This window comes from Bombina bombina, chromosome 1, assembly GCF_027579735.1.
Source record: "Bombina bombina isolate aBomBom1 chromosome 1, aBomBom1.pri, whole genome shotgun sequence".
Taxonomy (NCBI): Eukaryota; Metazoa; Chordata; class Amphibia; order Anura; family Bombinatoridae; genus Bombina; species Bombina bombina.
The window spans coordinates 869,852,888-869,924,976 of NC_069499.1; the positions used below are offsets into that span (position 1 = coordinate 869,852,888).

At 37.2% G+C, this 72,089-nt stretch overlaps 1 long non-coding RNA gene across 5 annotated transcripts; it reads left to right on the top strand.

The window, feature by feature from the left end:
- Nucleotides 1-6,415: 6,415 nt before the first annotated feature.
- LOC128640250 (uncharacterized) lies at nucleotides 6,416-35,665 on the top strand. Of its 5 annotated transcripts, none has more exons than XR_008399316.1 (8): nucleotides 6,416-6,479; nucleotides 9,364-9,505; nucleotides 12,057-12,163; nucleotides 15,538-15,621; nucleotides 16,498-16,573; nucleotides 26,819-26,936; nucleotides 32,677-32,764; nucleotides 35,458-35,665. It is a non-coding gene; the product is annotated as an uncharacterized LOC128640250 (long non-coding RNA). The 5 variants fall into 5 exon arrangements; XR_008399317.1 differs by lacking the exon at nucleotides 6,416-6,479 and adding an exon at nucleotides 11,129-11,198 and having other exon boundaries at nucleotides 9,331-9,505; XR_008399314.1 differs by lacking the exon at nucleotides 6,416-6,479 and adding an exon at nucleotides 32,980-33,129 and having other exon boundaries at nucleotides 9,331-9,505.
- Nucleotides 35,666-72,089: the final 36,424 nt, after the last annotated feature.

Genomic DNA, 72,089 nt, shown 5'->3' on the forward strand with positions numbered 1-72,089 from the left:
AACTTTCCAATTCACTTATTATCCAATTTGCTTTATTCTCTTGGTATTCTTTGTTGTAGAAGCAGCAATGCACTACTGGGAGGACGCTGAATGCAATGGGAGAGCCATATATAGAGGCATATATGAGCAGCCACCAATCAGCAGCCTCTGAGTCTACCTAGGTATCCCTTTATTACATATGATTTCAAGAGATTAAAACAAATTAGATAATAGAAGTAAACTGGAAAGTTGTTTAAAAGTACATTCTCTATCTGAATCATGAAAGGGAAAAACATTTGGTCTTATGTCCCTTTAATATATCAGACTCTTTGTGTGCTGGCAATGAAATTGTTTTCTAGGCCCATCTTTGAGCTAGCTTTATGGGGCCAGTGCTTATGGTCTCCTATGGACACCGCTGTTGCCTACAGAGTTTTTGGCAGTGGATCCCCAGCAGTGACCTCCCAACCCCCACATCCCACTGATTCAGAGAACTGAATTAAAATCTTCTATCACTGCAGCAGCAAAATGACTATTTACCTCATAAAATGGTGCCTACTTGTTAAATGCTCATTTACTGTTTCAGCAGAAGTAAAACATAAACAAAAACGTGTGTATATATTGTTCTTGATTACTACAGTCCAATGACAGGAGTAGGTTAGCAGGTTAAACATACTGAGGTAATAACACTGACTAATTTCAGGATGTGTAAGCAATCCAGGAATAGGAACAGCACTTTTTAACCATTTTCCTGCCAGGGTTAATTTGTCTACATCGGAACAAATTGAAATCTTGCGATCGTGCAAGTGATCACAAGATTTCAATGATGGGATCGCGTCAGGGGGCGTCCCTATGATGCTAGGCACGCCCTCCAGATCGCGATCCCATCAGGGAAGCGCCAGTGGCTTCGGGAAAGCAGTAAGGACGTTGTATTTAGTCCTTCGACGCTAAAGCACCAGCAAAATTCAGACAAAATACAATGTCCTAACGGTGTTAAAGGGTTAAAAGGAGTGCCCGGAGGAGACTTACCAAGTCTCAAATCATATGTAAAGCAACAAGTCCTCCAGCACTTCCAATAATAAAAGACCTTTATTAATATTACAACATGAGTCAACAAATATCTGAAACGTTTCGGGCCTAGCTCAGCCCTTTCTCATGCATAATTTCAGGATGTGTAACATCATATAAACCAGGATGCTTTGTGGTGTCCTGCTATACAGATTCCGAATTGTTCATAATTGACTTTGTTCTTGTTGGAAAAGTATTCTTCCTATGCTAATTATATGCTTGAGTCGGGATAAGGCAGCCAATGAAGAGCATGATGATTTAACCTTCATTACATCAATATAACCAGACAAAAAGAAAATTAAATTCATTCATATCCCGAATTACAAATTTTTAAACCACAATTGAAATCACTAGAGTCAGACTCAATTTAAATCATGGTTTTCTACATAAAGGTTTAATTTTTAGAATAAGCTTTCAGATTTTTTTTTTCCAGTTGTATTATGAAATTATTGGGAGGTGAATTATCTCTAGTTTAATAAGTCAATTGTTCATATTTTATCAACTTTTCAGCAAAGAAACATAATAATTATCTTAATCTGTCCCAATCCAAACAAAATTCTATTCATTGTGCTTCTTGAAATTTAGTAAGGGGTTGATTCTGTTTACATAGAATTGCAGAGGAACTATGGGATTAAAGGGACTGTAAAGTCAAAATGAAACTTTTGTGATTCAGATAGAACATGCCATTTTAAACTGCTTTACATTGTATTATCTATTATCTATTATCTAATTTGTTCTCTTTGAATCCTTATTTCAAAATCAAAACTAGGTAGGCTCAAGAGCAGTAATGCACTACTGGGAGCTTGCTGCTAATTGGTGGCTGCACTTATATGCATCTTGTTATTGACTGATGCAATATGTCCAGCTAGCTCCCAATAGTGCTTAGCTGCTCCTTCAACAAATTATACCAAGAGAATTAATCAAATTTGATAATAGAAGTAAATTGGAAAATTGTCTAAAATTGTATGCTGAGATCTGAGATGAGGAGGCAGTGTGCAGAAGCTTAGATACAAGGTAATTGCAGAGGTAAAACGTATATTTATTTAAGTGTTGGTTATGCAAAACTGGGGAATGGTAAATAAAGGGATTATCTATCTTTTTAAACAATAACATTTTTAAACCATTTGAATATGTGAATGAAAACTGTGAGCTGTCCCTTTAAGGCTGTGTGTTTTTGTGCCTGCTGTTTGTTTGTCCCTGTAAGCCTGTGTGTAGTGTGTGTAAGCCCATTTAAGACTGTGTCCGCATGGTGTGAGCTGTTCCTTTAAGGTTGTGTGACTCTGCGTGCGACTGTACCCTGTGAGCTCTCCCTTTAAGACTGCATGCACCACCTGTCTTTGTGCATGCTGTGATCTGTCCCGATCTGTCCCGATAATACTGAGTGCTTTAAGGCTGTTTGTATTGTGTGAGAGCATCTGTCCCTTTAAGACTGTTTGTTGTCTGTGTGTGGTGTAATCTATTCCTTTAAGGCATGTACCATTTAAATTGTGTGCAGTTGTCCCTTTAAAGGCTGCCTGTGTGCCTGTTTCTTTAAGACGGTGTCCTTTTAAAGCTCTGTTCGCTTAGGTGCTTCATGGGTCCCAGTAGCTAACAGCCCCAAATGTGTAATTTATGTGACAGGGGTAGTATCATAAAAGGCTTTTGTCAAAGAGAGTGATTTTTGTTCATGCTGCAGTAAGGTGTCCTGTACCTTTTTAAGGAGGCATAAAAGATCAATTAGGCCTTAAAGGGACATGGATGTTGAAATCTTTCTTTCATGATTCAATTTTAGACAACTGTCCAGTTTACTCTATTATTTAATTTACTTCATTCTCTTGGTATCCTTTGTTGAAGCAGCAGCAATGCATTACTAGGAGCATTGGAAAGCCAATAACATGAGACATATATGTGCAGCCAACAATCAGCATCTCCTGAGTCTACCTAGGTATCCCTGTCAATAAAAGAATTCAAGAGAACAAAACAGTTTAGATAATAGAAGTAAATTAAAAAGTTTCAAATTGCATGCTCTATCTGAATAATGAAAGAAAATGTTTGAGTTTTATGTCCCTTTAATGCCTGAGGAGGAGTCCAGGGGAAAGGAGCCTGGTACTAGTCTGAAGGATACACAGACTTGTGTTTGCCTCTCAGACTGTGTATGGTATCAGCTGTTCCTTTAAGACTGTGTGCCTTGGGTATTTGTGCTCCTTTACCAATAAGATTGTGTGCGTGTGGTGTAAATTGTCTTTTTAAAGGGACCCTAAAAACCTTCTGTTTCCATGTAATTATCATTTATTTTTACCATTTATGTTTAGATTGTAATAAAAGATACTGTAGGGAGTGCTTCATTTGTCTTGTTTAGGAGTAGGGAGAGGTCAGCTATAGTGTAGTGTTTTGTTCTGTGCAAACCATGGATAATAATGATTATATGGCTGCCTGATCATTATTATCCATGGTGTGCACAGAACACTACACTATAGCTGACCTCTCCCTACTCCTAAACAAGACAAATGAAGCATTACCTACATTATCTTTTATGATCTTCCTAATACCTGCTAATTAGACAAGCCACTGATGCTATAAAATGAGGAGCACAGAGAGCGTGAGCTGCTGGTCAAAGCCACAAATCAAAAACTAAGGAGAAGATTTGCAAAGGGTCCGATCTAAACAAACTCTGAAAGTTATAGGAAAGAAAAAAAATGTATGGCTTGAGGGGGACCCCGGGAGCTTGGAGAGAAAGGAGAGGGGTAGAAGGGTGACACAGCTTAGTGTTGAAGATACCAGAATAAATTTGAGACAGCAGCCGCCTCGCCAATGGAACAGTGTGTTGGGCGATCCCTACCCATCCCTCTTTCGCTCACACCACAAGAATGAATTTTACATTATGAATAGAGTAAAAAAGAATGATTAGCTTACAAGTGTATTAGCTATAGCTATATAGCAACACTAGCTGATGCCGGTTTAAAAGATATTCTTGAGAAAAAAAATAAAGATAATAGCTGCAAACTTTATAGCAGCAGTAGTTTTTTAGTTATGCTGTGAGCGTCTACATTCCTGTGCGCTCACAACAATAAGCACAGACTTCCGGTTTTGTCCACTCACAGCCATGTCTGCACGGATTCGGCATGGAGCGCTCAGAAAGCACAAGTAAATGTAAAAAAAACACAAATTGGAACACCTATAATAAAAAAAAAGGGATTTGCATTTTAAAAACTAAAAAAACTTTATGAATAAAAAAACACAAAATCCTAAGGACAAGTGTTTAAAGTCCCTTTAAAGGCTGAGTGAGTTGTGTGCATGAGTGTACGTGTCTGACCCTTTAAGGCTGAGTGCATTGCTTTGAGAGAGTGCAAGGTTGTGTGTGTGCACATAAGGTGGTCTGTCCCTTTTTAAAGGTTGTGTGCATTGTGTGTATGCCTACCCCTTTAAGACTGAGTGTTCCTTTGATGGTTGTGCGCCTGTACTATTAAGATTGCATGTGTGTGGCCCCTTTAAGTCTGTGTTGTGTCTGCCGGTTCCTTTAAAGGCTGTGTGTGTTGTGTGTCTGCACCTATCCCCTTAAGACTGATTGTTGCTTGGGTGCACCTTTACCATTAAGATTGAATGCATGTGGTTTGTTATCCCTTTAAGTCTGTGTGTGTTGTGCCTGTCCCTTTAAAGGCTGTATGCATTATTTGTGTATGCCTTAGGGTTTCCACCTCAGCCATGTTTTCCTGGACACATATGAATGAGTTACACATGCTGCAGGGTGTGCAGGGAGGAACATGTATTGTGTTTATAGACAGCACTATTCATATTCCTCTCTGCACACCCTGCAGCATGTGTAACTTATAAGTGTTCTGTATTTTAAGGAACGGGTGGCAACCCTAGTATGCCTACCCCTTTAAGACTGAGTGTTCTTTGGGTGGTTGTGCGCCTATAGCATTAAGATTGCATGCGTGTGGTGTGTTGCCCCTTTAAGTCTGTGTGTGTTGTGTATGTGTGTCTGTCCCTTTAAAGGCTGTGCACATTGTGTGTGTGCCTGTCCCTTTAAGACTGAGTGTTCCTTGGGTGCATGTGCGTCTGTACCATTAAGATTGAGTGCGTGTGGTTTGTTGTCCCTTTAAGTCTGTGTGCATTGTGTGTGCTTGTCCCTTTAAAAGCTGTGTGTATGCATACCCCTTTAAGACCGAGTGTTTCTTGGGTGGTTATGTGCCTGTACTATTTAGATTGCATACGTGTGGTGTGCTGTCCCTTTAAGTCTGTGTGCATTGTGTGTGTGCTTGTCCCTTTAAAAGCTGTGTGCATTGTGTGTCTGTGCCTATCCCTTTAAGACTGTGTTCCGTGGGTGGTTGTAAACCTGTACCATTAAGATTGCATATGTGTGGTGTGTTGCCTCTTTAACTATGTATACGTTGTGTGTGTGCATGTTCCTTTTAAATGCTGTGTGCATTATGTGTGTCTGCGCCTATCCCTTTAAGACTGAGTGTTCTTTGGGTGCTTGTGCACCTGTGCCATTAAGATTGCATGTGTGGTGTGTTGCCCCTTTAAGTCTGTGTGCATTGTGTGAGTACCTATCCCTTTAAAGGCTGTGTGCATTGTGTGTGTGTGCCTATCCTTTTAAGACTAAGTGTTTCTTGTGTGCCTGTACCATAATTGCATGCATGTGGTGTGCTGTCCCCTTAAAGGTACATGAAACTCACAATTTTTCTTTCATGATTAAGAAAGAGCATGCAATTTTAAACAATTTTCCAATTTACTTCCATTATCTTATATTCTTAATTCTTTTGATATCCTTTGTTCAAAAGAATATCTAAATAGGCACAGTAGCTGCTGATTTGCTCACCCATGTGCATTGATATTTATTCAACAAAGGATATCTGAAGAATGAGGCAAATTAAATAATAGAAATAAAATGGAATGTTGTTTAAAATTGTATTCTCTATCTGAAACATGTTAGAAAAAAATGTTTCATGTCCCTTTAAGTCTCGGTGCATTGTGTGTGCCTGCCCCTTTAAGACTTAGAGTGTGTTCACATACTGTGATCTGTCCCTTTAAGACTGTGTGTGACATGCGTTGTCTATTTAAAGGCTGTGTGTGCATGTCTCTTTAATACTGTTCCCTTTTGCTTTTGGAGATATAACCAGTCCTGCATTATTGTTGGTCACCCCATACCAATTGTTAAAGTAAAATATTGCTGTATATCCAAGAAAATAACTTACATTTAATTAAATGTTGTTAAATCTGCTAGAAAAAAAAAAACAATACAAATGAACTATTTAGTAGTCAGAAATTCACTTTTCATCATGTAGTGTTACATACAAATAAAGCATGTTTAAAAAAAAAAGAAAAAGAAAAAAAAAAAAACCTTTATTCTGATTGGTTGCTGTATGCCACATGATTATAAAGCCATGAGGTTGCTTCTGGAAGGCTGAAATTGCGCCAAAAAAATTGTGATATGTTTGTGTGTTTAGCAGCAGGTGAGATTTGCATTACTTTGTTGTGTTAAATATGTGATTTGTATCTTATATTCAGCAGTGCTATTTATATCATGTGTTTGCCTGCAGATGAGTGTGTATATGAGACAATAATTATTGTCTGCTTATTATGCTTTTAATGTGACCTAGTAAACTGTTTAGCTGCAATGCAGAAACCTATAAATGCACTATCTTCATTACGTATGCTTTCTCCATTAACACTGTAAGCATTTTGCTGTTAAACTTTTACAAAAGATGTCTTGATGTTCTAAACGTTTAGTTGTGTAGCATTGATTTGATCTATAGCTCAGATTACAAATAAGAGACAGTTCTCTTGATTTCAGTGGATAAAAAGTTCCTAAGTAAATGAGTTACAGCTCTGCAGTGTAAAAAACAAACTGCTTTGTACTGAATGAATGGGATGTGCAGCTTGTTTGTGGGTAAGCACATAATTAGGCTAGGAAGGAACGGAAACTCTTGCAATGGCAGATTATTATTTTAGTGTAAGAGATCAGTCTGTAAATGTCTCTAGAAGTATCCAATAGAAATAGACAACATTTTAAATAAATGGGTGTATTACTCACTTGCACAAGGAAGGTTTTTTTTTTTAAATATTTATTTTTTTTAAAAAGGAAAAAACTTGCCTGCTAGTATATTACTCTTTAAATTTATTCAGTGGGCTTTGTGTTGTTTGAGCCTGTTTTGTATACAGTATTGTGTAAATGCTTCTATTTAAATGCATTGATGTACATTTCTGTTTTTACCTTTCTATTTAAAGGGACAGTATACAGTAACATTGTTTTTTGCTTAATGTATTTCCAATGACTTGTTATACCAGCTGCAGAGTATATAAAGTGTATGGGGAATTGCATTTTCAGGTTTATTTATAAGATATTAAATTTCTGGCTTTAAACTTGGTTGACCTTGCAGGTACAATTTATCTCATTATGTTACCAGTTTGTGTACACACATTTGCTTCCTTATCTTGTCTGTTTGTAAACCAAACCCCAATACTTACAATGGAAAAGTGTTTTATTTAGTTATCTCTTCTACCCACCAGGAGTGTAATTTCTTCTGCTGGCTGTGTTTACATAGTTTGTCAATTACTTGGACTTAAAGGGACAGTCTAGTCAGACTTAAACTTTCATGATTCAGATAGTGCATGCAATTTTAAACAACGTTCCAATTTGCTTTGTTCTTTTTGTATTCTTAGTGTAAAGCTAACCTAGGTAGGCTCATAAGCCCTTGGAGGCCGCCTCTTATCTGAATGTATTTGACAGTTTTTACTGCTAGTGGGCTTTAGTTCATGTGTTTCATATAAATAACATTGTGCACGTGGCCGTGGATTTATTTAAGAGTAAGCACATTTATTGCCTGACATGCAAGTCTGTCAAAAGGTCTGAGATAAGGAGGCAGTCTTCAGAAGCATTGATACAAGTTAATCAGAGGTAAAAAGTATATTTCTATAACAGCGTTGGTTATGCAAAACTAGAGAATAGATAATAAAGGGATTATGATGTAAAATATATTTTACTAACACATTACAAGTTAATTGCTTTTATTTTGATTAAGCAACTACAAGTATATGAAATCATTAAAGGGACAGTATACACCAATTTTCATTTAAAGGGACACTGAACCCAAATTTTTTCATTCGTGATTCGGATAGAGCATGCAACTTTCTAATTTACCCCTATTATCAAATTTTGTTTATTCTATTGGTATCTTTATTTGAAATGCAAGAATGTAAGTTTAGATGCCTGCCCATTTTTGGTGAACAACCTGGGTTGTCCTTGCTGATTGGTGGATAAATTCATCCACCAATAAAAAAGTGCTATCCAGAGTTCTGAAAGAAAAAAAAAGCTTAGATGCCTTCTTTTTCAAATAAAGATAGCAAGAGAACGAAGAAAAATTAATAGGCGTAAAGTAGAAAGTTGCTTAAAATTGCATGCTCTATCTGAATCACGAAAGAAAAAAATTTGGGTTCAGTGTCCCTTTAACTGCATGTAATAGACACTACTATAAAGAATAAGATACACAGATACTGATCTAAAAATCCAGTATAAAACCTTTTACAAACGTACTTGGGAGCTCCCAGTTTAGCACTGTTGATGAGGTAGTCTGGGACACTCGCTGTAAGGGGCTTGGTAAACAAAACACACTTTTCTTCATTTAAAATATAGCTGTTATAGTTCTGCTGGTCTCATAATAGAAAATGAACACCCACTGCATGCAGATCTGCTCACATTGAGCTGCAGACACGGAGGACGCTTTGTGGTTGCCTTGGAGATGTCAGCTTGCAGAGAAGGCTGATTGGTTGCCGGTGCACCAGCATTCTCAAACACTGCTCAGTTTCTGTGCGCTGATGAATAAGCCAGGCAGTCTACATGAGCAGGTGCACACAGAGGTCGTATGACTGCCCTGCCCTGGGAAGCTCATAAATTTGAAATGCACAAACAATATTAATGGATTTTAATTATAAAAATGTAAATGTCAAGTAAATTTTTTTTTTTTTTTTTTAAATGGTTTTTGTTCCCAAAATGACTGTCCTTTTAAGTCCAAAAACTTTCAGTATAGGTTGGGATACCACAGGCTAAATCGGCTATTTCAAATGCCAAAATAAGGGTAAACTAGCTACTTGTAAACAATGCAATGCACTCCAGCAGGATATATATATATATATATATTTTCTCTCTCGCTCTCGCTCTCGCTCTCGCTCTCGCTCTCGCTCTCTCTCGCTCTCTCTCGCTCTCGCTCTCTCTCGCTCTCTCTCGCTAAATAATGGTTTCTCAAATTATTATAATAAATCCCTTAGTATACTGTTGCCATAGCCTGACTACCTGGAATCTATAATATAAATGTATTAAGTCTATTTTGTCTCTTCTAGCTGGCTTGTTTGGAATATCTGTCCAGCTCAAAAATGGCTCCAGCGGTTAGAAACCGGTGTTGGATGGCAGAATGGTTTTATGGAAACTTCAAGCATATGACAGCTTAATTTTCTTCCACAAGGCTGTGAGACCAGGTTGCAGGTAAGTACAGGTTATTAATATGTAGGTGTCGCATGGTCACTGGCAGATGTTATAGTGAGCTCTCTGCACATGGTGGCAGCTGTAGTTACGGACACTAAGAGCAGTCCGCGGCTGCTCCTGGTGCCCGTGACTACAGCTGTAAAGCTATGGTGGGGAGTAAACGGTTTCTGAAGCCTCTGGACATGTGACTAGTCTAAAATAATTAATTTCTGCCTCTAGGATTATATTTTATTTCCCCCTATTTTCAAAGACTGCTTAACAGCATCATTTACTTCTCTCCCGTAAAACCCAACATGGTCACTGGCAGATGTTACAGTGAGCTCTCTGCACATGGTGGCAGCTGTAGTTACGGACACTAAGAGCAGTCCGCACCTGCTCCTGGTGCCCGTGGCTACAGCTGTAAGGCTATGGTGGGGCGTAAACTGTTTCTGAAGCCTTTGGTCATGTATAGTCTAAAATAAATTACTGCCTTTAGCATTCCCCCCCCCCCCCCTTATTTTCAAAGGCTGCTTAACAGCATAATTTACTTCTCTCCCATAAAACCCAACATGGTCATTGGCAGACGTTACAGTGAGCTCTCTGCACATGGTGGCAGCTGTAGTTACGGACACTAAGAGCAGTCCGCACCTGCTCCTAGTGCCCGTGGCTACAGCTGTAAGGCTATGGTGGGGCGTAAACTGTTTCTGAAGCCTTTGGTCATGTATAGTCTAAAATAAATTACTGCCTTTAGCATGGCATTCCCCCCCCTTTATTTTCAATGGCTGCTTAACAGCATAATTGTACTTTCTTCCCTCCTGATAGTCCCATCATGGTCACTGGCAGATGTTATAGTGAGCTCTCTGCGCATGGTGGCAGCTGTAGTTACGGACACTAAGAGCAGTCCGCACCTGCTCCTGGTGCCCGTGGCTACAGCTGTAAGGCTATGGTAGGGTGTAAACTGTTTCTGAAGCCTTTGGTCATGTATAGTCTAAAATAAATTACTGCCTCTAGCATGGCATTTTATCCCCCCCCCCTTATTTTCAATGGCTGCTTAACAGCATAATTTACTTTCTTCTGACCTGTTAGACCCAACATGATCACTGGCAGATGTTACAGTGAGCTCTCTGCACATGGTGGCAGCTGTTTTTTTGGACATATGGAGCAGTGCGCGCCTGCTCCCTGTGCCCATGGATACAGCTGTAAAGCTATGGTGGATTGTAAATTGTCTCTTGACGCCTATGAGCATGATATTTTAAAATAAAATAATTTACCTCTAATATAGCATTTTGAATTTTCCCTTTTTCCCCTATTTTTCAAAGTAAAGTTTCTGACTTTATAGTCTATATTAAATAAAAATAGCCTAATGCATTTCTCCTATTAAAGTACATGACCACTATATCTCTCCTTTTCAAAGTACTCTAAGGACCCTTGTCTTGTTTTCCTACATGACTGCTTCACACATGCTATATCCAAGTAACTCCTCTTTAGCAAAGATCTCTCTCTCCTCCATATGTTTATTAGCGGTAGGTACAGTAAACGGTCTTCATAGCAGCGGTGTCTTTGGGAAGTGGAAGCAGCGGGCCCCTGCTGAAGCTACCCAAGGCTAGTTCTATACTGTGGTACATTACAAGTTTGTCTCCTCAGCCTTAGGTCATGCTCCCCATCATACGTCCCATGCAAGCCCAGCCTAGAAAATGCACAGCTAACATTCATGGTAAACTATTGTTGTATTTATTATTGCTCTGTCACTGCCTATAATGACCAAATGTTTACTAACCTAATTCCTGATCCTTTTATACCATTCCACAGACACCTGGGTTTCTTACTCTTCTTTCCCTTCTTATGCTCTTTATTTAATAATTGTTGCATTTATGAAATGATGATATGGAGTGACTGTTAGGTGGTAGTTTTGAAGCATTTGGTCATATAGCTAACCACTTAAACCCACTAAATAGATATGCTGTACAGCCCAGAATATAGACCTTAAGACTTTATGTTCATATCTAAGGTTCATTCTTATAAGTGTTATATCTCTGCATTTTCTACTTGAGTATTAACTATAGGCAATGCAAATTTACCACAATGTCCTGTTTCTTACGTTAAAGGGATATTCCAGCCAAAATTGGAATCCACATGGGTGCATTTCGGTATTGAACAGAAGCAATTTTGTAATATACATGTATTATCAAAAATGCTTCTAATAAAAGCTATAGCTGTTTCCAAAGTGTATTTGTATGCACCGTGCACTTGCTTAGAGAGCCTAAGGTGCTGGTACCATCTGGTAATTACTCAATTTGTTAATTGCTGACATGATACAAGCCCCAGTGATGATCTGAGCAGCTGCATTATTTAAAATGTGGGTATAGTGACAATATCTAGCAATGCTTCACATGCACGTGCAGAGAAAAATGTTAACACTAAAATAGTGATAACTTTTACTAGAAACATTTTTGCTAATAAATGTATATTGTAAATATGTTTCTATTCAAAGATGTAATTCATCTATGTGCATTTAGATTTTGACTGGAATGTCCCTTTAAGTAGTATGTATTTCCCCCCCCCGTATCTGTAGGTGATGCTAAAGTTATCAGATCTACAGCACCAGGTGACATACAGCCAACACTTACAGTGTCTACTTCATTGTCAAAAGAAATGTCTGTGTCTCCTTTGTTAAACCAGGTAAGAGTTAAATTGTTGTAAAATACATTAAATTCATAGTGTTCAAGCTGTTTCCTGTATAACAGTAGATCATTTTTGTTGCAGACATATAGTATAATTAAATGGTGATAATAGTCATACCATTACATGCTCTAATTTGTTATTAGCAAATGGAATTTTAAGACTAGCGACCCTGCATTATTGTGCGTTTTAACCCGCAAAGGGGTAAACACAGAGTAGAAGTACTTCTTCAGACCAGCAAAGTAGTGCTGGTCCCAATTGGTGGCGCTAGTTAAATATCCGAGTTGTGTTACTGATTGTATCTGCTTGGGACTAAATACATAGCATTAGACAATGTCCTGCTCAAGACCCACAGAGCACTGCTAGTCCCAAGCAGAAAGCGCTGCTGATTGGGACCGGCACTGCTCTGGGGGTCCCAAGCAGTATTTCTACTGTGTGTGTTAACCCACACAGTGGTGCAGGATCACTAGTCTTAAAATTACATATTCTAACTAATGTAATTTTACCACTATAATGACCCTGTAATGTTGTCCACTTGTCCTTGCAGTGTCTTTTTGAGGCCTGACTGTACTTTTTATCCTTAAAGGAATAGGGAAAGAACTTGATAGTCCTATTGTATATCTATCTTGTCTCTTAAAGGGGCATTAAATAGTATGTTGGGCAAAATAGCTTTTTTTTCTGAGATAAAACAGTGTTTTAGCTTCTTAAGCAAGATTGACGAGCATAGGCAGCTATTTATTAAAGGGACAGTCTATAATAGAATTCTTGTTTTAAAAGACAGATAATCCCTTTATTACCCCCCCCCCCCCCCCAGTTTTGCACAGCCAGCAGTTGTATTAACCCTTTCGTGACAGGGTTAAAGTGCCTACATCGGAACAACTGTTCCGATGTAGACAAATTGAAACTACGCGATCGTGCATACGATCGCGAGATTTCAATTATTGGATCGCATCTGGGGGGCGTCCCTACAATCCTAGGAACGCCCTCCAGACCGCGATTAAATCCCTGAAGCACAGAAGGCTTCAGGACAGCCGTTAGTTATGACGTTCCATTCCGTCATAACGGCTTTAAAGCCCAGTCTAATTATGACGGAATGGAACGGCATAACGGCTTTAAAAGGTTAATACTTTTTTTTTTTCTTTACCTCTGATTACTTTGTATCTAAGAACCTTCTGACAGCCCCCCTGATCACATGACTGTGACTATAACATCTATTGAGTTGCATTTAGTATTGTGCTGTGCTAACTCTTAAATAACTCCTTGTGCCTGAACACAGTGTTATCTATATGGCCCACAGTCTCTTGTTAAAAGCAATTTAAAAAATGTGGTAAGAGGCAGCCCTCAAGGGCTTAGAAATTAGCATATGACCCTACCTAGGTTTAGTTTCAACCAAGAATAAGAAGAAAACAAAACAAATTTGATAATAAAAGTAAAAGTTGAAAGAAAGTTGAATAAAATTACAAGTCCTATCTGAATAATAAAAGTTTAATTTTGACTAGACTGTCCCTTTTAATGTAAATGTTTACTTGCTTGCACATGGGATCATAATAACAGCCAGTGGTAAAAAAAAATTAAACTTAAAGGGACAGTCTAGTCCAAAAAAAACTTTCATGATTTAGATAGGGCATGTAATTTTAAACAATTTTCCAATTTACTTTTATCACCAATTTTTCTTTGTTCTCTTGGTATTCTTAGTTGAAAGCTTAACTTAGGTTTATATGCTAATTTCTTAGACCTTGAAGGCCTCCTCTTAAGAATGCATTTTAACAGGTTTTTCACCACTAGAGGGTGTTAGTTCATGTTTTTCATATAGATAACACTGTGCTCGTGCACGTGAAGTTACCTGGGAGCCATCACTGATTGGCTAAACTGCAAGTCTGTCAAAAGAACAAATAAAGGGGCAGTCTGCAGAGGCTTAGATGCAAGATAATCAGAGGTAAAATATATATAAATATAACTGTTGGTTATGCAAAACTAGGGAATGGGTAAACAAGGGATTATCTATCTTTTAAAACGATAACAATTCTGGTGTAGACTGTCCCTTTAAAGGGACAGTACACTATAAAATAGTTTTTATATTAATGTATTTTCAATGACTTGTTTATACCAGCTGCAGTAGATAAAATGTGAGAAATTGCATTTTCAGGTTTTTTGTGTATATGAAGTAGCTGGTTTTGTGCTTTTAAACCACATCTCATTATGTTATCACTATGTGTACACACACTTGCTTCCTTATCTTATATTTCTCTGGAAAACTAAAGCTCAATACATAGAGGGAACAATGGAAAATAATCATTTTATTACTTTACTATCCTGCACCCCCCTGTGAGTGTAATTTCTTCTGATGGCTGTGTTTACTTAGGCTATGCAATAGCTGAGACTCCAGTATCAAAACTTTCAGTATAGGTTGGGAAACCACAAGCTATTTCAAATGCCAAAATAGGAGTAAAGGAGTTAATTAGAAACAATTAAATGCACTCCAGCAGGTAAAAGGTATCATTGAGAACAATTTAAATTGGAGAACATTTTTAGGTGAACTGTCCTTTTTAAAATATCACTCTATCTAATCCATTTAAACAAGTTTCCTATTTTATTAATTTTGCTTAGTATCCTTTTGTTAAAGGGACAGTCTACACCAGAATTGTCATTGTTTAAAAGATAGATAATCCCTTTATTACCCATTCCCCAGTTTTGCATAACCAACACGGTTATATTAAATATACTTTTTACCTCTGATTACCTTGTATCTAAGCTTCTGCAGACGGCCCTCTTATTTCAGTTCTTTCGACAGACTTTGTATTTTTACGTGCACACTCCTGGGCTCCTTTCAGCCGACTTGGCTTTATTCTTCAACAAAGGATACCAAAAAGAATAAAGCAAATTTGGTAATAGAAATATAAATTGGAAAGTTGTTAAATGATATACTGTAGCTGAATCGTGAATGTTTAATTTATAAGTCAAGCATCCTAGAGTTATATTTTAAAACCATGTTTAATTTTAAATATTACTGTATTTTCTTATGTGTTGTAATTTAATTTTGTTTCTGTGTCCCTATGTCACTTTTGTTATGTTAACATATATATTATATATACACCATTGGGAAACGGATGTGAAAGATAATACTTTCTTTTCATGACCTTTTTAGACAGATATTGGGGGGGGGAAGAGTGTTGCTCTTATAATCTGTGGGGGGGGGGGGAAGAGTGTTGCTCTTATAATCTGTACATGAATGATCCTATTTGTGTTTATCATGCAGTGCGAGAAGCACACTTCACTACACCCCCTTCTCTGTATTTGCCTTTTAGGGATAACTACTTTTTATAGCTACTTATGTATTGCTGTGCAAGAACTGAAACTTTGTTTCCTCTCAACAGATGTAGCAATGTGAAGCGAGAGGCCATAATATACAGAGAGGTCTTCACTTCAACTGCGTCTACTGACATCCAGGCTGCAAGTTGGTAAGGACAGAGACTGGGGCTACAGTTGCCTTTCCCATATATTAGATTCAATTTTGTAACAAACTGCTTTATAAATTATAAAGCAGAAACCTTAATGCTGCTGTTAAGCTAAGGTTTGATCATTTGCCATAACGAAGGCAGGAGGAGGTATACATTGTATTCTGTGTTTGACAGCTGTGTTTATAGGCAGTGGGGACAGTGCGGCCGACTGCTCTCACCACCCGTGATCATGGAAAGCTAGGCAGATAACAATCTGTACCTCCAAATGCCTTTTTGGCATTTTTTTTTCTTTCTTGGTCTATTGTGAATGTATATCTGTCTCCTGTGCATCTCCCATTAACATTTGTTTAAGGTTATCCGGTCAAGCTGCTGTTTGCTGCATGAGGACACCTCTGCTGCACAAGATCTGCTACGTCATTCTGCTGCACAAGATGAGACTTCGCTGGGACACCATTCAAGTATGACAAGGATTCAACCAGATTCATCCGTCCTCAGACGTGTTCAGAACGCTACGTTGATATATATGTATAATGTTTTATTATTATTCTGTATAAAGTTAGAATTCAATGTGTTCAGTTACCATACTACGAATGATGTCTGCTGAAGTGTTCACGGATAGTGAGAGTAGAGTGCGGCTGCTCTCACTGTCTGTGATCATGGGAAGCTAATCGGATTTCAGTTTGTTTGGTTATCTATTGTAAAATATTTTTATAATTATGTAAAATATCCATAATTATGTATAATTTATTATTATGTATGATATGCTTGGCTTAAATATGGGAAAGGCAACTTTAACTCTGTACTTTTTGTACACTGGGTGCATTTAGAGCACCAGGTTGTCTAGTTTCTTACACTAATTTTGTTTTCTGTATATAGATTTTGTTTTATATACAGATGTTCAAGCACTGGACAAAATGTCTACATGAAACATTTCTCCGTTACATCAGCCCAGGTAAGCATGAGTGGTTGTGAAGATGTAGCATTTACAACTTTCAATGCTTGCATTTTTGTTTCCCTGCATCTAAAAGGGATATAAAAACCCAAATGTTTATGTCATGATTCAGATAGAGCATGCAATTTCCAATTTACTCATATCAAATTTTCGTTGTTCTCTTAATCTTTATTTGAAAAAGCAGGAATGTAAGCTTAGGATGCCACCCATTTTTTGTTCAGAACCCTGGGTAGCGCTTGCTGATTTATTGGCTACATTTAGCCACCAATCGGCGAGCGCTACCCAGAACATTTGGATTTCATATCCCTTTTATGTTCTGATTACTTGGTTTAGGAAAATGGTTACCAGACTGAACACAGCGGGGGTTTTTTTTTTTTTTTTTTGTTTATTAAAATTGCATAAGTCTCATTGTCATAGCAATGGCACTTAATGCTAAGTCACTAAGGTTCCGGGTTTAAAAATTCAAATGGCCCAGGTGGAAGGAATATCTATGTCTCCCTCACTAATAAATTCACTTCAATTTTCTCTTGGTATTTCTGGTAAAAAAAAAGAATCTGCACATATCTTACAGTAAAGGGAGCTAGCTGCTTATTGGTTCCTGCAGACATTTGTCTCTTGTGATTGGCTAACTAGATGTGTTCAGCTAGCTGCCAGTAGTGCAATGTTCTTTCAGCAAAGGATAACAAGAGAATGAAGCCCATTTGATAATAGAAGTAATAAGGAAAGCTGTTTTAAAATTGTTTATTTCCAAATCACAAAACGAAACTTAAGCATTGGCTTTTTTAAGGATTTCGTCTTGTTTTGTCACCAACTCATAGGTTCATCAGTATAGATAAAATGTGACTATTGTAACACATCTAGAACTCGCACACCCTCTATATAAACTGTACCTTGTTCAGTTACTTAATTTCCTATTGCCTCTATAGGTGAGAACTGGTTCTGGGATGCTGTAATGATCACTAACTCTTTGCTTCAGTCTGTCAGAATATTTGTGTACAACTTTATTTTACTTCTGTTTATAATGTACCTCACGCTTTATTTTACTTCTGTTTATAATGTACCTCACGCTTTATTTTACATCTCTTTATAATGTACCTCACGCTTTATTTTACTTCTCTTTATAATGTACCTCACGCTTTTTTACTTCTCTTTATAATGTACCTCACCCTTTATTTTACTTCTCTTTATAATGTACCTCACGCTTTATTTTACTTCTCTTTATAATGTACCTCACGCTTTATATTTTACTTCTCTTTATAATGTACCTCACGCTTTATATTTTACTTCTCTTTATAATGTACCTCACGCTTTATATTTTACTTCTCTTTATAATGTACCTCACGCTTTATATTTTACTTCTCTTTATAATGTACCTCACGCTTTATATTTTACTTCTCTTTATAATGTACCTCACGCTTTATATTTTACTTCTCTTTATAATGTACCTCACGCTTTATATTTTACTTCTCTTTATAATGTACCTCACGCTTTATATTTTACTTCTCTTTATAATGTACCTCACGCTTTATATTTTACTTCTCTTTATAATGTACCTCACGCTTTATTTTACTTCTCTTTATAATGTACCTCACGCTTTATTTTACTTCTCTTTATAATGTACCTCACGCTTTATTTTACTTCTCTTTATAATGTACCTCACGCTTTATATTTTACTTCTCTTTATAATGTACCTCACGCTTTATATTTTACTTCTCTTTATAATGTACCTCACGCTTTATATTTTACTTCTCTTTATAATGTACCTCACGCTTTATATTTTACTTCTCTTTATAATGTACCTCACGCTTTATATTTTACTTCTCTTTATAATGTACCTCACGCTTTATATTTTACTTCTCTTTATAATGTACCTCACGCTTTATATTTTACTTCTCTTTATAATGTAGCTCACGCTTTATATTTTACTTCTCTTTATAATGTAGCTCACGCTTTATATTTTACTTCTCTTTATAATGTAGCTCACGCTTTATTTTTATTTTTTCCCCCTTTTTGCTTAAACTTCTTTTCATAAGAGCATAATGAGGTAGGCTCGAGCGGATGTCTTGAGCATTGTTGCAAACCCTTTTGCCTATGCAGTGCTTAAGACATGGGCACGTAATTCTTGAGCCTACGGACATGCTCCTAAAAAGAAAAATATACCCTGTGAGCTTGTGCACGTGCTCAGTAGGGGCTTGTTCCCCCAGAAAGTGTGAATATAAAGACTGCAAAATTTTGAGGTCTTAAAACTGCATGTCATTTCTGAATCATTCAAAGTTTATTTTGACTTGAGTGTCCCTTTAATTCTGTATTAAGACAAACGGTTTCAGATCTGATGGAGTTGTACTTTTAAAGAGACAACCAAATGCAGAATCATTTGAAAGTGATGTAGCAAATCTGTAAAAGGCTGACAATAAAATATCACCTTAGTATCTCTGTAAAATATGACCGTATGTGACCTCTGTCTTTGGTAGCCTCATCCCATTATAGACCAAATGTAAGCATCTGTATGTCCCAGGACTAGCACAGGATCATGCGCCTTAGATGTCCCTTTATTTCCGTTCTCCGCTAAAGAAAGTTTACTATGATTAATTTTTGGTTAAATCCCACAAGATAACGGTAAAGTATGAACTTGGCACAGACTTATGAAATTCCTGACAGTGTAGGGGTTAATTATGTAGCTTGTAAGATTAAGTGTGGCTGTAGTGTGTTTTTTTTCCTTTTGCGCAGTGTAGGATTCACACACTGCTCTCTTTTCTCAAGTGGGACATGCAGAATAGAGCAATCTCGCCACTGTCAGCTAGATTGCCGCAGAAAGCCCAGGACAGTGGCATCCTTTAGGGCTAATAAACTACTGCGCCTGTACGGCACTGTTCGTTAAGGGGTTAAACGGAAACAATGCATATTGCTGAATGAGTTGATACCAGGTGTACGTGTTCCCTGAATACAACTTATTCAAATGGATGCCGTTGAGGAGAAAAGTGTACACCATGTCTACTGTACGTTATCCTCTAGGGTTTGTAGGAATTCCCCATCCAGCTCCCTTTCTGCTACCGGTGCATCCTGGTTCAGCCCCTTTGTGATGTCATCACGTGCGTACGTGGTGACATCACCAGCACTCCTGTGAAGCCTGGGAGTGCCGTCCATTAGGTCACTAATGGTCCCCGGCCTGCAGTGCATGGGATTACCAAAAAACAATTTTGATCGGCGATTCCCCACCTTTGTGCATTGAAGAGATTAAATTATATATATTTTTTTAAAGCTGAGGTAAGCTCTGGAGCACTATATGGCAGCAGTTTTACAAGAATGTTATCCATTTGCAAGAGCACTATATGGCAGCAGTTTTACAAGAATGTTATCCATGTGCAAGAGCACTATATGGCAGCAGTTTTACAAGAATGTTATCCATTTGCAAGAGCACTAGATGGCAGCAGTTTTACAAGAATGTTATCCATTTGCAAGAGCACTATATGGCAGCAGTTTTACAAGAATGTTATCCATTTGCAAGAGCACTAGATGGCAGCAGTTTTACAAGAATGTTATCCATGTGCAAGAGCACTATATGGCAGCAGTTTTACAAGAATGTTATCCATGTGCAAGAGCACTAGATGGCAGCAGTTTTACAAGAATGTTATCCATTTGCAAGAGCACTATATGGCAGCAGTTTTACAAGAATGTTATCCATGTGCAAGAGCACTATATGGCAGCAGTTTTACAAGAATGTTATCCATGTGCAAGAGCACTATATGGCAGCAGTTTTACAAGAATGTTATCCATGTGCAAGAGCACTATATGGCAGCAGTTTTACAAGAATGTTATCCATGTGCAAGAGCACTATATGGCAGCAGTTTTACAAGAATGTTATCCATGTGCAAGAGCACTATATGGCAGCAGTTTTACAAGAATGTTATCCATGTGCAAGAGCACTATATGGCAGCAGTTTTACAAGAATGTTATCCATGTGCAAGAGCACTATATGGCAGCAGTTTTACAAGAATGTTATCCATGTGCAAGAGCACTATATGGCAGCAGTTTTACAAGAATGTTACCCATTTGCAAGAGCACTAGATGGCAGCAGTTTTACAAGAATGTTATCCATTTGCAAGAGCACTAGATGGCAGCAGTTTTACAAGAATGTTATCCATGTGCAAGAGCACTAGATGGCAGCAGTTTTACAAGAATGTTATCCATTTGCAAGAGCACTAGATGGCAGCAGTTTTACAAGAATGTTATCCATTTGCAAGAGCACTATATGGCAGCAGTTTTACAAGAATGTTATCCATTTGCAAGAGCACTATATGGCAGCAGTTTTACAAGAATGCTATCCATGTGCAAGAGCACCAGATGGCAGCAGTTTTACAAGAATGTTATCCATTTGCAAGAGCACTATATGGCAGCAGTTTTACAAGAATGTTATCCATGTGCAAGAGCACTAGATGGCAGCAGTTTTACAAGAATGTTATCCATTTGCAAGAGCACTATATGGCAGCAGTTTTACAAGAATGTTATCCATGTGCAAGAGCACTATATGGCAGCAGTTTTACAAGAACGTTATCCATTTGCAAGAGCACTATATGGCAGCAGTTTTACAAGAATGTTATCCATTTGCAAGAGCACCAGATGGCAGCAGTTTTACAAGAATGTTATCCATTTGCAAGAGCACTAGATGGCAGCAGTTTTACAAGAATGTTATCCATTTGCAAGAGCACCAGATGGCAGCAGTTTTACAAGAATGTTATCCATTTGCAAGAGCACTATATGGCAGCAGTTTTACAAGAATGTTATCCATTTGCAAGAGCACTAGATGGCAGCAGTTTTACAAGAATGTTATCCATGTGCAAGAGCACTATATGGCAGCAGTTTTACAAGAATGTTATCCATTTGCAAGAGCACTAGATGGCAGCAGTTTTACAAGAATGTTACCCATTTGCAAGAGCACTAGATGGCAGCAGTTTTACAAGAATGTTACCCATTTGCAAGAGCACCAGATGGCAGCAGTTTTACAAGAATGTTATCCATGTGCAAGAGCACCAGATGGCAGCAGTTTTACAAGAATGTTATCCATTTGCAAGAGCACTATATGGCAGCAGTTTTACAAGAATGTTATCCATTTGCAAGAGCACTAGATGGCAGCAGTTTTACAAGAATGTTATCCATTTGCAAGAGCACTATATGGCAGCAGTTTTACAAGAATGTTATCCATTTGCAAGAGCACTATATGGCAGCAGTTTTACAAGAATGTTACCCATTTGCAAGAGCACTATATGGCAGCAGTTTTACAAGAATGTTACCCATTTGCAAGAGCACTATATGGCAGCAGTTTTACAAGAATGTTATCCATTTGCAAGAGCACTATATGGCAGCAGTTTTACAAGAATGTTATCCATGTGCAAGAGCACTATATGGCAGCAGTTTTACAAGAATGTTATCCATTTGCAAGAGCACTATATGGCAGCAGTTTTACAAGAATGTTATCCATGTGCAAGAGCACTATATGGCAGCAGTTTTACAAGAATGTTATCCATGTGCAAGAGCACTATATGGCAGCAGTTTTACAAGAATGTTATCCATGTGCAAGAGCACTATATGGCAGCAGTTTTACAAGAATGTTATCCATGTGCAAGAGCACTAGAGGGCAGCAGTTTTACAAGAATGTTATCCATGTGCAAGAGCACTATATGGCAGCAGTTTTACAAGAATGTTATCCATGTGCAAGAGCACTAGATGGCAGCAGTTTTACAAGAATGTTATCCATGTGCAAGAGCACTAGATGGCAGCAGTTTTACAAGAATGTTATCCATGTGCAAGAGCACTAGAGGGCAGCAGTTTTACAAGAATGTTATCCATGTGCAAGAGCACTATATGGCAGCAGTTTTACAAGAATGTTATCCATTTGCAAGAGCACTATATGGCAGCAGTTTTACAAGAATGTTATCCATGTGCAAGAGCACTAGATGGCAGCAGTTTTACAAGAATGTTATCCATGTGCAAGAGCACTAGAGGGCAGCAGTTTTACAAGAATGTTATCCATGTGCAAGAGCACTATATGGCAGCAGTTTTACAAGAATGTTATCCATTTGCAAGAGCACTAGATGGCAGCAGTTTTACAAGAATGTTATCCATGTGCAAGAGCACTAGATGGCAGCAGTTTTACAAGAATGTTATCCATGTGCAAGAGCACTAGATGGCAGCAGTTTTACAAGAATGTTATCCATTTGCAAGAGCACTAGATGGCAGCAGTTTTACAAGAATGTTATCCATGTGCAAGAGCACTAGATGGCAGCAGTTTTACAAGAATGTTATCCATGTGCAAGAGCACTATATAGCAGCAGTTTTACAAGAATGTTATCCATTTGCAAGAGCACTATATGGCAGCAGTTTTACAAGAATGTTATCCATTTGCAAGAGCACTATATGGCAGCAGTTTTACAAGAATGTTATCCATTTGCAAGAGCACTATATGGCAGCACTATTTCCTGTTATGTAGTGCTCCAGACACCTACCTATGTATCTACTCAACAAAGAATACCATGAGAATGAAGCACATTTAAGAGCAAGAAGAAATTGGAAAATAAATTGTGGGTTTAATATCCCTTTTAAAGGAATAGGAAGTGGTAATGTACATTTGTAAGTGAAGGATACTACCACTTACTATTCCTTTTAAAAGGGACATTAAACCCACAACCTCTCTTCTCCAATTTCTTTTTGCACACAGATTTGCTTCATTCTCATGGTATTCTTTGTGTAGATACATAGGTAGGTGTTTTCTTTGTAGTATGTGTGAGCTATAACATAGCATATGTATATTGCTGCTTGCAATCTGTATACTTTTAATTGGGGGGGGGGGGGGGTGTTTTAGATTCTTAATCCAGATTAGCATTTAGTTCTAGGTAGCTTCTTATTAAAGGTACATTGAACCGAAACGGTTTCTTTCATGATTCAGATTGAGCATTGAATTTTAAGCAACTTTATAATTTACGCCTATTCATTTTTCTTCTCTTGTTATCTTTATTTTAAAAGCAGGAATGTGATGCATAGGTGCCAGCCCATTTTAGGTTCAGCACCATGGATAGCGCTTGCTTATTGGAAGCTTACATTTACCCACCAATAAGCAAGCATAACCCCAGGTTCTCAACCAGAAATGGGCCTGCTGCTATGCATCACATTCCTGCTTTTTAAATAAAGATAGCAAGAGAACGAAGAAAATTTGATATTAGGAGTAAATTAGAAATTTGCTTAAAATTGCATTATCTATCTGAATCACAAAAAGAAAAAAATTGGGTTTAGTGTCCCTTTTAATGTGTCTGCACCATGTAGTGGGTTAATGCTCGCTAAGACATTATTTTCCCTCCTGTGCTGGCTGCGGTCTTCAAAACTGCACTTTTTATTTTAAACTTTTAGTGGTGCCAATTGATGAAGCTTCCATCTCTCGTATTCTTGCACCCTGCGTGACATAAGCAGCGCACATTCACAAATCTGTTATGTTGGATCCTGTTCCTTACACTTCACATTAACTCATACAATAGAGAGTGGAATCTTTACAAGTTTGCGTGTGGTGGCATTTACTCATTCTATTTCTGTAAACTAAAGTTATTTTCTAATGTTTAATGTATGTTATATGGGTACCTCACAAAAAAGCTTAACATTTGGGGAGCAAACCACAAAAAACAACTCAATCTATAGGCCTTGATCAGCAGCAGCAGTTTTATTTTTTCTCTCTGATACTAGAACTTTTGGTAATCTTGTTCATTTTTCAGGACAACCTATGTCTCTGTATCATGTTATGTCTATTAGCAAATTTATATTCTATTATCCTATGTTAAGTAAAACAAATAAAACAAAATAAAAAAATAGGCAGATAGGTTCAGGAGCATCCATGTGTCAGGAGAACCATATTGTAGGAGTTTAGCAAAAATGCTTGTAACAATATTGTACATTGTGTGTAGTCTGCTGCCTTCTAGTTCTCCAGACAAGTGCACACTTTCTACAGAAGTAGCTCTTAAAGAATTGCATGAAAATAAAGTACATTTGCTAATAGAAGTATAAGTTTTTGGTTTTTTTTTCCAACTTGCTGTTATACAAAAAATATAAATTGGGGATTGTTTAAGCCTAGCAATAAATCATTGTTAATGTATTAGATTACAAAATGTAAATCTAGTCGAGCAATATTTAATTGCAGGAACATCTTTCAGTGCTCCTTGCAAATAAGAGGAAGCCGAATTACACGTTGCAAAATTAGTATTTTGTCATTTAAAGGCCCTTATTGTCTAATAGTGTTGGCTTCATGTCTAGCAGCCTTCATCATAAGATGATGTTATTTATAAATATTACTTAAAGTGAATATAAAGTTAAAGTGTTTACCTAAAGTGAGACGATAGAAGTTAAATGAATGAGTTTCATTTTTGAAATCTTTAGGATATACTTATCGAGATATTTCACTATAAACGCTACACGGATAAGAGCTCAAGCTCCGGTCGCCATTTTCATCAATTGATTGACAGATGACTCATCTGCGTTCAGTCCCTTTGCACAATTGTCACTGCCCGGGGGGAAAACTATTAGTTTATTGCAGATGAGTCATCTGTCAATCAATTGATGAAAATGGCGACCGGAGCTTGAGCTCTTATCCGTGTAGCGTTTATAGTGAAATATATCTGAAGGTTAAGTATATTTTGAAGATTTCATGAATTAAACCCTCATTCATTTTTTTTTTTAACTTCTATCGTTTCACTTTAGGTAAACACTTTAACTTTACATTTACTTTAAAGTGACACTAAATTCCCCCCCCCCAAAAATGCTTTCATGATTTAGAGCAGGCAACTTTCTAATTTAATCCCATTATCACTTTTTCTTTGTTCTCTTGCTATCTTTATTTAAAAAGCAGGAATGTTTAGCTTAGGAGCCTGTCCATTTTTGGTTGAGAACCTGGGTTATGCTTGCTTATTGGCGACTTACCCATAAGCAAGCGCTATCCAGGGTTCTGAACTTAAAATGGGCCAGCTGGTAAGCTTACACTCCTGCTTTTTAAATAAAGATAGCAAGAGAACAGAAAAATGAATAGGAGTAAATTAGAAAGTTGCTTAAAATTGCTGCTCTAATCCATGAAAGAAAACAAATGGGTTTAGTGTCCCTTGTTAAACCAAATCGCACATTAATTGCTGAGTTTTTAACACAGGTTGATTAAATGATAATCTGAACTACAAATATTTATTTGCTTATTTTATCTGAATACTGGCTTTAGTTAGGTGGTCAGTAAAATTAGCTGGTGGTACCCACTAAATATGCCCTGAGGAGAACACTTTCTAATATACATATGTGTTATTGTTTTGTGATGTGTACCCATTCCAGTTTATTTGTGTAAAGGGACCATCATTTGATGGGTACATGGTTATTTATCAGGCTCTTGTTCTTCCTCTATTGTGAAGTTCACTTTAATCTCTTGAACTCTTTTTGCACTTCTACGTTTATTTACAGTACATTTTGTTAATATAAGTAAATGAAATAGTCTCTTAATTACTGGACCAGAAAGGTTTGTCCCTTTAATCTCCCTTCTGATTGTGAATATATTAACAGATAAGTCCCATGAAAGGAAAACTAACTGTAGAAAAGGGAGTAGTGTATGAAGTAAAGCGCACTGTAGGTTATAGATTTTATGATACAGGGCTAAAACACTCACAGAAAATGTAGCCACCCTGGTGGGATGAGGAAGTTGCTGAGTGGGGGCAGTGCAATACTTTGGCAGAAAATGTTATAATACAAAGCGCACATTAATTGCACAATTTTGTATAAAAGTTTTTACTTTAGGCAAGAAAACATTGGAAAACATTAATATTGGCTATTTTAGCTTAATATTGGCTTACATTTTATCTGGGGTCAGTAAAATAGTAGCCTAGTGCCCTAATCAAAAAGGTCTTGGGGAGAGCACTTTCACTTTATCCATAAAATTCTTTCAGGTTCTTTAATTCAAAATTTTACATTTTGAGCTCCATTTTATAATTTATAACTTTGTTTAACACTAAAAAAAAAAGTATTCTAATACCCTCTGCTGAAATGTAACATTGTTTTTAAGGTGACACAACTTACGGAAGCGTATTTAGAAAATGCAAGCTAATTTTGCTATTGTGGTGAAAAATATAACGGTTGTTAGTTTCTAGTGGGACCAAGGTGGTTTTGAGAGGTATTTTCTAATTGCAGTAAAATCTATATGGCACTACGAGAGCATTAAAGCTTTCTTTTTTTCTTCCTCAGCATATGTGACCGTGTATGGAGAGATGCTCACTTCACCTCTTGTTTACGCAGAAGAAATGCTTCCACGCTGTCGCTAGATGATTCTCGCTCATTACAATGGCACCATGACTGTTTACAGGTAAGGGCAGACTGGAGCAATTGTTGCCTTTCCTATATGGCATATGCTTTATTGTTATTAACTTGCAGTGACTGCTAGATTTTATTTGTTGTGACCTCCTGTTCAACCAGTTGTCAATAGACCACTGGCAAGACTTACATTTGTGTTTGCATCAGCAAACAGACTTTCAATTACAGCTATCAAACATTTTCTTTGCCCGGTGCTCATGCCTTTTATAGCTTGAGGGCCGACCCAGTTGTTAATGTTTACTTCATGTGCTATCTCTCTGAGCTTAAGGGAAATAGTTAGGGAAATGTCTCTTCTTAACATGATCCGAAGGTAAACATTTCATTCTGTGACTGCCAACTGTGTCTACTGGCTGTGGGTGCAGAGTGCGGCTGTTCCCACATTCTGTGGTCATGGGAAGTGGAAGCAGAGTGCAATCGGTTCTTTTGGCCATGCATAGTTAGGGAAGTTGCCTTTGGCACACTTTTCCTTATGTGATGAGCTGTTAGCATGTGTTGAATTCTTAGCAATTTGGGTACATAGTCATAATTTGTGTCTCCTTACCTTCTGTGGTTCAAAGAGATTTCTTTACCGGTGGGATCTTCCGGATGTGGCAAACATTCTTTTAATTACAGCAATCGGGCATTTTCTTTGCCCGGTGCTTATGCTTTCATAGGTGTGAGGAATCCACAAGCTTTCATGCTCCTTGGTGGAGAGGGTCAATCAGCCAAGCTGCTCCGAAGCCTTGGCTTGTCTGAATTGCACTATGTGCATTTTCCTTGTGAGTACCCTGTATATTGAATACATGTGAATCTCCAAGTATAAGAGACTGCATAATAAGGCATCTCCTACTTTTTGTCTTTTAGGACATTTTATTTTTCACCATTCGAAGAGAGCTGACTGCTCATAATATTGGATTGCGATCATCTGGTCCCAGATATTTCTCAACTGTCTTTTTAATCAATTTTCCCCAATTATGTGCTTTTTTTTTCTTTTTTGATTGTACTATCATATTTTACAGTCTTACGTTCCATATTGTGTGCGCACCTCTGATACGATATTGTGTACAATATTGTTTGTTTTTTATTGCTTGAGGGCTGACCCAGCTGTTAATGTTTACTTCATGTGCTATCTCTCTGAGCTTAAGGGAAATAGTTAGAGAAATGTCTTCTTAACTTGGTCCGAAGGTAAACATTTCATTCTGTGACTGCCAACTGTGTCTACTGGCTGTGGGAGCAGAGTGCGGCTGTTCCCACATTCTGTGGTCATGGGAAGTTGAAGCAGAGTGCAATCGGTTCTTTTGGCCATGCATAGTTAGGGAAGTTGCCTTTGGCACACTTTTCCCTTTATGTGATGAGCTGATAGCATGTGTTGTGGATTCTTAGCAATTGGGTAGGTAGTGACTAAAAGGTAAATGGTCCCTCCTATTTGTCTCTCCATACCTTCAGTGGTTCAAAGAAATTTCTTTACCGGTGGGGTCTTCAGGATGTGACTGACCTTGATGGAATAGTTACAAGCAATCATCTGAAAATACTTCAATTTGTGTAATTGGGCATTTTCTTTGCCTGGTGCTTATGCTTTCATAGGTGTAAGGAATCAACACGCGTTCATGCTCCTTGGTGGAGAGGGTGATACAGCCGAGCGGCTCCGAAGCCTTGGCTTGTCTGAATTGCACTGTGTGCGTTCTCCTTGTGAGTACCCTGTATATTGAATACATGTGAATCTCCAAGTATAAGAGACTGCATAATAAGGCATCTCTTCTACTTTTTGTCTTTTAGGACATCGTTTTTATTTTTCACCATTCGATGAGAGCTGACTGCTCATAATATTGTATTGAGATCATCTGGTCACAGATATTTCTCAACTGTCTTTTTAATCAATTTTCTCCAATTGTGTGATCATTTGTTTTGCCTTTTTTTGATTGTACTATCATGTTTTACAGTCTGTCATATATTGTATTTGTGTGCGCACCTCTGATACGATATTGTGTACAATATTATTATTTTTTTTTATGGCTTGAGCGCTGACCCAGTTGTTAATGTTTACTTCATGTGCTATCTCTCTGAGCCTAAGGGAAATAGTTAGGGAAATGTCTTCTCAACATGGTCCAAAGGTAAACATTTAATTCTGTGACTGCCAACTGTGTCTACTGGCTGTGGGAGCAGAGTGCGGCTGTTCCCACATTCTGTGGTCATGGGAAGTGGAAGCAGAGTGCAATCGGTTCTTTTGGCCATGCATAGTTAGGGAAGTTGCCTTTGGCACACTTTTCCCTTATGTGATGAGCTGATAGCATGTGTTGTGGATTCTTAGCAATTGGGTAGGTAGTGACTAAAAGGTAAATGGTCCCTCCTATTTGACTCTCCATACCTTCAGTGGTTGAAAGATTTCTTTACCGGTGGGGTCTTCAGGATGTACCCTGTATATTGAATACATGTGAATCTCCAAGTATAAGAGACTGCATAATAAGGCATCTCTTCTACTTTTTGTCTTTTAGGACATTGTTTGTATTTTTCACCATTCAAAGAGAACTGACTGCTCATAATATTGGATTAAGATCATCTGGTCAGATATTTCTCAACTGACTTTTTAATCTATTTTCCTCAATTGTGTGATCATTTGTTTTGCCTTTTTTGATTGTACGGTCATATTTTACAGTCTTACGTTCCATATATTTTATTTGTGTGCGCACCTCAGATACGATATTGTGTACAATATTGTTTGGTGTTTTTTATTTATGGCTTGAGGGCTGACCCAGTTGTTAATGTTTACTTCATGTGCTATCTCTCTGAGCTTAAGGGAAATAGTTAGGGAAATGTCTCTTAACATGATCCGAAGGTAAACATTTCATTCTGTGACTGCCAACTGTGTCTACTGGCTGTGGGTGCAGAGTGCGGCTGTTCCCACATTCTGTGGTCATGGGAAGTGGAAGCAGAGTGCAATCGGTTCTTTTGGCCATGCATAGTTAGGGAAGTTGCCTTTGGCACACTTTTTCCTTATGTGATGAGCTGATAGCATGTGTTGAATTCTTAGCAATTTGGGTACATAGTCATAATTTGTGTCTCCTTACCTTCTGTGGTTCAAAGAGATTTCTTTACCGGTGGGATCTTCAGGATGTGGCAAACATTCTTTCAATTACAGCAATCGGGCATTTTCTTTGCCCGGTGCTTATACTTTTTATAGGTGTGAGGAATCAACACGCGTTCATGCTCCTTGGTGGAGAGGGTCAATCAGCCAAGCTGCTCTGAAGCCTTGGCTTGTCTGAATTGCACCGTGTGCGTTCTCCTTGTGAGTACCCTGTATATTGAATACATGTGAATCTCCAAGTATAAGAGAGACTGCATAATAAGGCATCTCTTCTACTTTTGTCTTTTAGGACATTTTATTTTTCACCATTCGAAGAGAGCTGACTGCTCATAATATTGGATTGAGATCATCTGGTCACAGATATTTCTCAACTGTCTCTTTAATCAATTTTCCCCAATTGTGTGATCATTTGTTTTGCATTTTTTGATTGTACAGTCATTTTACAGTCTGTTTCATATATTTGTGCGCACCTTTGATATGATATTGTGTACAATATTGTTTGTGTTTTTTATGGCTTGAGCGCAGACCCAGTTGTTAATGTTTGCTTCATGTGCTATCTCTCTGAGCTTAAGGGAAATAGTTAGAGAAATGTCTTCTTAACTTGGTCAGAAGGTAAACATTTCATTCTGTGACTGCCAACTGTGTCTACTGGCTGTGGGAGCAGAATGCGGCTGTTCCCACATTCTGTGGTCATGGGAAGTGGAAGCAGAGTGCAATCGGTTCTTTTGGCCATGCATAGTTAGGGAAGTTGCCTTTGGCACACTTTTCCCTTTATGTGATGAGCTGATAGCATGTGTTGTGGATTCTTAGCAATTGGGTAGGTAGTGACTAAAAGGTAAATGGTTCCTCCATTTGTCTCTCCAAACCTTCAGTGGTTGAAAGATTTCTTTATCGGTGGGGTCTTCAGGATGTGACTGACCTTGATGGAACAGTTACAAGAAATCCTCTGAAAAGACTTCAATTTGTGTAATTGGGCATTTTCTTTGCCCGGTGCTTATGCTTTCATTGGTGTGAGGAATCGACACACGTTCATGCTTCTTGGTGGAGAGGGTGAATCAGCCGAGCGGCTCTGAAGCCTTGGCTTGTCTGAATTGCACCGTGCGTTCTCCTTGTGAGTACCCTGTGTATTTATTACATGTGAATCTCCAAGTATAAGAGACTGCATAATAAGGCATCTCTTCTACTTTTTGTCTTTTAGGACATTTTATTTTTCACCATTCGAAGAGAGCTGACTGCTCATAATATTGGATTGAGATCATCTGGTCACAGATATTTCTCAACTGACTTTTTAATCAATTTACCCCGATTGTGTGATCTATTTTTTGATTGTACTATCATATTTTACAGTCTGTCATATATTGTATTTGTGTGCGCACCTCTGATACGATATTGTGTACAATATTGTTTGGTTTTTTTTATGGCTTGAGCGCAGACCCAGTTGTTAATGTTTACTTCATGTGCTATCTCTCTGAGCCTAAGGGATATAGGTAGGGAAATGTCTTCTCAACATGGTCCGAAGGTAAACATTTCATTCTGTGACTGCCAACTGTGTCTACTGGCTGTGGGAGCAGAGTGCGGCTGTTCCCACATTCTGTGGTCATGGGAAGTGGAAGCAGAGTGCAATCGGTTCTTTTGGCCATGCATAGTTAGGGAAGTTGCCTTTTGGCACACTTTTCCCTTATGTGATGAGCTGATAGCATGTGTTGTGGATTCTTAGCAATTGGGTAGGTAGTGACCAAAAGGTAAATGGTCCCTCAATTTGTCTCTCCATACCTTCAGTGGTTAAAAGAAATTTCTTTACCGGTGGGGTCTTCAGAATATGACTGACCTTGATGGAACAGTTACAAGAAATCCTCTGAAAAGACTTCAATTTGTGTAATTGGGCATTTTCTTTGCCTGGTACTTATGCTTTCATAGGTGTGAGGAATCGACACACGTTCATGCTTCTTGGTGGAGAGGGTGATACAGCCGAGCGGCTCCGAAGCCTTGGCTTGTCTGAATTGCACTGTGTGCATTCTCCTTGTGAGTACCCTGTATATTGAATACATGTGAATCTCCAAGTATAAGAGACTGCATAATAAGGCATCTCTTCTACTTTTTGTCTTTTAGGACATCGTTTTTATTTTTCACCATTCGAAGAGAGCTGACTGCTCATAATATTGGATTGAGATCATCTGGTCACAGATATTTCTCAACTGACTTTTTAATCAATTTTCCCCAATTGTGTGATCATTTGTTTTGCCTTTTTTGATTTGTACTATCATATTTTACAGTCTGATTCATATATTTTATTTGTGTGCACACCTCTGATACGATATTGTGTACAATATTGTTTGTTTTTTTAGGGAAGTTGCCTTATGTGATGAGCTGATAGCATGTGTTGTGAATTCTTAGCAGTTGGGTAGGTAGTCCCCAAAAGATAAATGGTTTCCATACCATAACTTTTCACTTCATTCTTGTTTTTCACTTCAAATAGAATTCTTCACCGTTTAGATTTTCATGCAAAACAGACAGAGGACATTTCTCAAATCAAATTGTTGTTATGGTTTTTTTATGCTAATATGGGAAAGGCAACATCTCTGTACATTTGTATACTTGATGCACCTAAAGCATCAAGTTGTCTGGTTTCTTACGCTAAGTGTGTTTTTTTTTTTTTTTTTTTTTTCCACAGATTACAGAGAACCTAATCGAACGCCTTTCTGCAGCTATTGAATAATTGGAACAAAACTTGTGACTTTAGCCCAGTGACATTAAGCTAGGTAAGAATGAACGGTTTTGCGTTTGGTAGTGTATTGACATTCAGGAATGGTTAATAGCATATTTGCTCACTTGCTTTGTAATCGGACTGATCACAGCAGTGACTTATTTAAAGGGCCACTAAATCCAAAAAAATTCTTTCATGATTCAGTTAGAGAATACAATTTTAAACAACATTCAAATTTACTTTTATTATCTAATTTGTTTTATTTTCTAGATATCCTTTGTTGAAGAAATAGCAATGCATATGGGGGAACCAATCACACGAGGCATCTATGTGCACGCACCAATCAGCAGCTACTGAGCCTATCTAGATATGCTTTTCAGCAAAGAATATCAAGAGAATGAAACAAAGTAGATAATAGAAGTAAATTAGAATGTTTAAAATTGCACACTTTCTAATTAATGAAAGAAAAAATTGGGGTTTCATGTTCCTTTTAATATGCAGCGTATTGTTTAAGCACTGGACTGGAAGTGCAGATTTTTGTCTGTTTTAGAAGGAATAATGAAATAAAAATATACATTCCAATTTTTATAATCCCTTTTTATAAAGAGGACCCTATAAAAGTTTAGTTGTCTAGAACAGTGGTTCTTAAAATTTTGCAGACTGTGGTACAATTGGCAGTGCAAATAAAATAGGTATTTTCAAATTATATTACAATATATTTAACCAATCAAGTTAATCCAAACAGCCCATGGTACTTACTGTGTTGCTGCTCGTGACTCAAAGTGTAAATATAAAAAGACTGCACATCTTAATGGTGGTAGTAAATTGGAAAGTTGTTAAAAATTGCATGTTCTATCTGAATCATAAAGGTTTAATTTTGACTTGTGTCCCTTTTTTTGAGCTAGCCAAAGCACAAATTGCACAATTTAATATAATTTGATTTTATTATAAATTATATAAAGAGGAAAGCGGTGTTACAACATTTGAACAAACTTAAAGTAGATATAGGTATGTTACAAGAAACTCACCTTGACGAGTTAGAAAGTCAGAAGCTTAAATTGGGGTGGGTTGGCGAAGTAGTATATGCCCCAGGTACGCACAAGAAAAAAGGTGTGGCCGTACTATTTAAGAAAAATTTGCAATATCAAATTTTTAGAAAAGTAGACTCACAGGGTAGATTTATTATTCTAGAAATGGAGTTAGGGAAAAAACAAATATATATATATATATATATATGTATATATGTATATATGTGTATATATATGTATATATGTGTGTATATATGTATATATATGTGTGTGTATATATGTGTATATATGTATATATATGTATATATATGTATATATATGTATATATATGTGTATATATGTGTATATATATGTGTATATATGTGTATATATATGTGTATATATGTGTATATGTGTATATATGTATATATATGTATATATATGTATGTATATGTATGTATGTATATGTATGTATATGTATGTATATGTATGTATATGTATGTATATGTATGTATATGTATGTATATGTATGTATATGTATGTATATGTATGTATATGTATGTATATGTATGTATATGTATGTATATGTATGTATATGTATGTATATGTATGTATATGTATGTATATGTATGTATATGTACTGTATATGTACTGTATATGTATGTATATGTACTGTATATGTACTGTATATGTACTGTATATATATATATATATCTCCCAAATGAGAAGAAAAGGTGTTTTTGTAAAACAATCCCAAGACAAATTGATGGGGGCAGACAGAAATGTTATTTTGGGTGGGGATCTGAATATGGTAGCATCTGGACTATTACATAGGAAACAATATGCGGGTAGGCAGCAATTGGGGAATAGAGACACTAGAACACTTAAAAAGTTTTGTTATAATTTGGAACTCTTAGATATATGGAGGAATACTTTCCCAGACAGTAAGGAATATACTTGTTTGTCTAAGGCATACAAATCTCTGTCGCGCATTGATATGTTTCTGATCAGTAAGAATCGGTTTACCCTGGTTCAAAAGACAACAATCACCCCAATTACCATCTCTGATCATGCACCAGTCCTGCTCTCTGATAATTAACGCCAGTAACTTACCAAATAGGCTCTTTTTTTCCAAATTACCTATATACAAATTTAAAATTTCGGAATTTTCTGTCTAGTTTATGGGAAGAATATTATGCCAAGAATAAAGAATCAGTTGAAAATATAGAGATACTATGGCAGGCATTTAAGGCAGTTGCTCGGGGAGAAATAATAGCCCTTTTGGTTAAAACAAAGAAGGCAAATAATAACTATTGGTTGCAACTCACAAATCGGGTCATCAACAAATACCAAATATATATACAGAATAATAGTGAGAACTGGAAACGGTATTTAGATGCTAAAAAACAGAGGGATGACTGGTGCATGGCGAGAGAAACACAAGCAGAAATTAGGCGGAATAGTAAGTTCATGTCCTATGGTAACAAGACAGGGAAATTCCTAGCTAAAATGATCAATTTTCAGAAGTCGAGTAAAAATATAACTTCCATTAAAGTAAAAGATAAAGTCCTTACTCAGCCATTAGAGATTATTAAGGAATTTCAACAATACTTTCAAAACCTGTATGGGGAGAAAGAAATAGCTATGTTATTGTTCAGATGATTGTATTGTAGGATGTAAACTTCTGTTTGGCATGAATGTTTGTCCCATGTGCTCATTTTAATTTTTTTATTTATTGCAGGTTCTGTCATAGCTGTCTCTTTAAAGATGAACAATTAAACTTATATACACACACGGTGCGCACAGGGGAAAAAAGGTGATTATGGCAGAAGTGCAGCATTTTTCTTCGACTACCTTGAACGATAAACATGGATGTAATTTGGATTTATGACCTCTGTCTGCTATTTTAAGTGTGTTGCTGTGTGTCAATAAAGCTTTGACTTCTCTTACATTGGTGTGTTTTTATTTTTGGCTCTTTACAATATGAAATGTTTACATTCTACAGTTATAAACCTCTTGCTCTCGAGGAACATCCGTATTTGCATTGCTAGATTCTGGTGATCCATGATGACATCTAACTCATTGGGGACTTGGATGAAGGCAGAGGCTCATGCTTGGGGTGGAACATGAGCATTTGGAGGGTCATGAGGCACCCACAATTGATAGAGGACAACAGACTTTTTTTAGTAGGTTGAATTACTGTAATCTGGATCAGCAACCTTGGGCAACAGGGTGGCTATTGATAAGGAGTAGCAGGTTTTTAGAGCCCTATTATCCAATAAGCCATAGAGGGTCACGAAATGGTACATGTACAAAACGTCACCCCTTTGTAATAAGGGTAGGTTGTTTGCTATCATGAGTCATTGATTGATTTCCTCCTTGTCTCCAGCTTGGACAGATTCAGGACCCACTTCACCGGCCAGCTTAAGGTTTCCAGGTTCCTGGTGTCCCACTAAGAGAGCTGGGTAAGGTGCAGGGTCACATGTGGGGTAAGAGATCACAGGGAAATATTTCATGGATATTTGAGCACCAGACCACTTAAATTGAGTAAAGCTTTAGGTGACCCAAGGGAAAACTAACTAGGCAGGGGGGAGAGTAGATCTGAAGAAAAGGACAACTCCTAGTTAAGAATTGTCCGATTCACAGGTAATTATGAAATGTCTTGTGGGATGTTGAACACCCCCTGTTTTTGTTTTGAAAGTGTGCTTGTTTCACAATCTACAGGGGGGAATTCTGTAACATATATTTCTTCTATAAGGTACGACGAGTCCACGGATTCATCCTTGTGGGATATTATCCTCCTAACAGGAAGTGGCAAAGAGCACCACAGCTGTCAAGGTATATGTAAGGTTAATAAATATTTATTTTAATCATATATTTCAAGATTAATAAATACATATCTTTAATCAGATATTTTGCTGGTCAGTAGAAAATGACTCATTTCATTCAGAAGGGCTGACCTCAACCATGTTTAATTCTCCCCCACTTTTTCAAATACACAGGAAACTCATAAAGATTACTTTAAAAGAGACATTCCTAGCTAAAGTGAGAACAATAGAGCATTTGGTTTAATTAAAATGTAACAACAATTTCAAAACCCATATAAAGTGATTGCAACATAGAGAGAGACAGATCTCTGCTGAGCTAAACTTGTAAACTGGTTCCTGTTGGGCGTGAAATACCATTTACTAAAGCAAAGCTGATCTATTCTTCTCATTGACTGCAAATTATACTTATTGGTATTTTCTGAGGTCAAAATATTCCTATCAAGGAATATTGAATATCGATTTGGTACTCTTTTTGGTAATGTATTAAAAGATTGCTATAACAAGTAGATTTAAAGAGCAGATTGTACTTTTAAACTGTGTCATTGTTTTGGATAGTTCTTAGCTGGCCCGTTTGTATGCAAAAACAATTTAAAATAAGCATTTATTATTGCTGGGTTTGGCAGAGTCAGAGAAATAAATTGTATTTTAAATTGGTAGTCACAGCCTATATATTTAAATCTATCTGATTGGCTAAGTAACTTATCTATGCAAGTTCTGATATTTGTAAATTAATATTGTATTAGGATAAATTGCAGTTAAATAGCAGAATATATATATATTATCCTATTGATTATAAGCAGTGTTAGAATTGTATTGCTTGGATGTTAAAAGATAAAGATTTTAGTCTCGTGTAAACTGAATGAAAGGCTATTTGTAAATAAGGCTGGTTTTAAAGGTAAGCGTGTATGAACTTTGCATAGCATATTTAAATAGTTTTCAAGCGCATATAATGTGTCATTCTGGTATTGTAAATATATTTAAAAATGTTCATGGATATTAACTAAATAAAAGAATTCAGGTATTTATATTAATCGTATGGTTTCTAGTAGATGCATGTTGGTAAAGGGTTTCTATTTTTAAGGATAATTATTTGTATTGTGTTATAACCCTGCCATAAGCTGATGTATTATTTGTAGAGCACTACTTACATTTTCATAAATATACTGACATATTGATTGGAGGTGTTGCATGAGATTTATTAAAATCCATCATATTGTTGTCATATATTTGTAGTAAATAGAAATTATTATAAAAGAGAGAAAAAGTTTCATATTTCGATATTAATATTTTAAAGATATAATTTTTGAAAAGTTGAAATATTGATTTTCATATTTCGAGATTGATATTAATATCTTGAAATATTATTAAAGATTAATTTTTGAAAAATTAATATTAATTTTTGATATTTAAAAAATAATCAAAAATATATATTCATATTTCAAAATTAATACTATTTTATTATTTTTAATTTTTTTTTTTTCTCTCTTTATTGGCAAAAATTGTATTAGCGTTTTAATTTAACTAAATACTAAACCAATATAATAATGTCTGTAGCCAGAAGTGACTCATTTAATTCTATACATAGCGATGAAAATGGTCCCATCACCATACCCATTACTAAAGTTCAGGTCCTTAAGAAAGATATCTTAAGTTACATTAAAGAGAAGTTTAATATTGCGGGTGAATTAAATGATTTTATGGATATGCTTGAAACTAGGGCTAAAAATATTACCGTTAATATGTGGAATGAAGAGAATGAGTTCTTCCAAGAATTAATGATTAATCAATGCAAGACTCCCAAAAAGCGAGCTAATACTAAAATCTTGGCCCCTTTTAATATGCATTATTGACGAAATGTCGTTTTGTGTCATAGACAAACGATTGCAAATACAGGAGCTAGAAAGTAATATTCGTTCCTCACGCAGACGCGAAGAGGATTTAAAAACAGCCAAAAATAAAATGGATGAATTTGCCCAAAACCTAACTGCCTTAGATAAGCATAACATAGACTTACTTGCACAGATACAAGAATTAAATAAACAGCTTGCGCAAAGCCAGAGGGAATTAAGTGATTTAAAAAGGTCATATCGCCATAATGAAAACCCTTATATTAACAGTGAGAATAATGCAGATAATGCTAACTCCTTTAGCGAACGAGTCAGGGACGGGGTACAAAAATAAATGGAACAGTATAGACCAATGACCCCTAATGGGTCAGAAATCCCAAAATAAGTCTAATAAAGTATATGATTCCCATAAAATAATCACCTTCATACAGCGCGCAGTACCTATATTCTCCAATAAAGGAACAAAATCTGTAATTGATATCATTTAGAGGCTTTTGAAAATGCGTTCGCTATAATGAATGTTACAAGTGAGAAATTAAAAATTTAATTTCTGCCCTGGGTATTTGACAGTAAGCATCACAAATTCTTTACTTCACTAAAGGATATGAATATTCCTGGAATGAAATAAAACGACAATGCAGAAAAGAATTCGGGCAATATCGCACTAAAACTGCCGTGAAAATAGTGGTATATGGTTTAAAATGTAGTGTGAATCAGAGTCCAATCTAATTCCTTTCTGAATTGAAGAATGCGTACAGTATGGCTGAAGATAATCCCAGATTTGATGGCTCAGAATTTATAAATTTATTTTTTGAAGCATTGCCTACACCCATCAAAATTAACTTAGCTAGAGATTTTGATGAGGACTGCTCATTGGAATGTAGAAAAAGGAGAGAAGAAGCGGTCCCAACATCCAGTATGTATAAAAGAAAACAGCTTTATTAATCCATTTAAAATTCAACATGGGTCACACAGTAAAATAGGTTTTATGTATGATAACGCCAACTTTATGTGTGAAATGGAAGAAAATGCAGGAAAGTATTATGTATTGGTTGAGCTGCAAGATTCAGTCTCCAACCCAATCAGGGGATTAATTGACACCGGATCTCAGGCAACTATCTTATCCCACAGGTACTACACACAGCTAAATGAGCTAACACCCCACAAACCTAAAATAAGAGAATTTGACGGTTCTCTAATAGGTGTTGGGGGTGACTCCCTAAAAGTTTACGGTGGTTAAAATTTAAATTGGGGGACAGGGTCATAAGACACCCTGTCATTATAGTGGATCTGCCAACTGATCATTTAATTATTGGTAGTGATCTCCTGAAACGAATAAGCACCATAATTGATTGCATAAATAATGTAATTTGGTCACAAGTTAAAAGGCCTATAAATTATGAAAAATCTGGTATATCCCGCACCCGACATAGCTGTCACGTGGTGGAAGAGAAACCAGATGCAGTGGAGATTCATTTCAGGAATAACTATCTGAAATCACTATTCTACAAATAGATGATCAGACTCCTTTTAGTGGCTCTGATGGTAATACTTTTAAAATTTCGCCTGGAAAGATAGCGAATATTTCCCTAGATGGCGATGTATTAACCATATCTCTCCACAAGGGGGAATTATAGAATCCCTAAGGGGAGGCCACGCTCAATATCTCACAGGGATTGAGAGAGTTAAAGAGGATCTATTTATCCCTATACAAATGCATGACCTTGGTACAACAAAATATGCCAAGTTGAGTTTAAAACAGGAAGCTAGCTATATAAGCGAAGGTTTATTAGCGCAAATAGCTGAACCTAAAGTGATTAAATATCTTTCTCCCCAAGACCACAGTCTCAGCAACCTGGATAACAGGTTTGAAAGCTATAACATCACAGCTAAGTGCTTATTATCTGTCTCTATAGGTAATATGTCAGTGAAGCACCTGTTTTTAGTTTTAAATACTCCCCATAATCAAATATACATTGGAAATGATATCTTACATAGATATGCCATACAAATAGATTTGATTAACTCTTGCCTCTGGAGCAGGTTAAAGGGGGACCCTGAAGAACTTCCGGATGAAAATGCAGCCCTGAAATCAAACCAGCAATTGTCATATGCTGTGACTATGCAGGTATCTAGCGATGTTATAATTCCTGCTGGGGCTGATACATTTCTTTTACCCTTACAGGTAAAGAGAGGTCAGAAATTAAAAACTTCTGAAACACTGATTTGCCTCTCCCCATAGAATACAAAATCTGGGTGTCACAGTAACCTACACTCCTATGGTGAATATTGGAACTGTTCCAATACATATTATTGTACATAACATGACCCCACAGGATATAACATTATCCAAGGGAACTACCATAGGATATGCACTGGAATCAAGTTAATACACTTTTGTATTCCAGAATAATGTAATTGGGCTGATCCCTGAAGGATACTTGACTGACGAACAATTAATAGAACAATCCTTTGCATCTATGCCAGAGGGTCTATTTAATGTTCAATCTATTTATCCCTTCAGCTCAGAGGAAGGCATCTGTAAAATTGAAGAAGCCTCTCTAGTGTTTGATCAGCCAATCAAACAGCAAGATTACCCCAATACCCAGAGTCATGGGAGCAATGTAAACTATAATCAAGGGGATCTCACCTCTAGATTGGAAGAAGCCTATGAAATAGGACAGCCTGAAATCTTTCCAGGATTTCAACAAATAGTCGAAGAGCAAATATCCTTAGCTGATGGCTGTTCCAGCGATGATGAACGCCAACAGCTGCGAGGATTCCTGATGGAGTACAAGGATATTTTTGCTAAGGATTCTTATGACTCTGGTACTACAAACTTGCACATTGCAAGAATACAAACGGATCCTAATGCACCACCTGTATTTGTCAAACAATACAGACTTCCCTTAGCCTCATATGATTCTCTCGCAGAAATCATATGGAACTTGGAAGAAAGGGTTATCATACGACAGGTGCACAGCTCTTATAATAATCCTATTCTAGGTGTTCTCAAGCCCAATGGACAATGGCGTTTGTTTGCTGACTTAAGACAGCTAAACAAACGAGTATACATGTCTGGCTGGCCTGTACCATACATTGACCAGTGCCTAGCACAAATGCAGGGATCCAAAATATTCACTGCCATTGATTGTGCACAGGGATATTGGACCATCAAGGTACATGAAGAGGACCAATATAAGCTAGCATTCTCCTTCCAAAAGGTCCAATATGCATTTCAGACTTCCTTTTGGATACATAAATTCTGGACATAAATTTGCTGTATTCATGCATAAGGCTATGCCTGATGCACTGGAAAGGGGGACTTTATCTTATTATTTGATCTAGCATTTCCTGTTTTTGGATATAAAAGTATTCTGCATTGGGTGAAATGTCATATATATGAATTTATTGATGTGATTCATTACATATTTTATATGAATGACAATATGGCAAAATCACAGAATCCAGCGGAAACTATATTGTTTTTGAAAAACAACTATCTTGTGGCATTGGGTGAACTGTCATATATATGAATATTTTGATTGGATCAAATATATATTTAATATAAATAATAATGTGACATGTTCATGGATTATAACATATTTACATGACATATTCACAGAATTCAGCAAGATAGAATTTCATCTCATATATCATGAGATGGAGATATACAAATTTCTATAATTTTGTAATTTCTTCTATATCGTTGTACTTAGGGTTAATAATATTTGTATAATGTATGTTTATTCCCCTGTCTAATTTTGGCAGGTTTTGTATAAAGTGATACATTCATTTATTTGTGTGTGTTCTTTAACCCTAAGTTCATATCATAGTAATTTTGATTTCTTCAGTGCAATGTAACTGTAATACTGTTTTTAATATGCAACATGAGTAACACTGCTCCATCCCTTTAAGAATATACTATGGCTAATGGTGCTCAGCTGATTGCTTTGGGCGTTTAACGTATAAAGGTGTGGAGCAGTAGACACTCAGATTATCCTATGACTAAGTGCCAGTTGGGCACGAAACGCGTAAGGATGTCTTATGTTTACCCCCATTGTTGGATTGTGTTATTTTAAAGGACTTCAATAAAGTGACTTTTATCTTTCCTTAAGAGTGCTGCTTTAGTGTGGTTTTTCTGGACCTTATCTTATGTTGATGATGTTTTAATCAAAAGCACAGACTTTGAAAAACACATTGCAGAGCTTAAACACGTCCTCAGCCAACTTAAAAGGGCAGGTGTCAAATTATCCCTACAGAAAGCTCAATGGTGCCGCACTCGTGTAAACTTCTTCTGACATGAAGTTACCTCTGAAGGATTAAATCCCCAGAAGAAAAAGGTGGAAGCAGTAGTGAATTCTAAAAGCCCAACTAACTTAAAGGAATTGAGATCATACCTGGGTATGACAAATTATTCTCGCAAATTCATTGATAATTATGCGGAATTAGCTAAATCAATACTACTACTTCTAAAGAAAGATGTGAAATGTCACTGGAGTGAGCCATCAGAGAGCTGAAGAGGGAACTCACTCAAGCACCTTGCTTAGCGTACCCTGAAGGTGGTAAACCTTTCTTCTTAGAGACAGGTTACACAGATATAAGCATGAGTGCTGTTTTATACCAAAATCATAATTTGAACAAAGCCATTGCTTATGCGAGCAAAAATCTATCCCCAGTAGAAATAAAATTTGGCGATTGCGTAAAAGCCCTCTTATCTACTGTATAGGCTCTACAAAATTTCCGCAGCTATATACAGGGCGAGAAAATAATTGTAGAAACGGCCCACCAGCCTTTGCTATATTTGCAAAGTGAAAGAATAAGAGATGAGAATTTGTCAAATAGCCGCATAACAGTGTGGACTCTTTCCTTACAAGGCTGGCCACTAGAAATTCGTTACAAGCAGAATAAAAAGAATCCAGTCGCACAAGGGCTTGAGCTCCACGACTGTACTGCTAGAGATCCTGGGGAAGAATTATCAGAAGATGATTTTCTGGAGGGACAATTGCTTTCCCCATATAAAATGTACAATGAGGAAAATTGCCAAACATTACCTTGGGTGTATGTTGATGGTTGTTCTTACCATGCCACTATTGATAATGAGCGCAGATTAGTCGCTGGCATTGGTATAACTGGGGCAAATGGATTCCCAAATATATCTATAGATTTCAACATTGGACCAAGATCCAGTCAAGTTGCAGAACTAAGTGCTGTTTTCAAAACCATTGAAATGGCTATTGAACATGGTATTCATGAATTTGTGATCATAACTGACTCAAATTATGTGCGTGACAGTTTTGTTGAATACCTGCCAACTTGGAAAAGAAATGGCATGCACAAAAGCAATAACAAACCAGTCAAGCATGGCAAGTTGTTCTGCGAGATTGATAATCTGGTGGTATCCAATGATTTAACCATACACTGGAAAAATACCAAGGGTCATTCCAGAGTTCTAGGTCCGGATAAGGAAGGCAATGACCTTGCGGATTCATTAGCCAAACAAGGAGCCATAACTGGAGAACTCCTTAATATTGACCACTTAATGGGTGCAATTCAGGTAGAAGCCATTACCAGAAACCAGGCAAAACAACAGAGTGAGCCTAACTTGGTACAATGGAGTCAGGATTCTCCTAGCGAGGACCTGATCACTAGTCAAAAAGACCCCATTGTAGGCATCTTCTATAAACACATAGAAGATCCTGAAAGCAACACCATCTCAAAAGATGATTGTATTGGCAAAGAAGATCTTAGAATCTTAATAAAATCTAGATCAAGTTAATTAGAACCTCCAAAACTGGCATCCAGCAGTGGGTAGTACCCATCAAGTTGAGGTCTAATGCTTCAACATGCCCATGATGCTCCCACATCTGGTCATCGTGGTGCCAAACTCACGTATGAAATATTGCGTGATTATGCTTTTTTGCCACACATGTTGAAAGATGTTCAAACCTACTGTCAAGGTTGTTTAATCTGTCCACAGTTCCAACCCACTGCGCCAACTCATAGAGCGCCATTGCAGAAGAGAGGGATGATAATGCCATGGTCAGATATACAAATTGATTTTATTGGTCCGGTAACAAGGTCATCAAGAGGTAACAAATACATGCTAACCGTGACATGCCTGTTCACTAAATGGGTAGAGTGCATTCGTGCACCTAACAATAGTGTTGAAACATGTGCAGCGTTGCTCATCAACTTCTATTTATAATGTACCTCACGCTTTATTTTACTTCTCTTTATAATGCACCTCACGCTTTATTTTACTTCTCTTTATAATGTACCTCACGCTTTATTTTACTTCTCTTTATAATGTACCTCACGCTTTATTTTACTTCTCTTTATAATGTACCTCACGCTTTATTTTACTTCTCTTTATAATGTACCTCACGCTTTATTTTAATTCTCTTTATAATGTACCTCACGCTTTATTTTACTTCTCTTTATAATGTACCTCACGCTTTATTTTAATTCTCTTTATAATGTACCTCACGCTTTATTTTACTTCTCTTTATAATGTACCTCACGCTTTATTTTACTTCTCTTTATAATGTCCCCCCCCCCCCCCCTTTTTGCTTAAACTTCTTTTCATAAGAGCATAATGAGGTAGGCTTTTATATTTTATATTGCGCACTGCTTCTAATCAGTAACTATAAAGGCATATGTTGAAGCATGTACTATACCATTTACCATTTTATACAGAATAGACAAAATTCACTGAAATGGTTCTGTAACTTTTATACTGAAATAAATGTATCTAATTATTGCGAAAAAAATAAATATGTGGAGTTATCTGCATAAAACATATTTTTTCGGGAAGATTAATAATGATACTAGCTACTAGATGTAAAATATAGTTGTGTAGATAGACAGCCAGACCGTGTGATCATCATTATCTTCAATAGAAGAATGCAGTGCTTGCACAGTAAAGAGTGAGGCAAACACCCTAGAATTATGACTGACATAATATAAGTATTATAGTTTCCCACAATGGAATGCATGAAAATGACAAACTCGACTTTTTCTGGGATTCATGTGTTGCTTGGTAACCAAGTGAATAAATAGTCCAGGGAAAAAACCCACTGGTTTATATAAAAAGCAACTGATATAGGACAACACATAAATACAAACACATCTGCAGTTCTGCACACATGAATCCCAGAAAAAGTCGAGCTTGTCATTTTCATGCATTCCATTGTGGGAAACTATAATACTTATATTATGTCAGTCATAATTCTAGGGTGTTTGCCTCACTCTTTACTGTGCAAGCACTGCATTCTTCTATTGAAGATAATGATGATCACACGGTCTGGCTGTCTATCTATACAACTATATTTTACATCTAGTAGCTAGTATCATTATTAATCTTACCGAAAAAATGTTTTATGCAGATAACTCCACATATTTATTTTTTTCGCAATAATTAGATACATTTATTTCAGTATAAAAGTTACAGAACCATTTCAGTGAATTTTATTGTCTATTCTGTATAAAATGGTAAATGGTATAGTACATGCTTCAACATATGCCTTTATAGTTACTGATTAGAAGCAGTGCGCAATATAAAATAAGTTTTATTTCAGAACCGTCATGTATGTTCAAGCATGTACTATATTTTAATATAAGCTCTGGACAGCAAAGTCCTAAAGCAAAAAAATAAATAAAGGAGTTGTAAAGCAAAAGGCATTTCCTGCAAAGCCTCAGGGGGAATAAAACACTGAGCTCAGATCCCTGGTGGGAAGGAGCAATTTGAGATAATTACGGTGAATAGCAAAGTGTTGCCTTTGGTCAATACATTCTGCTAGCCCTCATTTTTGTTGGCACCAAAAGGAGCCGGTCTGGACTTTTCATTCTCTTAGTGTCTATGAATACACTTCTGCCGTGCACGGCACACAGCTCACATACATTAGGTAGAAAGTCAAAGGAAATGCCAAAGTTCAGCTGGAGTACAAGTAATTAGAAACTGACTCTCTTACTCAAATGTGTGCAGCATATTCTACTAGTTATTTATAAATCTCCTAAAAAATAACTATAGACGTATGAGAGAAGAAGAGAGAGATGGTGATAATAGTATACTTAGTTCATCTATTCTTATCTATTATATATTTAATCTTTTCACATGTATGTATTTAATAACACACATACATTTTTTTGCAAAACACATCACCAATTCTCCCCTGCCTGAAGGATTTCTAAGCTCCCTCTATTCCCTCAATTATCAAAAGAAAACTCCGCTGTCAGTAAACAGCTGTCTCTGTTACACAGAAAAGACGTAACACATTCTTTGTTACCAGAGAAGGCAGGGGAGAATTGGTGATGTGTTTTGCAACAAAATATATAATGCAACATGTCTTGACAGCTAAATGGTTAATAGATGCAGTGGTGGGCAATAAATACCCTGTTACGTCTTTTCTGTGTAACAGAGACAGCTGTTTACTGGCAGCGGAGTTGTCTTTCGATAATTGAGGGAATAGAGGGAGCTTAGAAATCCTTCAGGCAGGGGAGACTTGGTGATGTGTTTTGCACCAAATGTACCAAAACAAAATAATAAAGGAACATGACAAACGACTTACAGTAGTAAGAGGCTATACTAAAATAGGATACAACGGAATAAAGATCAATACAGCCTATACATTTTTTTTTAGTAAAAATGAAAGTAGTAACAGAGAGGTCACGCAAGTATGAAGGATTGCAAGAAGAGGTGATTACTAACAGTGATTCTAGGGTAGGTCAAAGGAATGGCAATTGTATTTTATTCAGTTATCGAAAGAACACTCAGCTGCCAATAAACAGCTGTCTCTGTTACACAGAAAAGACAACACATTCTTTGTTACCAGAGAACTGCTACGCGATGCGTTGCAGCCCTATTTCTTGACAGCTAAATGGTTAAAACATGCAGATGCGGTGGTGGCCAATAATTGCAGTAATGCACTAATGCAAGATAGAGCTCTAGACATTTAGCTGCTTCCTATGTACCCTCTATTAGATCAATTAGTACACACTGCCGGAGACTGTTCACAGATGACTGGTAGCACACTGGTACGTCTGAAATATCAGACGTGTCGGAACATGAGAGAGTATTTTGAGTTCCTTCCCCCTAGTGTTAGCAACGCAATGCGCATGCGCAAAATCACAGGGAGCGTGGAATTGGGAGAAATATCCGAGTTAGAGCTGGATACTGAAGAAACTGAGGATCATGATGACGAAATATGGGCGGGGGCAGGCGGGCATTTTAAACAGCAAGTAACAAACAAGTAAGTGGTAATGCTTATAAACTATTTAGGATAATAAAATATGCTACAGTGCAAACTAAATATCGTTAGCAACTTTATAAGAATGACCTATTTGCAAATTTGGGTTGACTGTCCCTTTAACATAAAGGTGACCATCATTCATCAGTTAAATTTTTTTTTGTCTAAGCGCCTCCGGCCACCCACAGCACAGCTCAGTTTTTCCATAGCACAGCTAATGATTAAAGTGGAAACGTCATCTCATTGAAAAAACAGCTGTGCTGTGGGTGCTTAGTTTTGTGCTGATGCTGCAGTTAAATGAAATAAAGATGCCTATTCATTTTTAATTTTATTATATTATTTATATTTTTGCATCTGTAAAATGGGACTGCTTGGAGAAGGAATGAGATTAGGTGTAACAGTATCATTTATATAATTTAGGCAATATTTACATGCCAGAACTATATACCTGCAACCTAAAAGTAGTTTTTTTTTTTTTTTTTTTTTTTAACTTTCAATAGTTTTTGTATAGCTAGTACAATACTGCACTGCATAAAGGCAATGGCTGTTTTAAATAAACAGACTCATTTTTTTAGAACGCCCAAAAACCAAACATGCGGGCAGGGGAAAATGGTAATTTTTTTTTTTTTTAATTATTATTATTGCACGGATTTTGGAATTCCGGGAATTGAGTATTTGTATGTGTGTGTGTAATATATCATTTAAAAAAAAAAAAAAAAAAATGTATGTGTGGGCGTATTTTAGGTAAGTAGATACTTTGTAATAATGGAGTTCAGGTGTTTCATCCACACCCATTGCTAATAAGTGTATAAAGTCCAGCATGTAGCCATAACATCTCCATAGCCACACAGTGGCAGTACGATGGGTCATACTGAACAAGTCAGTTTGTGAAAGTCTTGGTCAGCTGTAAGTGCTATAAGCAACAAGAGCTCGGCGCTAGACCACACAAACTCAGAACAGGGATGCTGACGCTCACAGAGCTTAAAGGGACAGTATACACTAATTTTCATATAACTGCATGTAATACACTACTATAAAGAATATGTGCGGATACTGATGTAAACATCCAGTAAAAACCTTTTAAAAACTTACTTAGAAGCTCCCAGTTTAGCAATGTTAATGAGGTTAGTGTTGGAGACCCAGTGAAAGGGTCTGGAAAGCAAAAAGAGAGCAGACACTCCCCCCCACCCCTGCATATGAAAAAACCCTCTACACAAACCAGAGCAAGCTGGAGGAGTAGGTAGACAACAGTTTACTTCTAAAGCTTTGGGGCTTGGTTTGAAATATGAAAATCAGCACAATGTGTTTTTTAAAAAAAAAAAAAAAAAAAAAAAGCAAAATTACATTTTTACACAACCCCCCACCCAAAACAACCTGTATTGGCTTTATTAATGGATCTTCTACAAAACATTTATGCAAAGAAAAATCTAGTGTACAATGTCCCTTTTTTAAAGGGACACTCAAGTCAAAATTATACTTTAATGATTCAGATAGAGCATGCAATTTTAAACAACCTTCCAATTTACTTCCTTTAACAATGTGCACAATCTTTTTATACTTTGAGTCGACAAGCTACTGAGCATGTGCAATAATTCACAGAATATACTTGTATGCATGTGGAAATAGAGAACTTTGAAATTTGACAGAAAAAATGAATCCTTTAGCATTGCAAGATCCCTAGTGATTTTTTTTAAAAGACAGATTTTGCTTTACTTCTCCAAGGGGCGTTCCCTGCATTTCTGTGAGAGACAAGCCAAGTGCAATATAGCATGACATGAGAGTTCTGCTGCTTTTACACTTTGTGCTTTTGGTTTTATATCGCTTTACGCTTCCAATTTAAACTTTTTTTAATTTTGTGTACAGCAGTGTAGTTAGTATTGTGATTTTACAAATTCTGACCTATACAGCAGGCTTCAGAGGCAAAATTCACTGAATTTTCTATGAAAGGGACTTGGAAATAGAAAGTAATGTAGCTCTCTGCAATACAACATTTCACATGGGAGAGGGAAGGTAACTGGAGAACCCCTGGGGCTGATATAAAGGCTCAGTTTGTAGCAATTCCAAATTAAACTGAAATGTTTTCACTACAATTTAACTTTTGTCTATATTTACTATATATTAATTTTCTATTAGTTAAATAAGTCTATTGTGAATTTTGAGCAAACTTCACCTGCATACAGCTGGCGAGACAACTGTTGACAGACAGACTGGTGAGAGAACTTCAGACATACCTAGGAACTCCCCCGTTCAGCCCAGGAAACTGCCCCGTCCCTCCAACTTTCTGAAAGTGACAGTTTTAGTTTGCAATGCAGCAAATTCAAGGTGCAATGTAATTTGTTTATACAAACCGAAATATACAAAGTATAACCCTAATTTGTTAAAGTAAAACAGAAGTGTAACAAAACTCATCACGCAGTGCTTTATTGCACTGGGCTTGTCTCTACTTCATTTATAGAAATGATAGAGATCTTGCTGTGCTGGAGAGTTCTGCTCTTTTTCTTTTGAATTTTCAGTGAGTTCAGCCCCTGTGAAGTCTGAACTGCAATTTCTCTCCAAGCTGGAGAACCTTTGAATATCAGGGCCTCAGTGCTATTGCATTGTCTCTATCATGGATTTGTTGATTATGCAAATCTACTGCATTTCCTGGTCCTTTAAAAATTGTCTAAGACAGCATATATTATAATTTAGCATAATTATAAAAGTAAATTTGAAAAGTTGTTTAAAATTGCATGTTCTATCGGAATCATGAAAGTTTCTGTTTTTCACTTTACTGTCCCTTTTATTTTTGAAGATAGACAATATGCCAAACCGCACCTACTAGCCAGGACCATGAAATTTGGTATAATATACTCTGGGTTTTATGTTTTAACTGATAACCACAAAACAGTTTGCTGTCAAGATTCAGATAGAGAACACTATTTTAAACCACTTTTTACAATTTTCTTCTATTTAATTTGCTTCGTTCTCTTTTGTATTCTTTGTTGAAGAAACAGCAAGGCACATGGTTGAGCCAATAACACGAGGCATATATCTGAATCCACCACTGCATGCTTTGGAGCAGGAAAAGGGAAAAAATGGGTTTCATGCCCCTTTAAAGCCAATTAGAGAAAGATACATAGTACCCTTGAGAAGTCGTTAGGGTGCTTTCCGTGTTCTGAGAAATAGAAACTGCTCAATCCTCAGAGCTAAATTACATAAAAAAAGGGGCAAAAGCTAAACATTTTTTTTCTATTAAATCTCAAGGTGTTTTCTGCCCCTTTAAAAAGTGCAAGTATATTCTAAGCAGTGCTTCTTCGTTTTTTTAAAATTTATTTTTTACTTGGGACTAGGCACGTGCATTTGTGTACTTTGTTGCCAAAAATGGCAGCCACCAGCAGAATTTGTCTCTCTTCAGAGTCAAATTTTTTTCTTGTGAAAGGGCAACACACAAGGATCTGGATTTGTACAGATCTTTGTGTGTTGCCCTTTCACAAGATGAAATATGGAGAGAGACAATTTCTGCTGGCCATTTTCTGCATTTGTTTGCGAAGGGTTTGTTTCCATTGAGGTGATAAAATCCATTCAATTCTATGGTACCACCAGTTTCCAAAACATTATTACTTGGGACTTATTTTTACATTGGAAGATTATTTTGCCACAATCCAAATCAAACCCCTTGTCAGAAAGTTATACATTTATTATTATTTATAATACATCAATACACTAAACAAGTCAGGAGATTATTAGAGAAAATAAGTCAATTGAACTGTTATTGACCAAGCTAATCACTAATGGTTAGAGTCTTTGTCTAACTACTTGTACTCTCCATGTAGGCTTCTCCCCTGCTTGTGGCGATGAGCAATGCGTCACATATAGAAACATAGAATTTGACGGTAGATAAGAACCAAAGAGGCCCATCAAGTCTACCCATATTACATGTTACGTTTTCCTTAGGATAGCCTTATGCATCAACCAGGCATTTTTTAATTTCTTTACAGTCTTTGTGTTTACCACCTCAAATGGGAGTTTATCCCATGAATACATCACCCTTTCTGTAACAAAAAATGCTTAGTCAAATTTCTCCTGAATCTGCTACCCTCTAACTTTAGATTGTCACCACCTTGTTTTTGCATTTATTTTTTTGTGAAAAATGCTTTCAGCTTCTATTTTATTAAGTCCATTCATATATTTGAAGGTTTCTATCATGTACACACACTATATGTACTCTGCACACAATGTACCCTCTAATTGTTTTGAGCAGTGTAACCATAAAAAGTGGCCTTTACAATTATTAGCCAAGGGATTAAAATGTGTGAGCATATTTGAAGTAGGACAAACATACCTGTGTATGCCTACTTTGCATTAAATGAAACTATGGAGAACAAAAAAGGTTATTCACACAGCATATACGTGCACACAGCAAGGGTGTTCCATGACATTAATACAACATTTTTAGCTGAATTAAAGGGACACTGAACCCATTTTTTTTTCTTTGGGGATTCAGATAGAGCATGCAATTTTAAGCAACTTTCTAATGTGCTCCTATTCTTAAATGTTCTTTGTTCTCTTGGTATCTTTATTTGAAAAGCAATGTAAGTTTAGATGCCTTCTTTTTCAAATAAAGCTAACAAGAGAACAAAGAAAATGGATAATAGAGCATGCAATTTTAAGCAACTTTCTAATTTACTCCTATCTGAATCATGAAAGAAAAAAATTGGGTTCAGTGTCCCTTTAAAGGGATAGGAAAGTAAAAATTAAATTTGCATGATTCAGATAGCGCATGTAATTTTTAAGACTCTTTTAAATGTGCTTCTATTTTCAAATGTGTTGTTCTCTTGGAATCCCTTGTTGAAATAAGAATATGCACATATCCTACACTAGTGGGAGCTAGCTGCTGATTGGTGCCTGCACATATTTGTCTCTTGTGATTGGCTAACTAGAAGTGATGTAGATTAGCAACCTCTTATTTACTTCTGCCTCACTGCTGCTGTTTGGTTAGTAATTGCATCTTGGCAATCTGGATCAGGGCCCCCTACTACTCTCCTGTCTCTCTGTGCAGAGCACATTATCAGCTCTTTTGGGGACCCCTGCACAAGTTTAAGCAACCCCAGTTTAATAAATACGACTCTAGGGGAAAGCATATTCATAATTAGTAATAAAACATTTTTACAGATTTTATTTTTCTTCATTGTATTTTGGTGTGGGACTTAAAAGGATAGGAAATTCAAAATTAAACTTGCATGACTAAGAGCATGTCATTTTAAGACACTTTTAAATTCACTTCTATGTTCAAATGTGCTTTATTCTCTTAGTATCCATTGTTGAAAATGAATATGCACATATCCTACAATAGTGGGAGTTAACTGCTGATTGGTGCCTGCACACATTTGTTTCTTGTGATTGGCTAACTAGCTGTTAATGCTCCTTCAGCAAAGGGTAAGAAGAAAATGAAGCAAATCTGATAATAGAAGCAAATTTGAAATTCTTTGTTCTATTCCAAATCGCAAAATACATTTTTGCGGTTTCCTGTCCCTTTAATCTCAACAGATGAGATTCACTAACTGACTCTTCTGTGTCTCCAGTTCAAGGGATATAAAATTGTAAAAAGAAACTCTGTTAGAGCATTTTATTATTGCACTATTGTTTTGATATAATTGTGTTTTTAACCCCTGCAAATGGAATTAAACACATAGTTAAAGTCAGCTCTAGAATAACAATGCGCTGAAAATATCTGGTTAGCCAATGACAAGCTACAAATGTATGTAGCTGCCAATTACCAGCGAGCTCTCAGTAGTGAAGGATAAATATATATATTTTTATTTTTCAACAAAGGATACCAAGAGTTCAAATAACATTTCACAATACAAGTGAAATAGTGTTTTAAAATGTCATGCTCTGTCTGAATCATGCTAGATTAATTTTGACTTTACTATCCTTTATTATTTCATGAAACTTTTCACTAAATGTCTATTTTTTTATTGAATTGGCTCCATAAAATAACATTAAATTGTCTTTTAGTGAATCTAAGACTAACAAAATGGGAGAGCATCTCAGTGCTGCTCAGAGTACCGTGAGTCAGAGCTGTACCTCCAAATTTTTATAGTAAAAAAAAAAAAAATTGGCTAAATTACAGCACACTTTTCCCTTTTTATACAATTAGAGTTGTATTAAAAAACAACTTTCACTATCCTAATAATATTTATGTAACGTTGGTCTCTTTTTTCCTGCAAATGCTAAACTAACACCACCAACCAATGACAATCATTTTATTACTGGTGGTCCAGTACTGCAGGTTGTGTGGTTTATGGCTGTGTGATGTGAAAGTCTAACCTAGAATCAATATAAGTAGTAGGTTTGAATGAGGTGCAATGTTTTGTATGTGGTGAGGTGAGAGACTTTTCAAATGAGTCCATAAGTTTAAAAAACCAACTTGAAGCTAAACATTATTCTCTGTATTATATTATACATTTACAGTTTATTACACAAAAGTCAACATTAAAGGGATAGCAAAGTTAGAATTTAAACAACTTTTAAACAACTTTCCAATTGACTTCTATTACCAAATGTGTTTGTTCTTTTGGTATCATTTGTTGAAAAGTATGCCTAGGTAGAATCAGGAGCACCAATGCACTACTTGGATCTAGCTGCTGATTGGTGGCTGCACCTATGTGTCATGTCATTGGCTCACCCTAATCATTTAGCTCCCAGTAGTAGTATATTGCTGCTCCTAACTTCTGAGTTCTAGGGGACTATATACTCCACCATTCTTTACTATAAATCCCCACACCTCAATGGAAGCCACTTCCTTGAATATGTTGTATGCTATATGTTGTGAATTTATAAGAAAGTAGTAAATGGCAGTAAGCAGGAGAAGATGACGTTTTCCGACTTATTTTTGCTTATGCTTTGCCTGTAAGTGTCAAGTTATGTGATTTTAAGTCATGCAAACAAACAGTTATAACACAGACATTCTCCTGGTCAAAAGTTTAGACATAAGGGGCGCGATCCGATATAGATCGTAGTTTGCGGCGCAAGCGAGGGAACCCCCGCCGCCCGTAGTTTCAGCTCGCAACTCGAGCTATCACATATGCGGCGCCGTCAGATGCTAAAGTGCCGTAAGTCGGATAAACCAGCGATGTCCAGAAATCTGTGTAAGTACAAATTTCTGGAGTCGCCAGTGATTTACGGCAATTTAGAAACTGCCGGCGCCTACAAAACCTGACTAAGTTATAAAATCTCCCGTACTGTCTAACACGCCTCCCAAACATAGCCCGACACGTATACCCCTCTATCCGCTATCTCCTCTCACTCTCCTAATAATAAATATATGAACCCCTAAACCGCCGCTCCCGGATCCTACTGCACCTAATAAAGTTATTAACCCCTAAACCGCCGCTCCCTACATTAACTACCCCTTAATGTGAGCCCCTTACACCACCGCCACCTACATTACCTATCCCCTAATGTGAGCCCCTTACACCTCCGCCACCTACATTACCTACCCCCTAATGTGAGCCCCTTACACTGCCGCCACCTACATTACCTATCCCCTAATGTGAGCCCCTTACACCTCCGCCACCTACATTACCTACCCCCTAATGTGAGCCCCTTACAACGCCACCATCTACATTACCTACCCCCTAATGTGAGCCCCTTACACCGCCGCCATCTACATTAACTACCCCCTAATGTGAGCTCCTACCCCGCCGCCAGCTATATTAAAATTATTAACCCCTAATCTAATCCCACTATCCCGCCGCAAGCTATATTAAATTATTAACCCCTAATCTAATCCCCCTATACCACCAATATTAAATTATTAACCCCTAATCTAATCCCCCTATACCGCCACCACCTATATTAAATTATTAACCCCTAATCTAATCCCCCTATACCGCCGCCACCTATATTAAATTAATTAACCCCTAAAATACTAAACTATCCCTACCACTAAACCTAAGTCTAACCCTACAAATAACCCTGAAAAGGGCTTTTTGCGTGGCATTGCCCCAAAGTAAACAGCTCTATTGCCAGCCCTTAAAAGGGCTTTTTGCGGGCCATTGCCCTAAAGTAACCAGCTCTTTTACCAGCCCTTAAAAGGGCTTTTTGAGGGGCATTGTCACAAAGTAAACAGCTCTTTTGTCTCTAATCTAAATCCCCCTACATAGCCGCCACCTATAATAAATGTATTACCCCTACACCGCCGCCACCTATATTAACTATATTACCCCCTAATCTAATCCCCCTACACCACCGCCACCTATATTAACCCTAATTATATTAGGGTTAATATAGTTATTATATATATTAACTATATTAACCCTAATTATATTAGGGTTAATATAGTAGTTATATTATATATGTATTAAGGATAATAACCCTATCTAACTCTAACACCCCTAACTAAATTCTTATTAAAATAAATCTAATTAATATTATTAATTAAAGTATTCCTATTTAAATACTTACCTATAAAATAAACCCTAAGATAGCTACAATATAATAATTACATTGTAGCTATTTTAGGGTTTATTTATTTTACAGGCAACTTGGTATTTATTTTAACTAGGTACAATAGCTATTAAATAGTTAATAACTATTTAATACCTACCTTGTTAAAATAATTAACAATTTACCTGTAAAATAAATCCTAACCTAAGTTATAAATACACCTATACTATCAATAAATTAAATAAACTACAAATATCTAAACTAAAATACAATTAAATACACTAACTAAATTACAAAAACAAACACTAAATTACAAAAAATAAAACGATTACAAGAATTTTAAGATAATTACACCTATTCTAAGCCCCCTAATAAAATAATAAAGCCCCCCAAAATAAAAAAATGCCCTACCCTATTCTAAATTAAAAATTAACCAGCTCTTTTACCAGCCCTTAAAAGTGCTTTTTGCGGGGCATGCCCCAAAGTAATCAGCTCTTTTGCCTGTAAAAAAACCCCACAATATCACCCCCCAACATTAAAACCCACCACCCACATACCCCTACTCTAAACCCACCCAAACCCCCCTTAAAAAACCTAACACTAAGCCCCAAAAGATCTCCCTACCTTGAGTCGTCTTCACCCAGCAAGGCCGAACTCTTCATCCAATCCGGGCGATGTCTTCATCCAAGCGACAAAGAAGAAGTCTTCCATCCCGGCGATGTCTTCATCCAAGCGGCAAAGAAGAGGTCCTCCATCGGGGCGAAGTCTTCCTCCAAGCGGCATCTTCAATCTTCTTTCTTCCGGCTTCTTCTGACCTCCTACGCGGAACATCCAGCTGGCCCGACTACTGAACGACTAATGAAGTATCCTTTAAATGATGTCATCCAAGATGGCGTCCCTCGAATTCCGATTGGCTGATAGGATTCTATCAGCCAATCGGAATTAAGGTAAGAAAATCTGATTGGCTGATTCAATCAGCCAATCAGATTGAGCTCACATTCTATTGGCTGTTCCGATCAGCCAATAGAATGCCCATCTCAATCTGATTGGCTGATTGGATCAGCCATTTGGATTGAACTTGAATCTGATTGGCTGATTCCATCAGCCAATCAGATTTTTCCTACCTTAATTCCGATTGGCTGATAGAATCCTATCAGCCAATCGGAATTGAAGGGACGCCATCTTGGATGACGTCCCTTAAAGGAGCCTTCATTCGTCGGTAGTTCGTCGGGAAAGGAGGATGTTCCGCGTCGGCGGGATGAAGATTCAAGACCCGGCTTCGACGATGACCTCGCCCGGATAGAAGACTTCTTCAGCGCCTCTTGGAAGATGACCTCGCCCGGATGGAAGATTTCTTCAGCGCCACTTGGAGGATCACTTCATCGGATGGAAGATTTCTTCAGCGCCTCTTGGAGGATAACTTCTGCCGGTCCGGATGTCCTCTTCAGTTCCATCGGTGGCTCGGCTAAGTGAAGACAACTAAAGGTAGGATGATCTTCAGGGGATTAGTGTTAGGTTATTTTAAGGGGGGTTTGGGTTAGATTAGGGGTATGTGGGTGGTGGGTTTTAATGTTGGGGGGGGTTGTATTTTTCTTTTACAGGCAAAAGAGCTGAACTTTGGGGCATGCCCCCACAAAAGGCCCTTTTAAGGGCTGGTAAGGTAAAAGAGCTTTGAACTTTTTTAATGTAGAATAGGGTAGGGCATTTTTTTATTTTGGGGGGTTTGTTATTTTATTAGGGGGCTTAGATTAGGTGTAAGTAGCTTAAAATTGTTGTAATATGTTTTTAAATGTTTGTAACTTTTTTTTTATTTTTTGTAACTTAGCTTTTTTTATTTTTTGTACTTTAGTTAGTTCATGTAATTGTATTTAATTGTAGTTATTTGTAGGTAGTTTAATTAATTAATTTAATGATAGTGTAGTGTTAGGTTTAATTGTAACTTAGGTTAGGATTTATTTTACAGGTAATTTTGTATTTCTTTTAGCTAGGTAGTTATTAAATAGTTAATAACTATTTAATAACTATTCTAACTAGCTAAAATAAATACAAAGTTACCTGTAAAATAAATATAAATCCTAAAATAGCTACAATGTAATTATGAATTATATTGTAGCTATCTTAGGGTTTATTTTGCAGGTAAGTACTTAGTTTTAAATAGGAATAATTTATTAAAGTATAGTGTAGTGTTAGGTGTAATTGTAACTTAGGTTAGGATTTATTTTACAGGTAAATTTCTCTTCATTTTAGCTAGGTAGCTATTAAATAGTTAATAACTATTTAATAGCTATTGTACCTAGTTAAAATAAATTGAAAGGTACCTGTAAAATAAAAATAAATCCTAAGATAGCTACAATATAATTATTATTTATATTGTAGCTATATTAGAGTTTATTTTATAGGTAAGTATTTAGTTTTAAATAGGATTAATTTAGTTAATAATAGAAATATTATTTAGATTTATTTAATTAATATTTAAGTTAGGGGGGTGTTAGGGTTAGTGTTAGACTTAGGTTTAGGGGTTAATAATTTTATTACAGTGGCGGCGGTGTAGTGGGGGGCAGGATAGGGGTTAATAAATTTATTATAGGTGCCGACGGTGTGGGGGGGCAGGATAGGGGTTAATAAATTTAATATAGGTTGCGGCGGGTTCAGGGAGCGGCGGTTTAGGGGTTAAACAATTTTTTTATTTGCGGCGAGGTGCGGGATCAGCAGGATAGGGGTTAATAACTTTATTACAGAGGGCGGCGGTATAGGGGGGGCAGGATAGGGTTACTAGGTATAATGTAGGTGGCAGCGGTGTCCGGGAGCGGCGGTTTAGGGGTTAATACATTTATAAGACTTGCGGCGGGGTCTAGGAGCGGCGGTTTAGGGGTTAATACATTTTTAATAGTTGCGGCAGGGTCTAGGAGCGGCGGTTTAGGGGTTAGTAACTTTATTTAGTTGCGGGGGGCTCCGGGGGCGCCGGTATAGGGGTTAGAGCAGTGTAGTTTAGTGTGAGTGCTTAGTGACAGGCTAGCAAGAAAGCTGTCAAACAGCCGAAGAGCAGCGAGATCGGATGAGTGATAACTCTCACAGTCCGCTGCTCATCGCCCCGCGGCTTTTTGACAGCTTTTTTTGATAACTTAGGCGTATTTTTTCAGGTCCGCGGCGGCGAAGGTAGGCGAGCTTAGGCGGGCGTATTGGGCCGGCGAAGTCAGAAAAGTTGACGGCTTGATAACTACCCCCCTTAGTCGTCAACTATCAATTATTAATAGTGACAGACTTTCTATTTATATTTTATATCTTTAAGTTCACCCACAAATATCACCAGATTAGCAAAATTATCACAATACGTAAGATACATATATTTTTTAGTAATAATATGAATTTTTTATACCAGTATTATTTTATACGTATACGATCGAGATAGCTCATAACGTCTATTTTTTTGATGCACTTTACTTCAGCCTTTATACCACTATAGCAATTCGCTCATTATACTAAACCTGGGATTGTTTTTTATGCATATTGTATTTTATTTCTTTGTAACATTTTGTCAACAACTAATGTGGCTAATTAATGCAGCACCTGTGTAAACGAGATTCAGCTGCTCAACATTTAGTGTGCATAGGTATATATGTAGGAGACTCCATTATATTCAGTATCATTTGCCTGAGGAAAAAGCGCGGTGAGCGCTTAGAAACGCGTAGCATTGTACAACAGGTTTATTGGTATATCTGTGTACTTCTTTTATCCATTTTATTAAACATTTTTATTATATACATTGATACTGGAGTCTTCTTCTACTACTCTGACTTTTACCATTTGTATCCGGAGTCTATCTTCAACCGCAGCAGTACTACCTGGGTTTTTATGGGCACTAGGTCACTATAATATACCTAGTACGCTCCATTTGCACTACAGTGTGCAATATTATCTGTGAGTATCCCTTTGTCAGCACAAGCCGATATCTAATATATGTCCTCAATTGATTTGCACTAGGGGTCGCCCTCTTGTTTTTCTCACAACTTTCAGATCACAGACACACATTCTGTTTTGGGAGGAGCAGCCATAGTCCGGTGCACAGTTTGCTGGGACACTGTGAAGTTCCCAGACCGTTCTCCTAGGCATTATCTCTGCCTTTTAACATTGTGAGTATGTTTGCACTTTTTCTACTCCACTTTTGAAATATTGGCTACACTAGGAGGCGCCCTTCCTTTCTGCTTTGTTTCTCTTCAGGGATGCCCAAAAGTTTATTAATTTTAGTACAAAACATCCTATTTTCTTCCATAAATTTTAAAATAAAACATTTTAAAATTCCTGTGGAGTTCTGGAAATGGCTTCTGAGACTGAAGTAGAAGAAGCAGGAAGGGCAAAAGGCGCTGCTAATCCATGCTAATCCGCTGCCAAAAAGTTAACCTCTGAAGTCCCAGTGGAGAGCAGGAAAGAAAAAAAAATCACATTTTAGCTCAACAACTGCACAATTTAGAATAGGAGAGCAGAGGGATCTGCAGCTTCAAGGAACAGGAACTCCGGTGTGTGCTAAAGCTAGAACACAGGAAATTTAAAGTGACAGTACCTCAGTTTTTAAAGTTTTTTGTAAAAATGCCTAAAATTGTAGTAGAAGTAGTTTGGTGTTGTAGCTTTGGTGGCTTTGCCCCCTTGAACTCCCCAGGCGGAGGCAAAGATAGATAGTGAAGATGGGGAAATTACAGTACCTATCGTAAATACGGTTGATGGGGTGACTCTGAAGCGCTTGCGCTCTGAGGGGATTTTCAGTCAGATAGCTGAGCAGTGTCACTGGAAGTGACACGGTCCAGCATTCTTCTGGGTCCAGGAATATTTTTGATTATTTATTGATATTATGTAATTGTATAATTCTATTTTATAGGGACAATATTTGAACTTCCTTGATTACTTTGAAAATATTTGTTATACTGCTGTTGAACATAGTACGTACATGATACGAAAATGACTGTCCCTATACCTTTTAAGAAGTTCTTAAAGGGAATTTATAGCATTAAATATTACATTACTCAACTTTTGAAACAGTGAGCAAGAGCTGCCCTTTGAGATAATGTAAATTAGAGGTGCAGCACTAATAAGGTTATTAGTTACTGTTACAGAGGAAACTCAGCCTATCATATAAATTTAGGGGTTGATCGCAATCAATCACTTGATAATGAACAACATGTTAATGACTGCAACTGAGCCCAGCATAATCACAATCATCCATTTTTATTACTTATCAGCAGCACTTTTTACATTATCGGTTGGGTAAAAAATGGTTCTGTAATTAATGTGTTGGTCCGATTTTGTCGACCAGTACTTAATGACACATTTACACAGCCATTTTTTACTTTAAAATTGCACAGTTAAAAGGACTTGATCAGACAGCACTTTTCAAATTAGAATGAAAGCCACAAAAAGTATTAAAATGTAACACAGGTTTTCTCCATGCACATAACACGCTGACATTACCCCCCTAACCATCGGCTAGATTACGAGTTTTGCGTTATGGGTGAAAAAGCAGCGTTATGGCTCTTTTTCACTACCGCTGGTATTACGAGTTTTGCAGGTATATCTGTACCGCACACTTTTTTGGCCGTAACCCAACATAACTACCGCAGCTTTCAAAAAGTCCTTTTTCAATGGGACTTCCATAGCGCCGGTATTACGAGTGTCATGTTCTGTCTCAGGATGTTTTGTGAGAGCCTCATTGTCTGGAACAGTTGCTTTAATTGAAGATTAGTAGAAGCCATATAGAGTGAAATGATAACAGATTTATTTAAACATAATACTTTGAACAAATAACTGCAGGGTATATTTAAATGTGCTATTCAGGTATGTTAAGTCGACATACGGCAGGAATGGAAATAAACAAACAAAGAAAGCAGAGATGCAGATTCAAAAAGGAAAGTCTTTCTCCTGGTAATAACTGAAATGCAGGATTTGCACAAGGCAAGAAACAACTTGTAAACAGGTAACAGGTTTAAAGGTAAAGTCTTTCTCCCAGTAATAACTGAAAGTGCAGGATTTGCACAAGGCATGGACCAAACTTGTAAACAGGTAACAGGTTTAAAGGTAAAGTCTTTCTCCTGGTAATAGCTGAAGTACAGGAATTGCACAAAGCAGGAAACAAACTTGTAAACAGGTAGCAGGTAACAAACTTGTAAACAGGTGCAAAGATGAAGTCTTCCTTCAAATAAGTACAGGAATCAGGTTCTGACTTGTGACAAAACATAACCAATGTGAAGACAAAATGCAGACTTAGAGCCATCCTTAAATAGGGAGGTTTCTTTCATGTAATTAGCAAGAGTCCATGAGCTAGTGACGTATGGGATATACATTCCTACCAGGAGGGGCAAAGTTTCCCAAACCTCAAAATGCCTATAAATACACCCCTCACCACACCCACAAATCAGTTTTACAAACTTTGTCTCCTATGGAGGTGGTGAAGTAAGTTTGTGCTAGATTCTACGTTGATATGCGCTCCGCAGCAGGTTGGAGCCCGGTTTTCCTCTCAGCGTGCAGTGAATGTCAGAGGGATGTGAGGAGAGTATTGTCTATTTGAATTCAATGATCTCCTTCTACGGGGTCTATTTCATAGGTTCTTTGTTATCGGTCGTAGAGATTCATCTCTTACCTCCCTTTTCAGATTGACGATATACTCTTATATATGCCATTACCTCTGCTGATTCTCGTTTCAGTACTGGTTTGGCTTTCTACTACTTGTAGATGAGTGTCCTGGGGTAAGTAAGTCTTATTTTCTGTGACACTCTAAGCTATGGTTGGGCACTTTTATATAAAGTTCTAAATATATGTGTTCAAACATTTATTTGCCTTGACTCAGGATGTTCAACATTCCTTATTTCAGACAGTCAGTTTCATATTTGAGATAATGCATATGAATTAATCAATTTTTTTCTTACCTTAAAATTTGACTTTTTCCCTGTGGGCTATTAGGCTCGCGGGGGCTGAAAATGCTTCATTTTATTGCGTCATTCTTGGCGCGGACTTTTTTGGCACAAATTTTTTTTTTCTGTTTCCGGCGTCATACGTGTCGCCGGAAGTTGCATCATTTTTTTGACGTTTTTTTGCGCCAAAAGTGTCGGCGTTCCGGATGTGGCGTCATTTTTGGCGCCAAAAGCATTTAGGCGCCAAATAATGTGGGCGTCTTTTTGGCGCTAAAAAATATGGGCGTCACTATTGTCTCCACATTATTTAAGTCTCATTATTTATTGCTTCTGGTTGCTAGAAGCTTGTTCACTGGCATTTTTTTCCCATTCCTGAAACTGTCATTTAAGGAATTTGATCAATTTTGTTTTATATGTTGTTTTTTTCTATTACATATTGCAAGATGTCTCCGTTTGTCCCTGAGTCAGAAGCCACTTCTGGAAAAATGCTTAACTGAGTTTCAGTTCTACCAAAGCTAAGTTCATTTATTTTAAATGTTATAAATGTTTATCTCTAGCTATGGTTTGTAATAAGTTATTATGATATACTTTTACATGCAGATTCCATTAGTATTTATGCTTTATACATTTCCATTCTTAAGTGCAAGAAATGTTTAGAAGATTTATAAGAAATATTTTTTCTGATTAAGGCTATGTCTGACTTTGTGCCTTCTAATACGATTTTTAGGTCTTTTTCACTTCTTTTTTAATTATTGAAGTTTCAAATGACCAACAACATACTGATTTATCCTTCTCTGATGATGTTTTTTTCTCTTTCAGAAATTCTCTTCATCAGATATTGACACTAACAAATCTACTTTTTTATATAATTTTTTTATTATTAAAGTATATTTGTTCTTTGTTGAAGAGGTGTTGATTATTTTGGATATTAAGGTAACTAGTTCTTTAAGACTAGCTGACACTATTTCTGCCTTTTTATTTTTTCTTCTGTGATTTGAGAGGTTTTCTTTCCAATTCCCCATACTAGGGAATGGAATAGGCTGAGAATTGTCTTTTATTTTTAAACTATATTCTTTGTCAGCAGTTAAATTCAATTTGGAGGGTTCTCCAATTTATTGGAGCTATTTCTACTCCTACTAATTATGCTATTGTTTTTATAGCAAAATAGTATTTATTTTCCTTTATATAGTTGTATCTTATTTTTGGAAAATTATTTAGTTTCAGGTACTTTTCTTGGTCCTGTGATATTGCAATTGCTTCATTTTTTTCTGTTTACTTTAAGATCAAGTATCAGATCATGATTTATTTTAGCATTGTTAAGGGACAACATTTACTAGACTAGGTGCCGTTGCATTTGTCTTGTTGTTTTGCATTTTGCAAGTCCTCTGTTTTGACTGGTCCTTTAAACTGGACTATCATGCTAATGATTTCATTTGTGTCTTCATTTTATTGAATATATTCGCAAATGAGGGTTAATCTATGTCTTTAGCTATTTTAGCTAGAAGAATTCTGTGATTTAAAAAAAAAAAAAAAAATCATATTTCTTTTGTTCTAAGATAATCAATTATAATTGGATTAAATTCTTAAACTGTTACTATGGGCTTCAAGATTGAGTTCTAAGACTAAAACTTTAAGCTTATACTAGTTTGGTTGTTCTTATTAAGGAACGAATCCTGAGTTCTTTCCCAAGTAACATGTTTTTAATTGGGATTCGAAATTAGCTCCCTAATGTTGCGATGCACATGCCGTATTCCAGCTTGGCTGGTAAGGGGCAGGTTAAGACTTCTTTGAAATTTATTTGGTTCTATTTTGTCCAAATTTCTTTGATTTTATTCCAGTAAGGCTAACACTTTCTTTCAGTGTGTTTCTGTCCTATATATTTTGGATACTGTTGAGGCATGGCTGGGTACCCATGGGGTTCAAGCGCTGCTCAGACCTGGAATCTTCTGGGGTTTTTATTCCAGTTCCTTTTCTAGGAACTGGGTTTTGGAGTTTTATTCAAACTATTTTGCCTTTTTGTGGTCATTGATAGCATTATTTGTTTCCTTTAGATACAATAAATGCGTATTCTTAATTTTTCTGTTTTCATTCAGATTATTTCCTGAGGATGCGGATTCTCATATGTTTCACTTGCTCTTCAGGACATAGTTAGAGGATCTTTTTTCAAAAGCTCTTAATTCCTCACGCAAGGGTCACCTTTTTTTTTAGGTTTCCAGATGGTTTATGTCACTATCTTTGTCTCTATCAGACAAGGGACAATTTGTATTGGGTTCCGTCTGTCGGTACCTTTAGTCTCTATTATTTCCTTCAGTTGCTATATATGCATAGAAGTTTTAACAGCATTGGATTCAATTCCCTTTGCTCATTTTCAATGGAAAGATCCTTTCCAGCTTTTTATGAATGTTGTTTCTTCAAGAACATGGTTGGAGGATCAATTAAACAATCAGTTTGTTGATTCCTCAGACAAGAGTAACCTTTTTTAGATTTCCGGATAGATTCAGTGTCCATGACTCTGTCTCTGTTGGTCAGGAGACGTCTGAAATTGGTTTCAGCTTATCGAAACCTTCAGTCTCAATCATTCCCTTCGGTAGCCTTATGCATGGAAATTCTAGGTTCTTATGACTGCTGCATTGGACGTGTTCCCCTTTGCTCATTTTCACATGCAACCTCTTCAGCTCTGTATGCTGAACCAGTGGTGCCGGGATTATACAAAGATATCTCATTTAATATCTTTAAAACTGATTGTTCAACACCCTCTGACGTGGTACAGACCACCATCGTTTAGTTCAGAGGGCTTCTTTTTTTCTTCCAACCTGGACTGTGATCTCAACAGGTGCAAGTCTGACAGGTTGGGGAGCTGTATGGGGGTTTCTGACAGCACAAGGGGTTTGGGAAATCTCAGGAGGTGAGATTACCAATCAATATTTTGGAACTCCGTGCAATTTTCAGAAGCTCTTCAGTCATGGCCTCTTCTAAAGAGAGAATTGTTCATTTGTTTTCAGACAGACAATGTCACAACTGTGGCATATGTCAATCATCAAGGAGGGACTCACAGTCCTCTGGCTATGAAAGAAGTATCTCGAATACTGGTATGGGCGGAATCCAGCTCCTGTCTAATCTCTGCGGTTCATATCCCAGGTATTGACAATTGGAAAGCGGATTATCTCAGTCGCCAAACATTACATCCGGGCGAATGGTCTCTTCACCCAGAGGTGTTTCTTCAGATTGTTCAAATGTGGGGACTTCCAGAAATAGATCTGATGGCTTCTCATCTAAACAAGAAACTTCCCAGGTATCTGTCCAGATCCAGGGATCCTCAGGCGGAAGCAGTGGATGCATTGTCACTTCCTTGGAAGTATCATCCTGCCTATATCTTTCCGCCTCTAGTTCTTCTTCCAAGAGTAATCTCCAAGATTCTGAAGGAATGCTCGTTTTTTCTGCTGGTGGCTCCAGCATGGTCTCACAGGTTTTGGTATACGGATCTTGTCCGCATGGCTTCTTGCCAACCGTGGACTCTTCCGTTAAGACCAGTCCTTCTGTCACAAGGTCCTTTTTTACCATCAGGATCTCTAATCCTTAAATTTAAAGGTATGGAGATTGAACGCTTGATTCTTAGTCAAAGAGGTTTCTCTGACTCTGTGATTAATACTATGTTACAGGCTCGTAGATCTGTATCTAGTAAGATATATTATCGAGTCTGGAAGACTTACATTTCTTGGTGTCTTTCTCATCATTTTTTCTGGCATTCTTTTAGAATTCCGAGAATTTATCAGTTTCTCCAGGATGGTTTGGATAAAGGTTTGTCTGCAAGTTCCTTGAAAGGACAAATCTCTGCTCTTTCTGTTCTTTTTCACAGAAGGATTACTATTCTTCCTGATATTCATTGTTTTGTACAAGCTTTGGTTCGTATAAAACCTGTTATTAAGTCAATTTCTCCTCCTTGGAGTTTGAATTTGGTCCTGGGGGCTCTTCAAGCTCCTCCGTTTGAACCTATGCATTCATTGGACATTAAACTACTTTCTTGGAAAGTTTTGTTTTCTTTTGGCCATCTCTTCTGCTAGAAGAGTTTCTGAATTATCTGCTCTTTCTTGTGAATCTCCTTTTCTGATTTTCCATCAGGATAAGGCGGTGTTGCGAACTTCTTTTAAATTTTTATCTAAGGTTATGAATTCTAACAACATTAGTAGAGAAATTGTGGTTCCTTCATTATGTCCTAATCCTAAGAATTCTAAGGAGAGATCATTGCATTCTTTGGATGTAGTTAGAGCTTTGAAATATTATGTTGAAGCTACTAAGAATTTCCGAAAGACTTCTTGTCTATTTGTTATCTTTTCCGGTTCTAGGAAAGGTCAGAAGGCCTCTGCCATTTCTTTGGCATCTTGGTTGAAATCTTTAATTCATCATGCTTATGTCGAGTCGGGTAAATCTCCGCCTCAAAGGATTACAGCTCATTCTACTAGGTCAGTTTCTACTTCCTGGGCGTTTAGGAATGAAGCTTCGATTGATCAGATTTGCAAAGCAGCAACTTGGTCTTCTTTGCATACTTTTACTAAATTCTACCATTTTGATGTGTATTCTTCTTCTGAAGCAGTTTTTGGTAGAAAAATACTTCAGGCAGATGTTTCAGTTTGATTCTTCTGCTTATAATTTCAGTTTTCTTCATTATAAGATTTAAACTTTATTTTGGGTGTGGATTATTTTTCAGCGGAATTGGCTGTATTTATTTTATCCCTCCCTCTCTAGTGACTCTTGCGTGGAAGATCCACATCTTGGGTAGTCATTATCCCATACGTCACTAGCTCATGGACTCTTGCTAATTACATGAAAGAAAACATAATTTATGTAAGAACTTACCTGATAAATTAATTTCTTTCATATTAGCAAGAGTCCATGAGGCCCACCCTTTTTTGTGGTGGTTATGATTTTTTTGTATAAAGCACAATTATTCCAATTCCTTGTTTTTTATGCTTTCGCACTTTTTTCTTATCACCCCACTTCTTGGCTATTCGTTAAACTGATTTGTGGGTGTGGTGAGGGGTGTATTTATAGGCATTTTGAAGTTTGGGAAACTTTGCCCCTCCTGGTAGGAATGTATATCCCATACGTCACTAGCTCATGGACTCTTGCTAATATGAAAGAAATGAATTTATCAGGTAAGTTCTTACATAAATTATGTTTTTGCACAGGGTTGGTTCTGAGTAATTCCGGAATTGAGAACACCTGTGTATTGCACAGGTGTAATTACAAGTAATGTAGACAAGAAGTTGTTCCACTGGCTTGTGAGTATCCGCGCTGCTATCGGTGACTGAAAGAAATCAAGGTATTTGTTCTCACCTCTGTTCGTCTCATCCGTCTTACCCCTCCAGTTGGATCTCTCCGCTCTATCCCTCTGCTTTGTGGCGGTTACGGGATTCTTCCGATGGCGTCTGACGTCACTCCCTCGTGACCGATCCTGACCTATGGGGGGTAGACTTGGCGAACAGTTGTCCAGGCAACTGTCAGTTTACACCGGTCTTGGAAGCAAAAAAATGCAGGTAAGTGCCCGTAGCTCCCTCGGGCAAACCCGGCCAAACGCCCTGTAGCAGCACACAAAGGCCCTCTCCTAGGCCGAAAGAGGAAGAGGAAAAGGCAAAGATCAACAGGCCAAGCAGGAGCATTATTCTCTAAGGAAAGGCAAACAAAACAAATACAAAATATGAGAGTCATTAATTTAGCAAATTTAGTATTGAGCTCTGAAGAAATGAAAGTTCTAGAATTAGGCTTAAACTTTGTTCCTGCTACTGACTTTAAGGTATTTGATACACTCTTGGATGTTAATAGGTTTGTACGAAAACTAACTATTAAGAAATTCTACCACAGTGAAGAAATCCCAGAGTGTACAGATACATTAGAGACAGAGAAAAGAGAGGTGTCTAATGACTGTTTTCTCTAAAAAGATACTGTAGATTTCCTAACATTGAGCCATCTGGAAAGAGAGAGTATGGGGGCTATTTCTGGTAAAGGTAGTCACATAGGGTTTAAGAACAAATCCAAATTTTACCCCATCCATTTCAGAGGGGAAGTGTTGGAAAGCTTTCATAGGAGGATAGAGGAGGATCTGGTTAAATTAAAAGCAGACTGCAGTTCCCAAAGGCATAATCTTACATGTCGAACAAAAAGGCCTGAGGAGCCTGAAAGACAGGAAAGGCATAGTGATAAAAAAATGCCGATAAGGGAGGCACAATAGTGGTCATGGAAGAATCCATGTACATACAGGAGGCTATCAGACAGTTAAGTGATGAAGAGGTATACCAGAGATTGCCATATGATCTGACTAACAGGTTCCAGAAGGAGCTGAAGGATTTACTTGACGATGGAATGGAGAAGGGCCTGTTGGACTTGTGCACCTTTGAGTATTTACATGTGAAGGAACCAGTAACACCTATTTTCCATCACTTACCAAAGGTGCACAAGTCCATCAAGGACGTTCGGGGGAGACCGATCGTGTCTGGGATCGGATCTCTCTTCGAGAACCTGTCAAATTGGGTAGAATCTCTGTTACAACCACTAGTGTGGAAATTGCCTACTTTCCTCCGTGACACAAAACATCTGCTGAATATAGTGGAAGAAGTCACTTGGTTACCTGAGTACTGTTGGCTAACAGTAGATGTGGTGGGATTATATTCTGCCATACCACACGACAAAGGTTTGCAGGCTGTGCAACACCTTTTGGACTATCTGAGTGATTATACGCAGGAGCTAAAGGACTACATTTTGCGAGTCATTGAATTCCTGCTAACTCACAACTTTTTTAGCTTCAACGGACAATTCTATCTGCAGAGGCGTGGGACAGCGATGGGAGCCAAATTCGCACCAGCCTATGCGAACTTGTTCATGGGCTGGTGGGAGCTGTCCCACGTCTTTGCAGATGGTAATCCTTATGGGGAGCAGATAGTAGGATATAAGCGCTATATAGATGACCTGCTGTTCATATGGATGGGCAGCGGGGAATCTAGCGAACAGTTTGTGTCATACCTTAATAGCAATGAAGTGGGCCTGTCCTTCACATCTTGTTTTGACATAAACCAGGTGGATTACCTGGATATTACATTAATTGGTGATGTCGCTGCCAGTAGGGTAAAGACCAAACTCTAAACGAAGCCCATCTCAGCTAACTCTCTAATCCATGCAAGGAGTAGCCATCCACACCATTTGCATTATGGTGTGGCAAAAGGTCAACTAATCAGAGCAAAACGTAACTGTACGTTAGACTCTGATTATGTGACCGAAAGTAGAAAATTGGTTCAGAAACTGAGAGAGAGGGGCTATCCGGAGGGCCCAATTAATAGAGCTCTGAAGGAAGTTAATGGCATACCGAGAGATATGCTGCTAAAGCCCAAACCCCCCAAACAAAAAGAAAAAAGTGAAATCACATTTATAACAACCTACACCAGTCAGTTTAATGAAATCTGCAACATTATCAAAAAGAATTTGCGGATACTAAGAGGTGATGATGTACTGAAAAATGTGGTTGATAGGGGTTGTAGATTTGTCTCAAGAAGGAACATCACCACTGGCAATATGATATCACTCAGTATGTTGAAAAAACCCAAGAAGGAGAGTAGCTGGCTAAGCTGTAAAGGGCACTATAGATGTGGCACAGGGAGCTGTACAGCTTGCAAATATACAACAGTCAGTAAGGTATTTCAATCCACACAGATGCATAAGGTTTATGAATGTCAAAAATGTACTAACTGTAGAACCGAATATGCAGTGTATTTGGTTACATGCCAGCAGTGCAGACTACAATACGTGGGGTGCACCTCTAGAGAGGTACGAGCGAGAATTAGGGAGCACCTTAACGATATTGATAAAGAGAGGACCCCTACTGGAGTGGCTAAACATTTTTTGAGTGTCCATCAGGGAGATGTCAGTGCCCTCAAATGGACCGTAATAGATGTGATAGATAAACAACCCAATGAATTGTTCCGTAGAGAGGCATACTGGATTTTCACCTTAAGTACACATAGACCAGTAGGTCTCAACATCAAAGATGATGTAATAAATTTCTGGGGGTAATCATATTGGACATGGGGCCAGGAGCACACCTGATTACAGTATGATAACTATTATAAGTGAAAGATTGATACATACTTCGATAATGGTGGGTGTTGCTTCTGGCTCCATGCCCAAATGAAATATGAATAATTTTGTATGAGAAATTAATGAACTGAATTGTTATCCATTCACATGTAAGAGAATCCTTAGCTAACATAAGTGCTAACAAGCACTCTAACAATCGCTATTATTCGGGATAAAACTGTGAGTAGGCATTAAGGAACCAAATCAAAATTGCACAAATAAATAATGGTGCAGCTCAATAAACAGAGTGGTCTCTATAGCCCAATACACAGCATTTGTCCCGAAGTCTGTAAATAATGATTGGATTACGCAGCTCTCTGGATGCAAGAGGCATCAGATCTAATAGAGCACAAAGAGTTAATGTATAGCCAAGATATATAGCTGTTGATCAGAGAAGATCAGGGAAGGGGGGAATATCTAGAGGTGTGTTGGGGGAGTCTTATTGTAACCAATGACAGACAAGCAAGAGGGAAGAGAATGAAAATTCACAGTAGTAGGCGACCAATGAGATTGTGAGGGGGCATTTAAAGCCCCATAGGAAGATTGAGCAAGTATAGTCTATGAATAAGGCATAAGAGCCGAAACGCGTCAGACTGGCCTAATTCTGTGACAATTTGTTTCTATTTAAAGTTTACTGCACGTTAGCATCAAGAATTTTTAATTGTTTGAATAAAGCTTTGACATATTTTTACCCAAGCAGCATTTCTTGTACAATTTTTGTAATTACAAGTAAGGCAAATAGTTATTTATCAGATCTTTTAAGTTCCATGCTGTTGCTAGAACTGGTTATGGCTCAACATGCATGTGGCTCTGTGGTTGGTAAGCACAGAGCCACAGGTTCAAATCCCAACACAGCCCTTTCTAGCAGAATGCCTGCCAGACCTTTTCTTTTTCTTTTTAGTCTGGAGGCTTGGTTCATGACAACGAGTTTGCCTGTCTGGCCAAAAAGTGAGCGGTACAGCCTATACCGTCAAGATCCATACCGTAAACTGAAAGTCAGTAG